Source organism: Oryza sativa, chromosome 8 (assembly GCF_034140825.1).
Source record: "Oryza sativa Japonica Group chromosome 8, ASM3414082v1".
Classification (NCBI taxonomy): domain Eukaryota; kingdom Viridiplantae; phylum Streptophyta; class Magnoliopsida; order Poales; family Poaceae; genus Oryza; species Oryza sativa.
In genome coordinates this window covers 21,432,647-21,503,133 of record NC_089042.1, presented here as the reverse complement: position 1 = coordinate 21,503,133, position 70,487 = coordinate 21,432,647, and the positions used below count along the sequence as shown (strand labels likewise).

The 70,487-nt window shown below is 41.1% G+C and overlaps 5 protein-coding genes, 2 long non-coding RNA genes, 2 other non-coding genes and 1 pseudogene across 11 annotated transcripts; 5 read left to right on the top strand and 5 right to left on the bottom strand.

The window, feature by feature from the left end:
* Nucleotides 1-4,075: 4,075 nt before the first annotated feature.
* LOC9269029 (uncharacterized) lies at nt 4,076-9,368 on the bottom strand. 2 transcript variants are annotated; one of them, XM_015794591.3, is made up of 11 exons: nt 9,109-9,368; nt 8,072-8,152; nt 7,447-7,531; nt 6,261-6,335; nt 6,141-6,177; nt 5,958-6,041; nt 5,629-5,689; nt 5,443-5,549; nt 5,283-5,348; nt 4,994-5,144; nt 4,076-4,475 (listed from the first exon to the last, which is right to left on the bottom strand). In XM_015794591.3, exons 1-10 carry the CDS (start codon nt 9,158-9,160, stop codon nt 5,049-5,051), a joined length of 744 nt encoding a protein of 247 aa, XP_015650077.1. In that variant the 5' UTR covers nt 9,161-9,368; the 3' UTR covers nt 4,076-4,475; nt 4,994-5,048. The 2 variants fall into 2 exon arrangements, with proteins under 2 accessions (XP_015650077.1, XP_015650078.1); XM_015794592.3 differs by lacking the exon at nt 8,072-8,152.
* A 2,632-nt stretch (nt 9,369-12,000) lies between these two features.
* LOC4345676 (protein ENHANCED DISEASE RESISTANCE 2-like) lies at nt 12,001-27,112 on the bottom strand. The gene is made up of 22 exons (XM_015794590.3): nt 26,792-27,112; nt 25,751-25,825; nt 25,532-25,585; nt 25,380-25,445; nt 24,236-24,294; nt 24,050-24,126; nt 23,232-23,357; nt 22,585-22,619; nt 21,701-21,801; nt 21,504-21,599; nt 20,938-21,002; nt 19,668-19,739; nt 18,588-18,755; nt 18,302-18,504; nt 18,131-18,197; nt 17,045-17,220; nt 16,422-16,523; nt 15,621-15,668; nt 13,745-13,888; nt 13,542-13,637; nt 13,185-13,286; nt 12,001-12,322 (listed from the first exon to the last, which is right to left on the bottom strand). The coding sequence occupies exons 1-22, from the start codon at nt 27,062-27,064 to the stop codon at nt 12,236-12,238; spliced, it is 2,292 nt and encodes a 763-aa protein (XP_015650076.1). The 5' UTR covers nt 27,065-27,112; the 3' UTR covers nt 12,001-12,235.
* Nucleotides 27,113-31,582: 4,470 nt separating this feature from the next.
* On the top strand, nt 31,583-32,622 carry LOC136351491 (uncharacterized). Its single transcript, XR_010734690.1, has 2 exons — nt 31,583-31,686; nt 31,941-32,622. It is a non-coding gene; the product is annotated as an uncharacterized lncRNA (long non-coding RNA).
* Nucleotides 32,623-34,609: 1,987 nt separating this feature from the next.
* Nucleotides 34,610-40,073, top strand: LOC4345675 (ATP-dependent 6-phosphofructokinase 5, chloroplastic-like; annotated as a pseudogene).
* Nucleotides 40,074-41,518: 1,445 nt separating this feature from the next.
* On the top strand, nt 41,519-43,313 carry LOC112936166 (uncharacterized). Its single transcript, XR_003238288.2, has 2 exons — nt 41,519-41,941; nt 42,534-43,313. It is a non-coding gene; the product is annotated as an uncharacterized protein (transcript).
* Nucleotides 41,940-43,532, bottom strand: LOC136351455 (uncharacterized). The gene is made up of 2 exons (XR_010734581.1): nt 43,391-43,532; nt 41,940-42,043 (listed from the first exon to the last, which is right to left on the bottom strand). It is a non-coding gene; the product is annotated as an uncharacterized lncRNA (long non-coding RNA).
* LOC112936167 (uncharacterized) lies at nt 43,487-46,856 on the top strand. Its single transcript, XR_010734580.1, has 3 exons — nt 43,487-43,862; nt 46,075-46,131; nt 46,401-46,856. It is a non-coding gene; the product is annotated as an uncharacterized protein (transcript).
* Nucleotides 46,857-47,063: 207 nt separating this feature from the next.
* LOC4345674 (probable arabinosyltransferase ARAD1) lies at nt 47,064-50,267 on the bottom strand. Of its 2 annotated transcripts, none has more exons than XM_015793245.3 (3): nt 49,871-50,267; nt 48,522-49,603; nt 47,064-47,805 (listed from the first exon to the last, which is right to left on the bottom strand). In XM_015793245.3, exons 1-3 carry the CDS (start codon nt 49,974-49,976, stop codon nt 47,293-47,295), a joined length of 1,701 nt encoding a protein of 566 aa, XP_015648731.1. In that variant the 5' UTR covers nt 49,977-50,267; the 3' UTR covers nt 47,064-47,292. The 2 variants fall into 2 exon arrangements, with proteins under 2 accessions (XP_015648731.1, XP_015648732.1); XM_015793246.3 differs by having other exon boundaries at nt 48,522-49,722; nt 49,871-50,255.
* Nucleotides 50,268-55,682: 5,415 nt separating this feature from the next.
* LOC4345673 (zinc-finger homeodomain protein 10-like) lies at nt 55,683-57,309 on the top strand. The gene is made up of 2 exons (NM_001422580.1): nt 55,683-56,784; nt 56,848-57,309. The coding sequence occupies exons 1-2, from the start codon at nt 55,790-55,792 to the stop codon at nt 56,867-56,869; spliced, it is 1,017 nt and encodes a 338-aa protein (NP_001409509.1). The 5' UTR covers nt 55,683-55,789; the 3' UTR covers nt 56,870-57,309.
* Nucleotides 57,310-62,551: 5,242 nt separating this feature from the next.
* Nucleotides 62,552-63,163, bottom strand: LOC136351595 (uncharacterized). Its single transcript, XM_066303779.1, has one exon. It carries the CDS (start codon nt 63,161-63,163, stop codon nt 62,552-62,554), a length of 612 nt encoding a protein of 203 aa, XP_066159876.1.
* Between the last annotated feature and the right edge of the window lie 7,324 nt (nt 63,164-70,487).

The window sequence follows — 70,487 nt, the reverse complement described above, 5'->3', positions numbered from 1 at the left end:
CGACGCGCTGGTGGAGGTAGACTTGTCGAGATCCAATGCCGCCGGGGATCGCCGGAGAAGACGAGGGACGCTTGGAGGCTAGAGAGTTTTTTCACAACAGGCGGACTTTAAATTGGATCCCCAAAACTCCCTTAAATAGACGCACTTCCGACGGTGCGAATTCCAAGGAAAGGAGAGAGATGGCCGCCGGAAATTTCTGGGTCCATTACGCGCGGCAGTTTTTCGGACTTCAATTTAAATTCACTCATGACCGTTGAGCTTCACCTGGCGTTGTCGATCACTCCTTGTCTCTCGATCCTCACACCGAGAATGACGACAACCTCGACATCAGAAGTCGCGATCGGTTTCACGAGTTCATTTAAGCAGAAGTCGGGGGCTACTGTCAGGGTTACGAGTAAGGTATACCCTCTACCCTTCGATATACGTCATATATCGATATGGTATACTTGCGCGTATACGGACGTTTTCGGCATACGTTAAGGAAATTCATTATGGAGTTCACAGATGGAAGGAGTCCTACTCGGATAGAACTGGGTCGTCATTGTATCGTACCGGGTCCGATGTCTCTGAGTCCTACTTGGAGACCAGTTGACCTGCGGTATAAAAGGGACCCCCCAGGAGGACCTAAGGCATCGAATCTTACCGCCAACACATCCACCACAGCCTACGAAGCCGGAGCCTACAGGAGCCAAGTCGCCGGATGATCTAGTCGAATCAACTTGACTACGATCTCGTCGGTATCATCGAGTTCCACTATTTCCTTTGTAATCTGTGGTTTCCATCATATAATCCCATATGAACTGGATTAGGGCTATTACCTATCAAGGGGCCTGAACCAGTATAATCTTTGTTTTATGCCTACTCGATGTCGTATTACGTAGATCCTCGTACCAGCGTACCCCAATACCCTCTATATCCGGTCTACGGGTATCCCCTGTCGATAACTAGTACTATGAGTCTGAATAGATGGTATGTCATAATTTGTAGTATTAGAATGCACCCCATGTTCTAATTTGTAGGTTACTATATTTTGAGAGTTGATGGACATACCTACTCACACTATTAGGTTGTGTTTAATCTTATCCTAAGTTAATTTATTTTGAAACACAGAGAGTACATTTTAATATCTATATCTATACCTATTTAAAAAATAGGTAAGACTTCGGGATGATATTTTTCGTAAGTTATTTATCTAGCGTTGTCACCACGCGCCAGAGTACTTCGTTCGTGTAATTTGGTTTGATCATGAGTCCACCGGAACAATTAATTATCCGGGCTTTGCCCTGACTCTTTCCAAATCAATCGATCTACATCCTAGGATACCCAGATACGGCTCACAAGCCACGTATCCATATCGGATACTTCATCGGATACGTATACGTATCAGATACGCTCCGATACGTATCCCGTACGTATCCCTAATTACCACGATATAAAATAAAGAAAATTACTTGGATACTTCTCTGATACGTTCCCAATACTTCTGAACTAACAAACCCACGCACGCAGCACAGAAGCGCAGATCGAATCCTCCTGCAGCGCCGCTTGCATCGCTACCAGGGGCACACTGCACAGGGCCTCCACGGGTTGGCCGCCGGGTTCCGCCGCCGCTCGCCACCTGAGGAGCAGGGCCTCCACCGCCAGCCGTGCGTCACGTCGCCACCCCTGGTCCCCTGGGCGCAGGGCCTCCGCCGTCGGTAGTCGCGGCATCTCCGTCACCAGGCGCAGCTTCTCCGCCGGCTACCAAGCCCAACGCGTACAGTCCATCATCACCGGCTATTTGGTTCTTTCCCCTTTTACTGGTTGTTTTGTTATGTGTTTTTCCTTGTTATTTAGATCCGGTGAATTTTAGAATTGGAAGCTTAACCACTTATCTAGCACTAGTATGTACTGCTAGCGCGGCTACAGATTCATCAGGGTCACTTGTGACCAGGCATGGGAGCATATTATTTACAAGGGGCAAGCTACATGATGAGCTTGATCTCCTGGGATAGTACTATTAAAAGATCTGGTGCATGAGACCTGTCTGGGATGTAGCTCTTTCAACCACATCGCTGGCTATGAATGCAAGCAGCTCTTGAACTTCTATTGAGTTGAACTTATATCCGGAACAAGTTTTATTCTAATTATCTCTAATGATGTCATGTAATTTGTATAACTCTATTTGCAGGCTTATAGTTATTTATGTGTTATGTTTTTCCTTTGTATTTTTTATTTTTTTAAATATATATAGACGTATCCCCGTATCGGTGTTTTTAAGAAAATGACGTGTCCTATCCCCGTATCGCGTATCCGTATCCCCGTATCAGGGTAACATAGTCTACATCTATGAATTAGGTTGTTCTCATGTGGGCTGGCTAGGCCTGTCTTGCACTGGGCTATGACACTTTCTATTTCTAAACCCCAAGGTGTGATTAATTACTTAATCTTCTAGGTCTAAGGTTAATTGAGTAATTATCCTTTCTTAATCTAATTTTGGTTCGATGGATCCATATAAGAGCATATTCAAGGCCTTGGTAGAGGCTTTTAGAAACTATTATCTTATCTTATAATAATAGTTGAGACGATAAAAAAAACTTACATAATTAATACACTAAAACAATATTTCATTTTTTTCTTTCCTTTTCTTCATTGTCATACAACGAAAATTCATTTTATAAGCGTTAAGAGTTGATATTAAGCCGTTGTAATGCGTAACAACACTATGTTTCTCTCTTTCTTACATGTTAGCAAAGTTACCTTGTTAACAACTATAAGAATCTAACATTGTACATGTCCTAAGGCGTTGTTTATTTCAGCTTAAGATTATTATAATCGATTATTGAGCCAGATTACTATAAGCTAGATTATAATAAGCCGGCATAGAATAAGCGGTTAGCTGTTTGTTTCTCTGGATTATTAGTTGTTTGTTAGCTGTTAGCCACCTAATAATTAAAAAAACACCTTTAGAGTGGATTACTATCTTATAGATTGTAATAATATATCGTAATGAGCTATATGTTTATTTCAGTTTACTCCTAATAATCCAGATTATAATAATAATCCAGATTATAATAATCCTAAGCTGAATCAAACAGGGCCTAAGTCTATTATTGGTTGGGTTGGTTGGGTTAATTAGCCTGCCAATGTTATGGTCTGATGCTAACTACCTTCATCCAACATCCTACTTCATTACATATCATTTCCTTTATTTATGCTCTCCATTCTGGGAATTATGTAATAAATGCTTACTTTATTTATGCTCTCCATTCAGTGAATTATGTAATGTAATATAAGTGGTTGTAGATTTTTTAAGCAAAGGCTAGGAATTTTTCTATTATCTAAAATATCATTTATTTATTTGTCATCTTACATACTTTAAAGAAATCACAGGAAACTATTCGTATCAAATTTCTTTTTTTTCACCAAGGACGATGGATCCCACGCAAGTTCACCGGATTTCACCCATTGCAATGCACTAACATATTTTTTAGTTAAAAAAGAAAATAATACATCTTAAAAGCATTAAAACATATTTTTCACAAAACCTTTGGTATAAACCCAGGTTTTACTATTTGTTTCATTGAATACCAGATTTAAGATAAAATATTTCATAAAACACATGTACAACATTATATCGTTTATTTAACTAATATATTTTAATCGATTATGGTTTGATTTTTTATGTATATATTTTAACCGATTGCCAGGTTGTTAACTATTAGGATTATCAAGTTTTATGAGTGCAAAATTGAGAATACATGAACGGTAGAAAATGCATGTGCACTTAAGAGCCCACTAATGTGAATTCATGTAAACTAATCATATATAATAATAAAATATGAGTATTTTATATAAATATAAGGTTTTAAATAAATGTTGTTTTAAAATATAAGGTTCCTCAAAATAAATCACAATAACTGAGGTTGTGTTACCTACGGATGCCCCAACACCTAAGATTTTGTGAAATTTACTCTTACCGTTAATTTGCTTCTTTGGAAATCTGCAAGTGTGAACTTTGAAGATGGATGCTAGTATGCTATCCAACTGCTTTACCAAAGAGCCAATAAGATGAGTCATTTTCATAGTCGGTAGCTGCTGATGAATAAACCTATACAGAATGAAATATCCCCTAAAATAACGGGGGTACACAAATAAAGGACATGGGGGTGTCTGTTCTTCTAAGCAAGGGAGAAGAGGTAGCAAACAACATAGCTACACATGCCTTTCTCAGCCAATTTCCATGCTTTTGAAGCTATACCTAAAAAAAACCCATCCAATGCAATAATAGCATTGAGTCTCACAAATATAGAGCATATCCAAGCAAAATTTCAAGATGACATCTCTTCAAACTTTTTTTTTTCTAGCTTCAAAAATGGGGAAAGAAAAAGACAAGATAAGAAGGCGATTGAATGATCATGCTGAAACCAGCCTCCACCACAGAACTATGAAAACTGAAATTGCATCCTTCAGAGGCCCCCCAAGGTGCTGAAAGCCTGAAATATGTATAACAAAAAAATGAAAAAAAAAAACTGGCTTATTAATATAGAGAACTATGGCCAATTACATGCAATTCAGTAATAGACATTCATGCAATTACAGAATTGTTTCTTTTACTAGCTGCCACATATCTTATTCCATGCACCTCAAAGTTATCCTTGCAAATTCACCATTTACTCTATGCAAGCTCTTAAATAATCGAGAGGGCAACCTTTCTAATACCTCTGTCAAGAAACAACAATAGATAAAACGGGAATGAATCGTGGACCATGGATTGCATATCCTACCACACTTTTTAGTTGTTTTTTTTAGATAAGGGTATTTTTGCCTGGCTTCTACATCCAACTGGAACTTAGCCCTGTAAACAACCCAATCTGAAATTCACTCCTATGGAGATTTGAACTCAGCACGTTGGGATGCTACTCAGGTCACTGCAACCAATAGGCTACATGCCCTCGCCCCACATTTTTTAGTATAGCAAAAATTTGAGTAAAAGGGTAGGCAGTTCACTTACATTCTTGAATACTACATTTGAACCACATCTTCACCAGCACTTGAATAAAAGAGAGCTAACTTTTATTTTCTCGTAACCATTCAACAAAATTGTCCAAAATAAGAGGCCAAGCAAGGTCTGAATCATAATTGTCAAGTGATGGGAAGTTTATCTGCAGTAAAAAAGGATAACATATCAGCAGTGATGAAAAAGAAATGTGTAAATTTGGTATGAGCACTTCAAAAGCATGTTTTAGCCTCCTGGAAAATGAAATAAGCAGGGAACAAAATAAGATGGTATGAAACATGACCTCATTGCAGAAACGAAGAAAGCCCATCCACTGGTCCATGTTTATCACCTTGTATTCACTTTGGTGCTACACAGTTTCAAAACGGTAAGCTGTTAACCATTAAAAGTCCCACAGAAGAAAGGGACCTACCTAATGAACCAAAAGTATAATCAATCAATACCTTGAGGTAGTTAACAAGTTTGTCAACCTGGGGGCGAAACTGCAACCCCAATACTAGATTCAGCAGCTCACAAGCAACTGGTATTTCTATACACTTCTTCTTATCCTCTGGCCAAACATAACCAAAGATAAGTTTTCTATGAAATGAAAATCAGTAAAGTGAGTAAAATATATCAAGCAATAATACCTGTCAGGCAGTAACGAAAGGCATATGGATAGAAATCCTGGAAATTTGATGGCCTTGTAACCTAGATTTGTAAAGCAGATTACATTCAATTACAATATAACCAAACTCATCATCACTTATAATGACAAAATTATTTTAATACAATCACAAGTTGCAACATTGGTTATCGCATAGGACAGTATTCCCTAGCAATAGCATGATAAACTTGCAAGCCTTGCTACTGAGATCCTATCCTAGAAAACTCTATATAGGACTAACCACCGGTAAAATATAGCATCTTCCAAATATATTTCAGTATCCATTAATATATTTGAAGTGAAAAAACTCACTTCTTGCACCAGTTCTGGAAATGCTTTCTTCAATTTGTTGATAGTATCAGCTCGCAGAGCTTTCAATCCTGACCGCCATTCATCCTGATAACAGAATTCCATCAGTCAACTCAAAAGGTCAGTATGACACTACTGGTAAATATTGGACTATAACAACTAAAACAGCGCAGAAACAATGCATACCAAAGTAAAATACCCTTGCTTTTCACACCCCATTTTCCTGATAAAAAAATATAAGGCTTTTTATTAGATATGTCAACCAAAGGGTTAGCATTTATCGAACTCTATAAAACAATGGCATACCATGCTAACATCAGAATCCGGACATCTGTATGAGGAACTTCAAGGTGAGAACAGAGTGTTTCGATGCCTTCTGGACTGTTGAAATGGACAAAAAAAACAACTTACTGAGCGTTCAGTTCATACGTGATTTCATCAGAGCAGGAAACAAAATATGTAGGCAAAAAATTGACAGAATAAAGTCGATATAATTAAGCCATTTAAACAAACCTGTATCCATTAAGTACAATAAAAAGCTTGAAGCATGATCTCAGGTAAAAGTGACAATCATTAATATGACAAACAGTCAAGAGTTAGGAGGTAAACCCACCGATACAAATATATTTGGAAGAGAAAAACAAGCATCCTTGTTAGCTGGAGTTTGATTTCAATTGTTAGAGTGAACTCCACAGCATATGTGCTAAAGAATCCAACTCATCATTGTGTTGAGTATGTAATATTCTCAGGGAATTAATCACATATTATGCCACGCCAATTCCCCAAATTCCCAAACGTCTATATTTATGGCAACACAAAATTAACTTGATCACAGTCGGTTAATCTGGCCCTTGGATATCATGTAGATTCGTGCTGCGGCTATCAATGCTTGCATTTAACAGTCATTTGATTTGCTAAGTCTGTAGCTATTCGCTCTGTACTACGACCCTGCTGCCCCTAGTTATACGTTAGTTTCTCATTGAATTTGCACTAGCATCTTCTATTTACATCTACTTACATATGTAATTTTGGGACTTACATTGTAAATACACTCACTAAAATTACATATGCAATGTAATTTAGGGAACTATTTTCTTCATGTTTTATATGGCGGCATAAATATAGGTAGTCCCATTCCCAAATTGTGCAAAATTAGTTGGTACATGTAACTTATGGTTCTACTGATTGTAGCCACCTAGCTATTACAATTAGAGTCATCATGTGTCACTGTATATGTTTGTATTTTAGTTGCACTTGAAATTTGAAACCATTTTGTAGAATGTTATGTCTGCCAATCAGCATCTCATTTTGTACTTAGCTGTCAAAATGCAGCAGTATCAGCAGTAGAGGACACTAAGATTGAAAATACTAGTTCAGCATTTTAACAAATTAGTAGAGCATGAAAGATAGCGCATCTACAAGACAGAAGATGGCCGTGATGAGCAGCAAAAAATAATGCTGGCAAAAGAGCAAACATGGGTAAAAAACATACTCAATCATGCCCGATGAGCTGTCAGCATAGGTATAGAAAAGTTGGTCGATCCGTTCAATTTCCTTTGAAACTCCCCTAGTTGTACCTGATATGATAATGAAAGCGTGTTAACCTAAACAGACATATTGTTTGCTGAAGATCACTGTATATCTCTATCTCTTAATGGTACGAAGATAAGACACACCATATATTATTATTGCAGAACTTGCGACAACAAAAGATATGCATGCATTTGGTAGTTATATTATTTCATAATAATAGCCTTTAAAAGAAACAAACTCAGGGAAACAAACAATAGCTTGACATATATCAGTTAGCTGAATAACATTACAACTGCTGCAAGATTTCACTAAACAAGTAGGAAGGTACATAAAAATGCTGCCAAGTCACATGCATATGCAAGAATTACTCCAGAGTTTAAAAATGAGTAATCCAAAACAGTCTGTAAAGGTAAGACCGACAACATATAATTCTGAAATGTCCAAGACAATATGTATTCACATATGTTTGTGTAGGAAGATAAATCATCCAGCCACACCCACCGCTACATTATTACACCCAAGATGGATAAATACAAACAATTAGATGAGTAATAACAGAAAGAAAAGGAATCAGTTCATCTCACCACATTGTGCTTTCCTGCTGGTCAGGTTTGTACTGACTCCTTTTCTTTTTCTGTTTTTTTTTTCATTTACTTGTACATCACCTAAATATAACCGTTTGTTTAGTATTCATTCAAGTATGTATACCCTCAGAAAGAGAACAAGGGATTTCCTAAGCTCACGCATTTGAAAAACAGGAAATTCCAACAAGAATGTCAACCCATAAAATGCATGAATCAAAGCCAGCTAAGACACAATTAGAGCTAGTGACAAATTTTACCAGGAACTTCCACTAACACATGATTGCACGGACAACTACCCAACCAGTCAAAACAGGCTTTTAAAGTAACATCATAGCATTGAAAACTCTTAAGGCAGTGAATTCTAGACATCATCTCATTTTTATTGGCAGCCTCTTCCAATCTTCAGTTGGCATCACAACTAATCGCTGATATTGGTGTTCATCTCCATTAATTTAATTATTTAGGGATAGCTTCTTCAGATAGAAGAAAGTTTTTGCACTTTGTTTTACCTCATAACACTTGAAGTGGTTCACATAAACTAACGTAATTGTAAATTTGCATCATGGAAACATAACGCAGACCGTAATATTTTATAAACAGCTCAATCTAGGCTTGCTTACAAACAGGTTCAGAGCATGGCCGGCCACCCTGCCAAATTTTATCAAGTTCACTACAAAAATAAATCCGTTAACCCAGGAGCAAGCCTACATCGAATTCCACATCCCCAATCTACACACGACCCCCATCCAATCCAATCTCGTACACGCGCGATCCAAACCCCAACAGGCCAATATATCATCAATCAACACGCCATCAACGCAGCATAAACCTAGGGCATGGCAGGGCAGAGTCCATCCATCATCAACTCGAGATTGGATCTTCCCCCGAGGAGAAGAGCACAGAACCGACCAAATCTCGCAGCAGGCAAAGCAATCGGGCCCCGGGCCCGGCCCGACCCGCCAGCCCCGATCATCTCAACAAATACGAGAGAGAAAGAGGGGGGAAACGGAGGATCCGAGGGCGGAGGAGGGCGTTACCGGCGGTGGCCGCCGCGGCGGACGACGACGACTTCTTCGAGGAGCGCCTCATGACGGCGCCGCGCCGCGCCCCCTCGGATACTCGGTTGGATCCCCCCTCCCCTCCCGGAGCCCTTCCCCACAGCAGCCTCCTCCTCCGCCGCCGCCGCCGCCTCCGCCGCCGCGCGGGTGGAACGCGCAGGCCTCGCCGAGCTCTCGGCTTCGGTTGCGAGTTTCGAGTTGGCTGTCGAGCAGAAGAGAGGAGAGGAGAGGAGGGAGGCGGAGGTGTGGGCGCAAGTGGACCCTCGACTCTTATAGGATTCGGCCCGGGGGCAGGCGGGCTGGGCCCCACGTGCGGGCCCGGCCACGACGATACCTGTGGGCCCCCACTGCTCCCCTTGGGTTTCCTGGATTTGGTTTTTGGGATGTCGAGAAATCGGATTTCCTTTCCTTTCCATTTCGCTTTGGGTAGCTGACCGGCCTTGTAACATCCATTAAAAGAAACGCGTTGACCATACTTGGAATGTCAAGAGGCTGGATTTGTAGATATGTATTTTTATTTTTTCGACCGAATTTTTTATTTGTAGTAATATTCTTTTCTAAAATTAATTAAATAGTAATTCTAAATAGGGATTCTGAGAAATAGGAAGGACGCTAGTTAGAAGAGCGTCCAGATGCGGACGCTTGGGAGAATAGCGTCCATCTTGATACGTGGTTTGTAACAGCGTCCAGCTGTTTGGGCCAAACACAGCATGGGCCTGCGTCCAGGTGCATGGGAGCACACACAGTAAAACATTTATCTAATCCAAATCTTTGAGCATCCACGTGGTGTTTACTGTGTAGGTTATAGTACATATAATTTGTTTAGAACGATCTTATACTAACAGATATTGAACAAATTTAGTAGTTAATATCGGTAGTATGCATATTGGCTTCGGTCCTTTAATAACGCAGTAGTCTTATAAATCTATGGATAGTTTGTAGCCATTTTCAACCAACAGATAATGTCAACGAGCTAGCTATCACGAAATTCCAGCAGCAACACGACATGACAACAATAGTGCAAATAAAAAAATCCAGGGTTTTTCCTCAATTGCATTAGCATGCATTTCATTAAATTATGGTGGATTATCGAATCATAAAAAAAAAGGTCGAATAGTATATGTACAAAGGAGGACGAAATCTCAAAGAGGAAACCAGTGAGAAAACTGAAAATTGGAAGGAAACATTGACATACCCCTAAATTACAAGAAAGGGCTAATTACACCTCAATTCAGTATGCAACAGAAAGAAATACCTATGCAGACTCCCTTCGTCAGATTATGCATTTGCCTTTTCTTCTGATGGTCAACCAAGCAAAGAATTTGCATTTGCCTCCATGTATGTGTTTGTAGGTAAGATATGTTTTTCTGTTGTACTAGGTAGTCACTCCAGATAAAGGTCCACCGCACTCTCACTGTTTCTATGACTGTTGAACCGTGCAAATCAGTTGGTAAATAAATATCTTGAAACGAATTTCAATCTGAAACAAAAAAAAATCAGTTACAGTGAAACGTCTAAATGTCATTCGATATAGTTCCCTGAATTTATATACAAAATGTCATTCTAATAATCAGTTTGTGGAGATGATAAACATGCAAAAGACACAGGAAGAGCCAAGCATCAAGGAAGAAACCGTGTTCACTAACTGAAGGTGAAGGGCAGCGCTAACCACAAACATAGCTCCGCAAGAACGATGGCATCTCGAGCATCAATGAGAACGCCGGTGGCTGCGCCTCAGCGCCTCTCACAGTCGAGTTGCCAACGGCCTCGCACCTAGGACTCTATGATCGACATCCTCAACCAGACAACGTGGAGGTGGGAGAACGGCGTCCGCAGACCGCAGCCTATTGGCGTAGTGCCGTAGTCAGCGTGGAGACGACGGTGACGGCCGCCTCTCATGCTTTCACTTAATCCCTCCCTGATACTACGGCGGCGGTGGCCGTGTCGCGAGTGTGCCCTACGAGGCTGATGAACCGATCATTGATCAGTTGTTGGCCTTGGGTCGTAGCGAGGGAGGACGTTGCTTTAAACCGCGTCCAATCTTGGACGCTTTACATAACAACGTCCACATCTGGACACTAATAGGGAGGGAGTCCTTCCTATTTTTACAAATTGTAGTTTAGATTTACCACTTATTTAAATTTACTATTAATAATTATTATGAATAAAAAAATCGGTTTTTTCGAGCATTCGTATTCATGCGTTTTTCTAATCTAGTCCTCAACAAACACTCGTGTTAAATAGTTTGATTTAGTTTATTGAGTCGATCATTATCATGAATTATTTATTTAACTATAGAATAAATTTAATAATAAATAACCTAAAATAACTATTCTACTATGTTTGTTTTTGTAAGTAATATACCGGTACAAAATAAATTGTATTTTTCGGAGCACGGAGCACATAATCCGTTTCAGTAATCCGAAGAATAATCTGAAAAGAACACGGCAAGTATCAGCTGAATCCGGATCTCAAATCGACCTAAACGTAAGCCAGCAGGCCAGAGTCCAGACAATCGTCTGCTGCTGGCTGCTGCACGCGAGGTGCAAGACCAGAGGCAAAACAGAATTCTCCAACAGGGGGACAACCAGTATGTGACTTGGAAGAAGAAGCAACACAAACCTTGACTTCCTTTCAGACGTGAACACGTATCCAGTTGGGATACGCCACGTTGCCGAGTGGACCAGCCAACTTTGTTGTTGACTGCGATGTTTTCTTTTCAAGACCTCCTGGACTTCTCTTGACCAACTATTTCAAGACCTTTTGGCCACAAACTCCATGTCCACAAGTACCTTGGCACAGCTAAACAGACTCCACAATTGTGAAGTGGCAGCATGAGAAGTCCAGTAAGGCTCACTGGGAATCCTTCGGTTGCTGTCCCCAAACTGGAGATAAATAAACGCTCATTTCCTCTATTTGTATGTACGACAGCATCATGTCTGTAATAGGTAATCTGTACATGTGAAATTGATGCTACCTTCTTTTTTACAAATGGTATGCAACCACAGATAATAAAGAAAATTGCAGAAAAGCAGATCTGCCAAAAAAAATCCCACCTTTTCTGTGGGAGAAAAGGATAATTGAGCCAAGAAATATAGAACTGACTTTAGATGGGTACTGCAGAGTCGGGATTCGCACGATTTAGGCGAACTGTGCCAAGAATGTATTCAGGCAGCTCTTTCTCTTCCTTTGCCTGAAAACATGAAACATATTAGCACTCCTGGTGTTACAGTCACATCTGCACCCCTGACTCAACAAACCCCCAAAAAATACTCTTTTTCATTAGAGACCGTGAACATTGTTAGTTGAGTAGACTCCTACATGAAATCAGAGTCTTTAACATTTGCAAGCAAAGAGTGGAACTGAAGGCTAGGCATATGCCAGATATGGAAAATACCATACTGAAAAGGCGAATTAGCCTTAGAAGGGGGTTTGCATTGAGATGCGCTATAAAGCACACTAATAATGAGAAATTGTACTGCGATAATGTCCTTTTGCTCTCAAATGTTGGGCAGGGGTGGACACAATCGACGCAAACCGAGCAACCAAGCCGAATTAATCGAGCAAGGGAAGTGCTTTAAACATTTATTTGTGATTTCTTTGATTTTTTGGATCTCCTGAATTTGGTCGGTCACTTTGGTCATGACCGAAGAATGAACCGAAATGACCAAAACCGAATAGTTCGGTCTTCATTATTTTGTAATGCATTTTTGTCTTCATTTTTAGATGACGGAAATTTTCAATAGACAGAAAGACCAAACCAAAATTTTTGATCTGGCTGAATGGCCACCCATAATGTTGGGAATCTCCAATAGAGTAAATACAGGATGTTGTGCAACTGCTGTTACGTTACAATCGGGGTTGCACAGGATGTCAGAAAATCAACTATTGTTCACACTATTGAACTCCAATAGACACTTTAGTCTTAAAGCTTAGCTAGAAGTAATGGAGGTATTTGTAGAATCTTTATTTGTTTAAATCCACTTAGAAATAGGAAATATATGAAAAACAAAAAAGCAAACTGTTGTTTCAGGTCTGATTTTGCAGGTTCATACCTCAATTAGAATAGCAAGATCAACAACAAGGCCTGTGACATATCCCAGGACTAGACCAATAATGCTCCGTGCAACGGATGAAGAACCAATGTCAACATCTATCTGCAAAGTAAATTTTACTTGTAAGGTCACCGAGGATTTTTTTAAAAAAAAATTAATATAATATAAATATAGTACTCGGTTTTTTTCCCAATTTAAAACAATAAAATTATAAAATTGAGAGATTCCCGATTATGCAAATCTTTAAGTAGCTTGAGTTCAAATTTGAAGCCACCATGCACAGTAGTCCTTCCCTCTGCTTAAATAGATATTTCAAAAAGGTTCAAGATTCAACAAAGCCAAAGTTCACTAGATCACCTCTAGAAAGTTATCCTGGCGAAGGTAATTGCATGTTACTGCTTTTCCCAGAAGACAAGCTTTTGTTCCAACTGCACGTTTTACCATCCAATAACCCTGAGATCATTTATAGTTCAATTCACATCAAAAGTTTGACTTATCACCAGTTTCACAAATCAATTCACATGCAAGATAATAAGAAACATAAATTAAGTAATGCATACCTCAACAATGCTTGGTATAAGTTTAAATCTGGCATCTCGGAACGCATCGGTTCCATCAATGAATCTTCCCAACAGAGAATCTTTATTCACGGGCCTTTCTGCTGCGTAGTACATGACCAAGTTATAGTTTGGCTTCGCTGGAACCTACATGTTTAAGAGTTAATATACTATCCATCCTGATCATCCATATAACAAAGATGATATCCTCCTCCAATCAAATAAAATGTGATAGTGTGGAACACAAAAATATACTAACAAATTAACTGCAAACTAATTTCCGATACTGGAAGAAAAAACTACAAACCTAGTTTCCAGAGCTTATGGTGTTAAGTCGTTGAGATTTTCTGAATGATAAAATATTGTGCATAGAAGCTCAGAGCCATTAGATAGTAAAGACATGGTGTACATGAGACCCCCAAGGTCACTTCCAATGGCCCGGTTTCATGAACCAACCATTCCCTTTTGAGCCCACATTCATGTGCAAACGACATCACGTTAATGAGAATAGTGAAAATGATGGTACACACGAGAGTTTACCCAAGTCTATCAATAACTTGGTAGAGGTTACCCATGTGTTTCATGTGAAATTTGGTACATGTCTGCATGTACAGTATCTCTGAAGGACAGAAAAACCTACTGTTTAGTCTGTTATATATATCACTATCTATTGAGCTGAATCCGTAGCTTTATTCGTTTTCATTTAATCGGTGTCTGTTACACCATTACTTTAATTAGTAGAGTGTTGTCAAATAGACAGCGCAAGACTCGTGTCATGCTCCTTTTAAAAGCTCAAATGCATGTATGCAATGGACGGACGAATAATCCAAAACCATACCATTTCTTGTGTACACTTGTGGATCCACCTCTAAATGTTACCTTGGTTGGATAATCCGTTTAGGCTTGCCGGTAAATTCTCCATTGACTTTTTATATAAACTACTCTATAGTGGAGAGTCCGTACGTTACAATAAAAAAATAAGTGGTTGCATTACTTCTTTAGAAACTATATGAGCAAAGATTTTTTGTAGGACATCTTGATCAAAATAGAAAAATGTTGACCATCTATCTATATACTACAGAAAATTTCTGTCCAATAGAATTATATTTTGATTTTGATTTTTATTTTTTGAACCTTTTCATTTTTTTATTTTAAAAATAAACCCTTCCAAAACTTATTTCCAAAATTTGAACCTTTTGGCCACGCCAACCTGCCTGGCGTGGCAAAACAACACTAACACGCTACCTACAGCGGGTGTGGCAGTTTTGTCTTGCCACGCTAGCGAGACCGGTGTGGCCAAATAACACTGTCACGCCATCGAGACCAGCGTGGCAGTATTGTTTTGGCACGCTAGTTCGGCTTGCATGGCCAAAAGGTTCAGATCTCAAAAATAAGTTTTGGAAGGGTTTGTTTTTAAAATTAAAATTTCAATTTTTTAAAAAAAAATCTTCTATTTTGGTCTACATCAAAACTGAGGATTTCTATGTTGAACAAAAACAAACATTAGTCAAATGAAAAATATGATAATGCCATGTCAGGAAACGTGAGTAGCATACAATATCTAGACCAAACATTATGGATTTACAATACAATTAGAAGTTCCCAGGTTCATGGTGGTAAACTTGCTTAAGCTCTGCTCTCTGACCCCTGCCTTCCAATACAATTAAGAATTACATAATATAATAGAGACCTAAATATAATACTTAACACCTCCTTTAGAAAATCATAAGCAGGAACATATTCCAATCCATGGATCAAATCACTACAGGAAGTTCACTCATTGAAGGACTGCCATATTTGTAGCTATAGAACTTTTGACTGTAATTTTGAACTACCTAATTCTCAAAATAACAAATTAGTTAATATAACCAATAATTACCTGCAAGTTTATGACCAGTATGAAGGGAATCTTCTTTGCAGCTTCTGACTGTAATGTAAATATGTAATGATCAGAAAAATCGGCTGCAGTATATGGTCATGTCATAAAGTTCAGCATTGCAAGCAAGTAGACAGCATTGCAGGCCCTATCTAACACTTCAATGTGTGTTGAGTTTAAACTAGAGTTTTGCCTGTAGGTTCATGAAAGAATAATGAAGCTTACAATGATATTAAATAAGGACTTAATCTCTTCAAAATAAATAAGGTATTAATCTTAGCCAATTTTATTGATGAAAACGAAATATCATCATAAAGATAATATGTAAAATCAACCATTCAAGGTCAAACTAGTGCTAAACAGCTGTTCTTTTAGCTTAATTGTAAGATTAAACCCCATCCAGAAATAGAAGCTTACCATAGTGGAGATAATTAATGCCTTATTGGTACGGTCTAAGATTTTGATTGAATTTTATATGATTGTGATTAAAAAAAAAGATAGATTAGAGGCTTAAGAGTACGTGTTTGCAGCAAAGTCACAATCCACAAGATAGTCTAACACATATGACTACTAGATTATGGATACTGATATTAGAAATTTTGTTAACAAGGACACTGAAGCTTTGGATACTTCTATTGGTTGTGCCAAGAAAAAGAATGAACAAGGAATGTACAGTTTTACTCTAGCATGACTGCATCAATACTTTGAAAGGCATATTGATTCTCAGTTACATAAAAACATGATAGAGAAAAAGCTGGTTGCATTACTTTGGGATATTGGTGGTGGTCAGGTAACCTTTTTTACCTGAACGAGGCTCTTGGGGTGTAAGGCAACTGAATCAAAACGCTCATCAGCCTTAAACCAATCGACAGCAATAAGCTTTAGAAGGGGATCACCTCCAACAACCTATGCAAATGCCAAATTAAAACCATTTGATAGGTCAAATTATGAAACAAGGATATTTCTCAGAAGGAGTAATATAATGTCTTAACCACAAAATATTCAGTGTTATCTTCATGGCCAATTGGGACCATATTCTCATATGGCCTTGTCACAAAAGGATGATTAAACATAAAACTAGTCATGCATCTTCCCCGCATAGCGGTTTCAACTCAATAAGGCGCATAACCAAATGCTGGGCTGGTATCTGAATTTTTTACTGGTTGGTCTTTGGTAAGAATACTGATATACCTTATTACACTTCAGACTGGTCAAAATAAACTAACTTATCCACACGATAATTATTATTCTCCTGACATTTTCTAAGAAGTTTTGATATACACACCATAATGTATAGAATAAAACCCTTCTACTTCTTTGAAGCACACCATTATGCCTTCTAACTTTTTTCAACAAACAGAGAAATAAAAAATGTAGGTTATGCAATTCTCTAATTAGTGGAATAGAAATGTAGTACTCTGTCCTACCTTAGTGTAATCTGTCAGGTAAGTCTTTCCTCTTATCATGAACTTCTCTCCACCAGGCTCACTCCAAGAGTTTGGGTCATTCTCACTTTTCGCTCGTCGAAGGGTGCCATGGAAATGGTTTGAATCAATAGTTACCGGAGTTGAATTTGTAACCAATTCACTCTTCTCAACCGAAGCTGCAGGAGAACATATTAGAAGTAAAATCATAGTTAAGAAGGACAGCTTCCTCTGTGAAAAAAAAGAAAAGAAAAGAAATTCAAGGACAGCGAAATTTCAACATGATCTCTGGATTTGAGGGTACATGGTTACAACTATAGCAAATTAGTGATTCTTACCGCCCTTCTGTGTACCACATTTTTATCACCTATGTTCTCCTTCACTTGAAACAAAAGGGAACAAGTGAACAAGCTTTAAAAAGACAAATGCCCATAGGATATATCATTCTTTAGTTTATCCCATATGCTTTTTGGTAGTACTATTTTACTTGATTAATTACAATTTACAACATATCACTTTTTCTCCTTCTCCAATGATTACCTTAAGATATCCAAAATGACTGAAATGAACCATGAGAAATGTTGTAATGCAAGCTAGCAACTTGCAGTTATGCATTCTAGCAGGTTGAAGAGTAAAAGATGGCGTGCTGCAATTTCCTTCATTTTCAAATGATTGTCACCATTGACTCCATTGTTCAAACTTTAATCATAATTCTTTTTAGTAAATTTATAACTAGTTCAAAATAAAAAATAAATATTGTAATTTTTATGCATGGCACACCTAACAGTATGATTTTCCTTCGATCTAATTAAATATATTAGATGCTATAATTGGTCGGATTTTGCATAGAAGAGTTAACTTGACAGTTATTGAAAAACATAAGGAATATTAACTGGCATAATTTTTTTTACAAATATAGACAAAGGCAACAGAGACATTGCATCCACTATAACACAGATGTGCACACTTTGTGTATAAATGTCCTTTTTGTGGTTGAGAAACTAATGGTAAATGCATGTATTTTTTTATCAACATACTGTCTACCAGTGCTTGAAGAGTTGAAATGTCTCTTGTGTTTACGATTATGACCTTTAGTCGGTTTCATAGCAAGACCTGCGATAGCCCATGAAATATTCTTGAACTTCACTTTTCCAGCCTGTACAGAAATTTCATAAGGAAACCGAGTCTCAATTTATTACTGAACATAATATAATACATAACAGTCTGATTGCATAACGCTGATAAACAATAAAATATCACCTTAGGAATCATATCATCATCGTCATCACTATCCTCATCTTCAAAGGATTCGCCTCTAGCAAGTGCATCATAGAATTCATCATTAAGTTCAGAATCTTCCAGTTCACTCTGGATGATCAAAGAATCAGACTGTTTGGGCTTCACTACTGTTGAAGGCAAATCAGATGTCAAAGCTGGATTTGCTGCAAAGTATTCTCTTAGACCTGGCCATATGAAATACAAGGGCATCATTATAATGTCCTAAATGGAAATAGTATTCCTTGCAATAAAAGCAAACCTGACCAACCTGCTACTTGGCTGAGCAAAGCAAAAGCAATACTTCTGTCAAAATTCTCGTTATGTCTTCTCTTCCATCTATCCCAAAAACTTGGGCTCATTTCCAACATATGAGTAACAAGGCATTTCGGAGTTGATGATCCTGGTGGGTTCAACCTTCTTAGTTCCCATGTTGAGGCTGAAAGAAATGTTGGAATTAACAAATTACAATAAAATGTGAAACCCTAATTTTTTTTCCAGTTTTGAGAGTGATGGGCAAAAAGTTCTTTTTTCTCGAAAATGCAAGAGCCATGCATTTCATTTCATTAAGAAGAAGAAAGAGTATGTACAATAGAGTGATTCACAAGAAACACTCTAGAGGGAAAGGAAGAAAAAGCCTCGCCGAAGAGATACGCAACAACTCTCACAGGAGCTAGGCTCCTAAGTGGGAAGCGACCGGGACAAGAGTTCATGGAGTGCTCTTGCCCCAGCAGCACCATAACAAACTCTCTTGCCACAGCATCCAAAATAGCAGTAGTGCTAGGCGTGGCATTGCTATCCACCCAAGTTATACTACGACATACTCAAGTTATCTATGAATAGGCTGGTGTGATATTGCTATCCACCCAAGTTGATTACAAGTGATTCATTTTTTTTTCTGAAATACTCATCTATGCAACTACTGCAACATACTCCTCCGGTCACAAAAGAATGTCGTTGTCGACCCATGCAGTCAAAATAAGTTTACTTTGACCATAATTATTGTTTAGAATATAATAAGTTTTGGGCATATGAAAGTTGCATAGCCAAATTTCTAATAAGAAAGGATCCATCCATTAATTGTTTGGAGAAGATGAGAAAGGATGGTAAGTAATAATAAATGAACGCATATGATGAGAGAATAAATGGGGGCATGGTACGACAAAACTTAACTAACTGAGAACATGGTCTGACCAAAATTTTCTGAAACAGAAAAATAAATGGTTATTCCTACTCTACCTGCTTCAAGTCATCACAAAACAAGCTGATGCTAAGATACAGGACCAACAAACAACTCAAACTCACTGAATCATGCTAAAAATACAAATAAAGTATGAAAGATGAATCTTACAATTGATTTTTGTACGCTCGTAGCCATGCCTTGGAGGTTTGTTCTTGTGACAAGCAGGAATCTGCAAAATGGCTGCACCAAGGGGGGAAAATGAACACATAACCAACTCATTTGAACCATAACACAAAGTATATCGTGGAAGACGGCTGCTATATGTGCTGTTAACACACTTGACAGCTAGTTGCCCTATACATAGACCACAGCATGATTTCTTATGTTCAGAAAGCTTGTGCGTCAAACTGGAAACCTCAAGGTTCTAGGTATACTTAATTAATTTATACCTAGAACCTAAGGCTGAGTTCGGCACCCAGAGTTGGGAACTCACTCCCCTCTTTTTCCGCGTGCACGCTTTTCAAACTGCTAAATGGTATTTTTTTTGCAAAAAAAATTATATAAGAAAGTTGCTTTAAAAAATCAAATAGATCCATTTTTGAAAAAAAAGCTAATATTTAATTAATCACGCACTAATGGACCGCTCTGTTTCCCGTGCGGGAGGGATTCGCTCCCAACCACAAGTAACGAACATAGTAGCATTTAGATAGCTGGTCACTGGTTCATAAAGATTGGGCAATGCTGATGCAGACCAACCCATCAAATTTATACATCAATTTGATGTGACTTTTGTGCACTATCTCATGTAAAACATTATCATGTCACAGTTCTTTCAGAAATATGAAGGAATTTGGTCCTCAACTGATATCAACTCAACTACTTCAAAGTCAACTCCAGTAAAAATGTATTCCTGGAAGCACTGGCCAGCACAGTCCTATCAATCTTGGTCGATATTTTTTCCCTAGGGCATCCTCTATAGCCCTACTGACAAGTGTTAGGAATCAATTGATTCTTTGTAGGCATCCAACCTTCCTATCAGATTCCTCAGTCCCCATTTTGCTAGTGATTACTAGTATTCACTACTGATGGACATGCCCCAAGGTGACCACCACCACCTGCACCTCACATCTTAGCACACCGGATTATGTACCCCTCCTGCTGTCCAAGTTAACCAATTCATTTCCTGTTGTTAATAGCACCTAACAGAACATAACAACACACGGGGAAATCAACTGATACGTCATAAGATCTAGAAAATTGTCAAGTAATTTGTATTCAAAGTTGATAGGTTGAATTCATTACATCATATTTCAATCTAGCTAGGTGAACCTCTAATTATATATTTTAGGACCGTCCATTTAGGAGTGTCAAAGAGTAGTAGTAGAGATCTAAAATATATTAAAATAAAGCTGTGATATAATAAAGACTTAGTACTTACTATATGCCCCATCTTGTCCACGAAACCATTGTCTGGAAAAAACAAAATCCTTCTTTGTTTTCCACCTGAAAACAGTCTCCATACTTAAGAGCTGAATTGACATATTTTAAAAACTGTTCAATCAGGAATAGCAACAACTCTTAGCTAATATAAGCTGAAGCTTACATGTACAAATATAAGCAACATGCTTCCTAAAAAGAGCATGTCCTATATCAAGCTTAAGTTGTCCAAATTCCAAAAGAGGTCTGTTTGATCATGTTCAGACAACCCTTGTGGATACCATTGGTACAAAAAGAAAAGCCTAAATATGTTTAACTAGCAAATGCTTCCCCCAAAACAAAAACAGCTATAAGCAACATGCTTCCTAGAAAAGCATGATCTATGTCAAGCTTAAGTTGTCCAAATTCCAAAAGAGAGCTATTTGATCATGTTCAGATAATCTTTATGAATATAGTTGGTACAAAAAAAATGCATAAATGTGTTTAACTAGTACATTAATTTATAATGTTAAACATTTATTTCACCGTATGCAGGGAATAATGCAAAAAACATTGAATTAAAAATACCAGCTTAAATATCTAGGTTCATAGGTTCCATAAACCACGTCATAGTATCCATCAATTGTTTCTACCAATTCCAAATCGGCAGTCAGCATATCCCACCTGCACAGGATAATTTCAGTAGAGCAAGTTGTCAATATATTGTAGTACAACTTGTATTTGGTTCCACTGTAAGTGTAAGGTGCAATCAACTGCTAGCTTACTCATATCGCTTATGCTTATCAGAGCTGAGAACCACTGCAAATACAGTATCAGGATTCGCCCCAACCACACCAACAGACTTAAGAAGTACCCCTTTTCCACCCTACAAAAGTTAGGAAATGATTTGTATAGATAAGCTTTTATTCTAAAAACATGTGAATGAAAGAGAAATGGTCCTATTTGGCTCATTCCCAAAATCAGCCATTTTTTTAAAAGAAAAGTTTATATTATGAAAGCTTGGCCAGGAAAATTAGTAGCTTGTGGTCAGACCATAATTTGGCAAAGAAATGAACAACAATACCAACAGGCGCAGACTTTTGCAGCAAACCCAATGTGATCAATCTGACAAAATTTTGGCAACTACTGTCTTCAAACCAAACAGTCACTGAAGCAGCAACTTTGCTGGGAGGGATCACAACTCATTGGATGAAAGATGATTATCCACTTCAGGCATTTCAATCATTGAAGAACAGAACTACCTTGCTCTAATTTTGTACTAGGGTACAAATGTTTAAACTGTTAAAACTGAGAAACAAGTCTGGGCAAATACACACTATCATTATGTATGGAGTATGGGGCTGTCTGACCAATATTGGCTGCTGCATAGTTGGACATGGAGAAACCATTGTTACGTGGCTTGCTCCTTGCTTAATCATTATTGCATCATAAAGAGTGGGGGCAAAGACAGATCAACAACCAAGTAACCAACAAGAACATGGACCATGAGAAAATGGTGTTCCTCTGTTCTTCCCCTTTCTATCTCCCCAATTCCCCAGCCATCATCTCTGGCTCTTGCAATTGATCCCTCAGTCATCCAGGATCATAACAAATGGGGATAGGTTCATCTAACTAGCAAAGCTACAGCAATATGTTATACATTTCTTACCTTTGTGTTTGCAATATCTTCAAAAATTCTTATACCTGCAAAACAATCAAACACAAAGAAAATAAGTTCATGATAATTTGGACATGATTAGAGAGATTTCAAATTTCATCATTATATATGCCCTAGGAATTGAATAATAGACATAAAGGTAAATAATCCCACTTGGTCATGCTAGTTAAACCATGTTTAGATATCTTGATTGGCTAGCTATTTTTTCTTAAATCAAGTTGCAAGTTGATGTATGTATCGTGTTGCAGAACATATGGGATAAAATTGACTCGGTATCAATTTAATTTATCCGATAGATGTTAGGGGTACAAACTGAGTCTCAAGGTCATTAGGACATAGTGTCAACTATTATCCTGTGCACTTAAGCAATGAACTCAGAACTAAAGTTAACTGTCCAAGATACAATGGTGTCTTATAGTTCATAAAAATAAGTGACTGTTGGTCATGTAGATTGCCAGGTGAAGTGTAGAGTCAGTAATTCACAAGAATATTATTTTTCAGCAAGAGAACTTAAAAAGATGTTTTCTGTAACTTCATCTAACATAGATTAGAGTAGACATCCAAAAGGAACAAAAGAGGAATACACGCAGATTAACCAGATTAGTTATAAGGTGCCAATAGGAATAGCGTAAGGATACCATTAAATGTTCGAACATATCTCCATTCGTGTGCTTCGAATGCATCTCCAGAATCGCCTCCAAAGTTTGTATTAATTATCTCATGGCTTTGAAGATTTGAAGACTGCCGCAAGAGCTTTTCTGGCCCTGTAATCAAAAACGTAAATAAAAGAATTGTAGGTAAGTAATGGATCTATCACATAGTTAGCACTTTCATGTAAAACTTCAAAATTGGGCTAACTGAAAACTATCTGGGTCAATTTCTTTCCGTAGAGTTAGTCATATGCTCATATCCAACTCTTCTGCAGAGCTTCAAAGTCAAAGTGGGTTGGCCTGCTGGCTGAGTTGACAACAATTGGACACCTCACTTTTGCAGAGTAAAGAGCCCACCAATTGAAATGTTTCTGAAACTGAGTAACATCGGTCCTCTATAAAACAACTCAATCTGACTAAGCCCTAAACTCTGTTAGAATCGAACTAGGATGCCTACAAAAGAAGCCCAGTACTTTTTTTTCAAGAAAATTAAATTGATAAATAAATGGAAAAGGATTAGCAAGTTGTACAATTTACCGATACCACATTTGGATTTCAGATCTTGATTATCACCCTTCTGGACACTGGACAACCAAAATGTTTTTTTTTTGGTTTTTTTTTGGGGGGGGAGGAGGGTGTTAAACTGATTTATGGAAAAAAAATAAAGTCAAACATTCTTGGTTTATTTAGCCAAGGAATTGAGTGAATTGTCTAACATTCAATATTGAGCTGTCTCAAAAGTTATAGAGTAAAACTGTAATCTAATTATCATGGTACAAATTAATATTGCATTTTTGTTATCTTACCTTTACCAATTCGTACAAGTTTCCCCAAGCCTTGTGCATATCTCCTTACACGTGGTCGATGCCCATCAAGATTAAGCCTCCAGGTGTAAATAATTATATGGCGTAAGAGCTTGGCTTAACAAAGAACTGTAAATTGCAAATTGGAAAAGAAAAACTAGGTATCATCTCACAAAGAAGCTCCCATACTCGTTTTCATTCTGGGATCTATTCCAACTAACCCCTCTCGTCATCAGGTCATAATCAGCCTGTTATGAGAAATCAGGATAAAAGAATCAAATGAAATGTAGCAGAAATTATTAATTGTATCTTATCTTGATTTAAAGAGGGTGTTAAGGGTGATATTATTGGAAGGTTCTACACCCACCTCCACTCAAGATCTTTTGTGACTGCAAATATATAGGCATGCACATATTATTTGTAAGAATTTTATAGAAAAATGTCGCATCACTGCATACAAGTATACATATGTAGTCAATTGGTTTCACATAAATATGTATATAGGTTTCAGATTTGAATATAATTATTTATTTATTACATCTTGTAATTTAGACTAATATATTTATTTGGGACTTGTTGCAACACATGGACATGATGTGACAATTGGAAGAAGTCATACCTAAAACAAAAGGCCAGTGCTGTCTATAAATTTGAAACTCAATTTTCAAGTAAACATTTTTGTACAATGAATTATGATAATGGTTTTACAGCAGAAATAACAGATAGCCGGCGGAGATTTTATTAAGGACCTATCTGAGTAATGAATTATTGAAATCTCTATTCCCCGTGACAAAAACAAGTGCTAACACTCAGGGGCAGGTGCCAGTGCAAGAGTGGCACATGACTCAATGAGCTTATTTGTTAACACTTCAACATTTCCAAGATTTCATTCTTCCCTTGCCTCCCTCGTGCCAGCAATCATGTTTATTGGAAGCAAGCTCGATTTCAAGAGCAGCTGTTTAAAGTTTCTACTGCTGCAATGCCAATTTTCATGCATCCCTGTCATAATTCTTAAGTATTTCTGGTTATTGTACTGTGATGAGCCATTGTCTCAAGGATTTGAATACATGTTAAATTTTGGTGCATAAATAAATAACTTCAGTGGTATGCTATCACAACCTGAATGCCAACAACACAATTAGGAAAAAATAGAAATATTTTTTTTAAGATTTCTTTGAGCTGAACGCCATGAATACAGTATTTCCAGTTTGGCAGTTACAGGTAACTGAAGTTAGCCCACATTTTCATAAAGGGTGTAGAAGATGACCCCAAAAACACATAATCTACTTTACACCGACAATAACAGTTAGCATTTTATAGAATTATTAAATACCTGCTGTTTTGCCTGCTCAAATGCTTCAACCCATTTCCTAGCTTCACCGGGGTCCCCACATGCAATCTAGTAAAAGGAAAATAGTAGTAAACTTTTAATCATTATATAGGAGCATTGTTTACAAATATTCAAGAGCATAATGAGCTGTGCACCTCTCCTTTCTTTGTTTGATCCAACCGATTGTAAAACCGCAAGACATACAGTTCCTGGGTTTTGAAAAAAAAAACATATTTGGTTATTTATAAAGGCAATCACATGAGACATTTAGAACAAAACGTTTTAACAAAAAGACATGATTTATGCTGCACTAGAAAAATAGGGACATAATATGACAGTTAAATGTTAATCAAAGGACAGAATTGGACCATTACCCCATGGCTAGTAATCCGGCGACCAAGCTCCTCCACCATAAGAGTGTGACTTACAACACCCTTTCGGATAGGTTGCTAAGATAAAACAAGAAGAGGTAATAAGATTCCATATGCATGTAATGTCCAAAAAATCTCAAGAGAAAAAAATTCTGCAAATAAGGAATCACTTTGTGATGTTATGTCAAATGTAGATCTACACATCTACCCAATTGTCTTGCTACCTTGAGGCTATGTAGGGACAACAGCCATAAATCATTTTACGTATATATTCTAGCAAGATCAACATAACCGTTTCTTAAAAAAGGTTCATATTATCAAAACTACAACTCAAAATTCAAAACAACCCAAACGCTGACAAGGCACATGCACTGCATCCAGCCCAAGCATCGGTCCTAAAATTGCCAGCAACCTTCTTCATCCTTAAATTGCAGACAGTGTCAGTCGTCGGTCAGTAACTGAACAAATACAGAAAGCACACACAGCTTAGCAGTTTACTCTAAAACTCCCATTTTCTACTGGTTGGATTTCAGAATCATTGGTAAGCAGACAATATATAAGCGGGGTTATAAAGCAATACCAGCAGAACCAAAGAAAACCTGCAACCCAGAACAGCCCCAAATGCAGAAACGATCAGTTTCTTACTGTAAATGACACGGTTGTCATCATCCAAACCAATTGAAGCCGCATTTTCGATAGCAGTCGCATCTATCGATGCATCCCCTACATTACGCCAAATAAAATAAAAGGTTCGCCAAAACAAACCCAATTCAATTCTGACAAGGTCGAAGAGCCTCTGTGCAAAGCAACGGCGCAGTACAAAACCAAACCAAACCAAACCCAACAAAGAGTAAAGCAGCTCCATGCCTCCATCCATCCAACCCCCGCTCACCGCTGCAGCTCCGACGACAAGCTCTAAGCCGAAACCCTCGAGAAGCGAGAGCGATCACAAACACGCATAAGAAATCCAGAAACGAGACTAAGTGGGAGCAAGGAGGGAGGAGGAGAGAGAGAGAGAGAGTGGGGGGGGGGGGGGGAACCGACGATTCCGGGGTTCTTGCTCGGGTCGCGCTTGTACATGGCCACCGTCTTGCCGCGGATGACGAGGAACCGGAGGTGGCGGTACTCGTGGCCGATGGAGTTCACGCCGAGGTGGTACACCCACCCGGAGGACCCCGCCGTGCTCCGCCCGCTCCCACCGCTCCCGCTGCTCTGGCTGCCGACATCCGGCGATCCCGCCTCCGAGAGCTCCACCTCGGACACCTCCCCTCCCGCCGCCGCCGCCGTCGCCGGCGGCTTCAAGGTGATCGTGGCCATCGCCGACAGCGTGGGGCGCAATCCGATGGGGGAAAAAGTTGGAAGACTGGAACTCTGGAAGGGAAGGGGGGAGAAAAGGACGGGGAATTTTTTCAGTGACGCGCCTCGTTTCTGACGTTATTATACGGATACTCTTCGAAACCAGCTCACATGTTCCCAAAAATTTGATAAGTTGACCCTTTTTATAAACTTATTTTGAAACTGTGGCTGTGTTTAGTTCACGCTAAAATTAAAAATTTGGTTAAAATTAAAATGATGTGATGAAAAAGTTGAAAGTTTGTGTGTGTATGAAAGTTTTGATGCGATGGAAAAGTTGAAAGCTTGAAGAAAAATTTTAGAACTAAACAAGGCCTATAGACCATGAAAGAACTTCAACAAAAATAGTCCAAGTCTAAGGCTGAGTTCTTTCCCCAACTTCTCAAACTCACATGTTCATACTCCTATTTTAAAATCTTATTTTAAAACTAGTCCATAAAAAGTTCATACTCCCTCCATACAAAAATCTAAGCATATATTTTTATCACCAAAATCAAGAAGAATTTAACTTTATCCATCATGTAACAAAATCAAGGAATTGTATCCATGTAGGCAACCAATGAGTAGTAAGATAACTTCCTATGTTCCGATTAACAATTTAATGTGGTACATGGATACTATAAGAGCAAGTCCAATAGAGTATATAAACTAGCTACAAGCATATATGGAGGAGAGAGAAGAAAAGCGGGTTACACATATATAGCCAGCTACAGCACGAACTTTAAGATAATATGTGTATGCGAGGTGGTTCAAGTATTAACGGTGTAGAGACCGAGCGCTTGCTCAGGTGGCAAGCGTCGTCGGTGGGCACGCTGCCCATGAGCATTCGAACCCTAGGTTTGACGCTCGTGCTCGTCTGGGAGGATTTTTCCCCTCTTTCCCTGGGACTGACTTTGGTTGGTCCCGGCTAGATAATAGAGTACATACATGCGTGCGCGTTCAGTGGGACTGCACGTTTCCCGTGCACTGATGCCTAGTGCCTCCAATCTCATCCCTAGCGTGTGTTAGGGACGTGCACGTGTGTGTGTGCGTGTGTCGTGGTGTGAGTGTGGTGTGTAAGTGTGCGTTCTGAATTGTACCCTTCTAAAAAAAGTATTAATGGTGTAGTATATATTTATATAAAAGTTTTGTATGAGTAGGTTATTAGATTAGCAGTAGATGATGTAATTTTTAGAGTTAGCAGTTAGCTATATTATTAAACATGCTCTAAATATTACCATCTCATTCAGAAAAACCTGAAAATGAAATATAACTTAGGCTATGTTCGTTGGTGTGTGTTGAGAACACATTTCTAGCGCACGGAAAATGAGTAGTCCATTAACACGTGATTAATTTTGTATTAGCTATTTTTTTTCAAAAATAGATCATTATGATTTTTTAAGTAACTTTCGTATAGAATTTTTACGAAATTTTTTAAAAAATAATACACTGTTTAGCCGTTTAAAAAAGTGCACGTGGAACAGGTGAGTTGGGGGAAGTTGGGGAAAGAACTCAGCCTTAGACTTGGAGTATTTTTCATGGTCTATAGTTAATTTTTTCTTGATTTTGGTGATAAAAATATATGCTTAGATTTTTGTATGGAGGGAGTATGAACTTTTTTATGGACTAGTTTTAAAATAAGTTTTTAAAAAGGGCCAAATGATCAAATTTTGGGTCAGATCTTCTAGTCTCAGATAGGGATGAAAACGGAGCGGATACGGACGGATAATGCTCATACCATATTCGTTTTCATATTTTTTACCGGATACGAAAACGAATACGGATAGCTCGAATACGGAAACAAATACGGATTATCTCGAATACGAATAAGAATCGAATATCATCGGACACGAATACGGAAACAATTTTTTATCGGAACACGAAAACCAACTCAACTTCTAATAGAAACAAATATCAACATATATAATTAGCTCATTTTATATAAAATGAGGTATAATTTATAAATATTTTTTAAAATTTAAATAATATTAATAGTTTGGACTAGTGTTAAGAGATAAACTACAATTAAAATCTATAAAGGTATATTGAAGGTTATAGAGTTAGAAAGAAATGGGGTATGTCTTATGGGTCCTGCGGATATCCGAATAGCACTGTTCACCGGATATCCGAATTATTATCCGTATCTGACGGAAACCCTGATACCATATTCGTATTCGTATCTGGGAGAAAATATTCGTATTCGTATCCGAAATATCCGAGAATTATCCGATCCGAAAGGTATCCGTATCCGTTTTTGTCCGGAGCTAACGGAAACTATCCGCTCCGTTTTCATCCCTAACTCTCAGATACTGTCAGCTGTCCCCGCCACAGCGGAAGCTGTGCCGGAAGCGCGCAAAAAGTAGCCGTTAGCTTCGAGGTCGCTTCGTTATTCTGATTTAGTCCTCGGGTTTACGCTTTTAAAATTAAAACACGTAGTCACCTGGTGACGCCGGTCGCTTCCTAGTTTCTTTTTTTTAAGATGACAATACTTGAATTTTGACCGGGCTTTCAACTCCAATTATCAGAAATTTCAGTGTACAAAATGAGTTTAAACTTGTCTTTTAAGAGCAGTACTCCTATGTTTGAAGGGTTTTTTTTTTGTCTATTCCAATTTGTAGGAGAAGTTGTCGATTATCGTGAATTCGAACACATGATTTTTTTTCTTTAATAAAAAAATATAACAACATGATTTTCACACGAACAATTCAATTTCCACCTAATTCATAAAAAAATCATGCATTTCCACGGAGGCCTTAGCTTACAGGCAATCAAAGCGTAATATAACCTATTTGTGGAAGTTTATTTATAATTTGGGGATATGGAAGTAAGATTGGCACCAACTGATAACTAGTCAAAGTTTTAGTGGGCCATTTGTTGGACAATCGGACTATTTCTAGTCTTTGCCGATAGGTTATCTTGTCTTAATCCAGACCATCTTACCTACATCCATCCGAAAATTTAGATGCTTACTAATTTATTGGACGCGACTACATCGAGAGTGCTAACTGAATAGTGCTAAAGAGAGACATCCTTCTTCCAAAAAAAAATCTACTAGTACATTCAATATCTATGTATTTTTTTCCTTCTTAGATAAGTTTCTCTTAAATTACTTATCCGATTTATAATCCGATTGTGCCGTTATGTTCGTTGCAATTAAATCTTTACAACAAGATCTCACATGATTATATTTTGATGAAAAATCACAAATTACTTTTATGATATGTCTAAATTAGTTTTAGATTTCACTAAGTTACTTCTTAAACTATAAAAGTAAATTCAGTAAGTCTTAAAGTAATTTATATACATTATAGAAGTAACTTACAACAAAACGAAGGTAACTTTGGCATGTCATTTGAAGTAAATCCGTTGTAGAGATAAAAATATGACTCTATCTAGAAATTAAATTAAGGGTTTGCTGGAACCATGCCACCCTATATTTGCAAAATTTGAGATATGCCACCCGTATCTCAATGACATGTAGGACCCACATGAGTAAATGACATGTGGGTCAGGGTGGCATATCACAAATTTTGCAAAATTTGTGTGGCATGGTTCAAATTGTCCCTTAAATTAATCAGCACAAATTATGGAATTAACTAAAAAGTCATATTTTATCCATACAACGAATTTACTTCTAATGTCGTGACAAAGTTACTTCCGTTTTATTTTAAGTTACTTTTAGAATATATGTAAATTACTTTTAGACTTTATTGAATTTACTTTTATATGTCTAAGTTTTATAGCCATCACTCTTTGTCTGACCTGGATGACCTATTTAGTATCCATTGCCGAAATGCTGGTCCATCCAAAGTAAGGACAGTGACGAGCTAACTGATGTACACCAACCATGTTCGACGCAAGTAGTATGATGAATGATTTGAAGAGGAGCCCAAAGTAGGATATACATGTAATCCCCCGTCCTAAAATGTAAACATTCCTAATGGATCTATACTCATATATTAAAAATTTAGATAAAAATAATTAGAAACATGTTGTATTTTTTTTAAAAAAATTAGAGAACAATATTTTTTACCCGGCCTCTATATCCAACCGGATTATATTGGTTTAAATAAGAAAGTATGTGAAGAAATTAAATAGAGAATTATTGTGTTTTTGTTGAGATGAGGGGATGAGTGGAGAATAGTTTTATTCTAAAACAAATCTTATAAGTGATAGAAATAATATCATTCTGAAACGGAGGGAGTACGTTGCATCTTTAAATATTTGTAAAGGACACAAATTGAAAATTTGGAGTAGCTTACCTAAGAAAACCAAACTTGGGAAATTGTCACCGAGCGAATAGTAATAGGGTCATAGTGTACAGATGGAACAAGATCCTCTGCAGTCGGAACAAATGACTTTTGTCTACAGTCGATGGATATCTGGCCGTTCGCTTCCATCCAACGGTAACCAAGACTGCTTGCGCTGCCCCCACTTGGCTCGTGGGCCGGCCCAACGTCAGCAGACGCACGTATACAACGTATAGAGCTGCGGCTGCAGTAATTTCTGGCGCGAATCCTCTCTGTTTTGGCGCCGGGTTCACCTTTTTGGCGCGGTGAAGGTTCTGCGCCGGCGATCGGACTTATGCTGCCTCCATCGACAGACTGGTGCCAAATCTCTGCACTCATGTCGTCTATTGCTGTGCACTTAAACTTGTGTTGTTCTAATTTGATTTTTTTCTGTCCTCCCGTATTGTTGTGTACCCCAACTTGTGTTTTGTTGCTGGAATTGATGGATTGAAGGAAAACTGAAATGGAAGATTGAAGAAAAATCAACTTAGCTTGCATCAGATTAAAATTTGCGTATTTAAGATGGAAGAAAATAGGTGCGTAATGTCATGGTTGTTTCTTTTTATCCATAGGGGGCGGCAGGGGAGGCGGCCACGAAGCCGGGGCGTCGCGGTGGCAGAGAGGGAAGCGCCGGTGAGGTGAGGAACGCCGTCGTCACAACCTGGGGCGGGCGTCTGCAGTGAGCTCGATGGCTTGAGCACGGTGGCAGGGGACGGAAGGTCGACTGCTGAGGTGAGAACTCTGCTGTCGTGGCACGCCGACGGATCAGGGAGGGGAGGGGAGGGGAGGGGAGCGCTGGCGAGGACCTCCGAGCGTAGCGGTGGCGTGGAGTCAAACGATGCGCCGACGAGGACCTCCGAGCGTAGCGGCGCCGCGGAATCGAACGATGCGATGCGCTGCGGCGGAGTCGAACGAGCCGTCCAAGGGTCCCTTAGCTATTGGGCTGATATGGGCCTGGTACAAAGGCCTGTGTTTCCACAGTTTTCTTTTATCACGGTTGGATAGGAATTGGATGGCTCTGATCAGCGACTGGAGAGACGAGTCGTTCTGCCTGATTTTAGAGGATCTGATTCTATCTGTATGATGGTCACCGAGTGAATAGTAATATGATTTCAAGTAGGAATATTTGATTTCCCCCCTCCATTCAACGTGGGTACAGCCCTACACAATTATTTTCCTTGTATAATGTCTCCTCTAGTCCTTTTTGAATGGAAGGAGTATGACTTTAGAGGGATTTTACAGAAGTCGAACTAATTCATTTGGATCTCTATAAAATTTTGGCATTACAAAGAAGTCCTAAGTATGGAGCACAAGGGTTACTCACTAATTTTACAAGAAACGACACGCACAAAGACTAATCAATCGGTTGAATTGTATCTCGTATACATGATTCTGCTACTAGCTTCTTCCACTCTGTTCATCACACACCCTTGCTGGACCCATTCAACTGGACAACTGCAACACCGGCCACCCAACCGTGCACCGACAAGTGACAGACGACACCATCAGCGAGTAATTCAACCAGTTCCCACGTGCCGGTGCCCGTGCCACTCTGCCACTTCCGGCTGCCAATAATTTGCCCTTTAGCCTCTATGCTAGCGTGGCAAATGTTAGCGCCATATTATCTGGCGTTGGGACGTTCGATCTTAGCGCCAGCGTGATTGGCGCTGAGCCCACGACCTATTTTTGTTAAATTTTTTGGCAAGGTTTAATTACGAAATAAGTTTTCTAAAAGGACCAAGTTATAAAAAAAAGCGGAAAATTCCACTATCTACGAACCGAGTAGACGTGTATTCGTATCAACATATGAGTTTTGTGTACTTGTGTGCTAGAATTGTACTCCCTTCGTTCCCTTCGTTTCAAATTATAAGTTGTTTCAGCTCTGATGAAAGTAAAACTACTTTAAGTTTAACTAAGTTTATAAACAAATATAGTAATATTTACAACACTAAATTAGTTTCTTTAATCAATAATTGAATATATTTTTATAATATATTCGTCTTGGGTTGAAAATATTTTTTTTAAATTTTGGTAAAACTTGAAACTGTTTGATTTTGACTAAAGTCAAAACTATTTATAACCTGAAACGAAGAGAGTACTTTAAAAAAGAAAATCATACACTTCTTACGTATAAACTTGCTATATTTTAAGACAGACTACTGTCAGGGTTACGGATAAGGCATACCCTCTATCCTATGACTTATGAAACCGATAAGATATACCTTCATGTATACGGATCGTTTCCGTATACGCTGTTAGGAACTTGTCTTAAATTATGAAAAATATTTCTATGAGTTAAGAAATTGCCGAAGTCCAACTTGGAAGGGGTAAAATCTTTGGTGTATCGTGTCGGTTTACATATCCCTAAGTTTTACTTGGGGGTCAAGGTATTACACGGTATAAAAGGGACCCTAGGGGGAGGTGAAGGGCATCGCATCTCATTGTCCACACACCCACCAAGGTTTACGAAGCCGGAGTGCACGGAGCCAAGTCGCCGGGAGATCTCGTCGTATCCCTCGACTACGATCTCATCGGTACCATCTGTTTCGACAACTCTCTTTGTAATCTGTTCTTATCGTTATCAATCTCACATAAACTGGACTAGGGCTATTACCTGATAAGGGGCCTGAACCAGTATAATTCTTGTCTTCTATTTGCTTGATGTCATACTACGTAGACCCTCGTTCCAACGTACCCCAATACTTAACTCATCCGGTCCGCGAGTATCCCTCGTCGACAACTATAACTAGAGACTATTGACTCGGAAGTCGCTGATGGGTGACCAGTTCCCCTCCTCTAGTCTCCTTAGAGCAGGTACAATAGCATACTATTAGCCATCTATAAACATATTTTAATGAGATAAAAGATGAGAGAGAAGAACAGTGGGCTATAGATCTGTAGCCAGCTGCAATACGCAATGTGTGTATGACAGGTGGGATCATATACTAATAGTATAGTAAGTAACTATTGTATGAATTGGCTATTAGATTGGCTATAGACAAATTGAAGCTAGTAGTGGACTATACTATTAAACTTGTTCTTAGTATATACTTTACATACAAACGTATAAAGCTCAGAAGTTGTATAGCTATAATCCCTTCCCATTTGGGGCACAAATTTTTTTTTTTGCTCGGCCCAACCCAATCCAAAAGGCATCACCGGTGAGGTCAACGAACCCCAACGGCATCGCCGTCGCATCGCATCTCCAGATATCCAGCAGCATGTGCTGTTCCCCGGCATCTCTCTGCCCACCCGGCCCCACCACTACTCCCCCCCTCCGCCGGCCGCCGCGAGCACGCTGCGTAGAAGGGAGAGGAGCAGCGAGCGAATACCACAGCGCGGCCACAACCAGGAGCCTCTGCTCCACGCCATTTCCCCACCGGAGTCCCGTGCTCCGGCCTCGCCGCCGCATTCCCGCTTCGCGCTCGTGGTACGTTGCTCACTTGATCTCTCTCTCTCTCTCCTCAGATTCGCGCGCGAGTCGTGGCCGTGGCTGCGCTCGATCGGCTGCCTATACGCGCCGCGGCGGCGCGTGGTGGAGCCGCTGCTCCGGCTCCGGAGAACCGGGAGCCCGTTTGGACGGTAGCAAGCGCTGGAGCTGTACGCATTACTGCAAATGGCGGTCGCTACCTGCCGGATTCGCCTCGCCCAATCGCCTGCTTCGTTCGACAAGCGGATGGGGCTGTGCGATTCCGTTCACTGTAGATGCGGCACTGTAGCGGTAGAGCTCGCTCATCAGCTCGCCGATTGGGTGGCTCCAGTCCAGCAGCGCCACCTCACAGGGCAAATCGCTGTGAATCCCTGACTTTAATGGGCTAAAGATGGAGAATCCGCTTCCGTATTGGCTGCATGTGCACGGGATAATAAAAAAGTCTCCTGCTCTGATGGGCATGTTAGTTTTTGTCTCTACACTCGGTGTGTGCGATTGTAAATAGTGGACGCATGGGCACCGCACTGCTGGACTGGTATTTGTCCGCCATGATTTGGAGTTTTGTTGGATTGTGTAGACGAATTTGGGTTAGGTTTTTATATTATATGATTCCATCTCACGCGGTAATTAGTACTGGTGCGTGGTCATGCAGTGTTGTCAGGTTATGATGTGCTCTGGCTAGTTTTTATTTACACTTCATCAGACTTCAGTAAGTAAAGGTTCATGGCCTTAGTTATCTTAGGGAATTTTGATTATAGTGTTGTAATCTGGAATCCCAAGTTGTGTGATAACCGTTTTGTTTATTTTCAGTGTTTTTTATTATCCTGTATCGGAGGGTGGTGAACTACTGCTTCTAAGAATGTAATTTAGTTTAGTCAGTGAGCACAGGAGCCTTAGTTTTCTCAACTAATTGGCATTGCTTGTTAGGAGTTCGCCAAAAGTTGATTTAGGACATAAGGGGTTTTCCCACTTTCCCAGAGCTTGATTCACTGCTAAACTGCACTCTCCTGAGTTTCTTTGTAGCTTCTTAGCCATCATCTAGAGCTGGTTATTGCCTTTTAGTTTCTTAAAGTTGATTTTTACTCAATTTCTTAAAGTCTGTTGATGGTATAAACTATGAAAAGGTAAATGCACAATTTGCTGAATATCTTTTCCAGACTGTTGGACGATAACCACTTTGAGCTGGTGCACATCCTTATCAAGATGGCTGTTTCTTTAAAATCAAGTGGCAGTTTTTGTAGCACACCGCCTCAGTGGCTGCATTCAACAAGGGATCGAATTTTATACGGTTATTCTCATTCAAATGCCAAAGAGTGCACTTGCAAGAAAACAAAAAGGCCTGCTCCACTGTGTGTTAAAGCTACTTCCACGAAAGTGGAATTAGATTTCAATGATCCATCTTGGAAGCAGAAGTTTCAGGAAGACTGGGATAAACGTTTTAATTTGCCACGTATTACAGACATATATGATTTGAAACCAAGGCCAACCACATTCTCACTCAAGAAAAACAGGTTTTTTTTTGTGTCTTTAACTGAATTGGCTAGCTTTCCCTTAAGCTGCTAAAGATGTGAACAATACTTTCTTATGCAACACTGTCTGCTATTACTCGGGCAGAAGTCCTGCAGGTGATGAAAATGGTACACCTATGGATAAATGGAATGGTTATGTGAACAGCGATGATCGAGCACTTTTGAAGGTCAGTAAGCAGGCAAAATTAGCAGGCAGTGTTAGATTTTAATTTTCTTGTGTTTAATTTAAGTAGGATTTGTATCTAAGTCATCAAAGTTCAAAATGTTTGATTGCACAGATTTTGAAATTTCTATTAGGTTATGGAGGGAGTTATATTTTGTTTTACAGTGTACTCCACTGTATCTGCACTTACTTTTCTCCAACTAACATTTGGTATTTAAAGCAGGATGCAGTTCATAAAAGAACACCTTTACTTTTGTTCATTGCTGTGTATGCTTTGCACTTAACGTAATGTGCTTGCTTTTAGGTGATAAAGTATTCCTCGCCTAACTCTGCTGGAGCAGAGTGCATTGATCCTGACTGTAGCTGGGTGGAACAATGGTATATTTCTCATCACTTATGAGTTAGTAGCTCTTTCGATTCTGCTAATATACATTGTTTCTTCAAATATTTGATTACGTATTACATCATATCAGTTTCCACCTTCAGCGTTTAGCAGTTGTTAATTGTTTATTAGACTTAATTCGTTATATTCTTAAATGGTAAGGCGTTGATAAATAGTTTTATGTAGGGTACATCGTGCAGGCCCTCGTAAGGAGATATACTATGAACCAGAGGAAGTAAAAGCTGCCATAGTTACTTGTGGAGGGCTCTGCCCTGGTTTGAACGATGTCATCAGACAGGTCATTGTCTTTTAGCATTGTTCAAACATCTTTGAATTGCTCATACTGCTACCTCAAACATTTGATATGAATTCTGGTAGCTACATCCATTTTGGGATTAGGGTTATGAAGCATGCATATGAATTATCAGCAATAGTCAATACCCTCTAATTGCTTCACTTTTTCTTGGCAATGTCTAATTGCTGCACTTAGCTGCAAAGAAAATCAAAACACCAAATAATTAATTGCACTTCATGTACAGGTGGTTACACATCAAACATTGGTTTTTTAAAAATGCAGATTGTGAAGATAAAAGTGGGTAAAAATGCACCACTTTATGATACTGTATTTCTGTGTGTCCCTTGACCTTGAATCAGAAATATGAACATTCCTTTCATTCGAAATCCCCATGCTGTTTTTAGAACTATGCTCTGTAGTCTATTATGTACTTTGATTTCAACTGGTATTTTTTACTTATGCCTAGAATATGTGCTGATTCCTTCTGCAATTTTTAGCAAGAAATAATGTTGCATGTATGACTTACAAATCGTTTTTTCCGCGTTTGCAGATAGTATTCACTCTAGAGACCTATGGGGTTAAGAATATTGTTGGGATTCCATTTGGTTATCGTGGATTTTTTGAAAAGGGCCTAAAAGAAATGCCAGTAAGATACTTTTCTATATTCATAATTGTCAAAAACTCACTACTCCCCAATTTTTTTTCAAATTTCATTTGATAGCATCATCCAGCTTTCACGTCATCTGGTGGAGAACATAAATCTTGCTGGTGGAAGTTTTCTAGGAGTCTCTCGTGGAGGAGCTAAAACTAGTGAGATTGTAGATAGTATACAGGTAAGCACTCTGCACTGCAAGGTTTGATGCTGTATTTGTTATTCCTCTCTTTGAGGGAGGCTGAACTGTTTTCAAAATTATTATCTGATTATTGTAGGCCAGAAGAATTGATATGCTTTTCGTGCTTGGAGGAAATGGTACCCATGCAGGAGCAAATGCTATCCATGAAGAGGTTTTATGTCTTTAATTTTCATTCACTTCATCATTCAATTTTTATTTCCCAGTAAATCTTTCAGGACTCATTAGGCCTTCTTTTACGTGCAAACTAAAACAGAGGCCAATGTACCTATGTACAGAAGAATTTGCATAACATATTCCGTGTTCATCCTTCTTTGTTATAAAAAAAAATTATATTCATTTTTCTCCACAATTGCAGTGCCGGAAGAGAAAGCTAAAAGTTTCAGTTGTAGCAGTTCCAAAGACCATCGACAATGATATACTTTTGATGGACAAAACATTTGGTTTCGATACGGCTGTTGAAGAAGCTCAGCGGGCCATTAATTCTGCATATATAGAGGTAAGTTAAATTACTGATATTAATTGTGTGTTAAGCTTTTCAAATCAGTTGTAGAGATGAAAGTTCAAGGGAATAAATCACTACTATAATTAGGCACGAAGCGCATACCATGGCATTGGTTTGGTCAAATTAATGGGAAGAAGCAGTGGCTTCATTGCAATGCATGCTTCCCTTTCAAGTGGGCAGGTTGATGTCTGTTTAATACCAGAGGTGTGTAAACATTACACTGTATTATGTTTGAGACTACCAATTCTCTTATGTACGATCTACCGATAAAAGCTTACTAATATGAATGAAGGTTCCTTTCACGCTTGATGGAGAATATGGTGTTCTACGACACCTTGAGCATTTGTTAAAGACCAAAGGATTCTGTGTTGTTTGTGTTGCTGAAGCTGCAGGACAAGTAAGCTAAACTTCAGAGTGATTTCTTCATGACTTTTTGGCTACTTTTGTTCCAGATACAGCTGGAAGCACGTGAGTCGAGAGCCTATGATTTAGTTATTCTACGTTCATTACAGGAGTTTACAAAAATCAGGTGCAACAGATGCATCTGGAAATGTGATACTTAGTGACATCGGTGTTCATATGCAACAGAAGGTGTGTATGCGATAACCCTCTTTTACTTTGTGCTCTGATGCTGTAGTTTTAGAAGCGCATGGTTGTGCCACATTTTGTTGTTAAAATAGGTTTGCCTTACCGTCTCATTTGCTTTTTCTGTACATTCGTAGTAGTTCAGTTCTATTTAGATAGTTGAACCCAAGGCTTCCCTGCTTTTGTCTTCCCACGTTTCTTTTCTGTATTGTCAATCATACCATCATAATAGATAACATCAGTTACAATTTTCAGATTAAGATGCATTTCAAGGACATTGGTGTTCCTGCTGATGTAAAATACATTGATCCGACATATATGGTTCGGGCATGTCGTGCCAATGCATCTGATGCAATTTTGTGCACTGTACTTGGACAAAATGCTGTAAGTCGCTTCAGGCATGCAGGCCTCTGACATCTATCTTTCGAAGTGTGGAGGACTAGAGGTAGCATTGCTGCCCATGTCATATGGTTGGTTAAATGAAAACTGCATGATGGTGCCTGCAGGTCCATGGAGCATTTGCTGGGTTCAGTGGCATCACTTCTTGCATCTGCAACACGCACTACGTCTACCTCCCCATCACAGAAGTCATAACAGTACCGAAGCGCGTGAACCCTAATAGCAGGATGTGGCACCGTTGCCTAACGTCCACTGGCCAGCCTGATTTCCATTGATCAATTCTTTGAAGGTTCCAGCTCGAGATGATTTGCTATTCTTTCGGTGATGTGCTTCACACAATCACACTACAGCACGAACTAGCCTAGAAGATAGTCAACACAATAGTGATGCTGTTATAACACTTGTTTGCAAGAAAAATTTCATGGATCAATGTGATTATTCAAACTCCAAAGCCATAACTACGGTGTACATCAGATTCTCAGTTCTCACTCTGGAGTCTAGCCACGGTTCTTGTAGTAGCAGTGTTCTCTGAACTGTTTCTGAAGAAGAAACTCTGAATTTTGATTTGGTTTTGCTGTTTCTGCTTCTGCTATCTCTAATGCAAAATTCAGGCCGGTTTGGCAAGCCGGAAGAGATAGCCGGTCTGGTGAAGTTCCTGGCCGTCCATCCTGCTGCAAGCTACTACTCCATTCAAAAAAAGACAAACCCTAGCTACGAACCTAGACACGCATATGTCCAGGTTTGTAATTAGGATTGGTTTTTTTTTTTTTTTGACGGAGGGGGTACATCACTGGGCAGGCAAGCACAACTGCAGAGATGTTCTTCAGATGTGCGATCAAATGAACATGTTTTGAGAGATTAAGTTGCCTAATTGTGGTGTCTTAGATACAACAGATCAAGGATGCAACTAAAATTGTACACGAGCCCAAAATGACGTTTCTCTTTCGTGTCTTCACTGAAAACTAGTCGACGACTCGGGTTTATATCCTCTACCATAATGTCGCTATTATTATAGACACTGACATGTGGGATAATAGCAGAGTGGAACCCACGTACCAGTGATGGTGGTGGTAGTAACATTATAGTAGATGATCCTAACCCATGACGACTCCCTTCAAGAATCAATTATCCATCTACATTCATTTGGTTTCCTGGTTGCAAAGTTGTCTACGTTGATTTATCAGCTTCATTTGGCATTCGGTTGAGTTGGTTTATTGAGCACCGTCCAGGCGAGTAGGCGATCCACCCCAACTTCGCCGGCGATCATCGCCTGCACGAAACGGTGAACTCGCGCACGAATTTCCCTTCAACAAATTCGGCCACCTTAATTCATGTCGACAAATTCAGTCCACAATCGAATTCGGCCCACTAATTTCTCATCAATAAATTTGGCCCACCAAAAACCATGACTGAATTCAGCCCATGAAATTCCCTTAAAAAATTCGGTTAACCACGGCCACAAATAAAATCGGCCCATATTTCCCGTCAATGAAGTCAGCCCAAAAGTAAATTGGCCCAAAAATATTAATGGACGAACTTCGCCCACAATCTAATCTTCACACCTCAACGAAGTTAGCCCACGAATTTGGACCACTTAATTCTCCCAACAAATTCAACCCAAGGGCAAATTTGACCCCACTGAATTCATGTCAACGAATTCGATCCCAAGAGTATATTTACCCCACGTAATTTCCATCAACGAATTCGGCGCAGCTACGAATTTGGACCACCTAATTATCGCTGACAAATTCGGCCCACCATCGAATTTAACCCTCCTTTTTTCTGTCGGAAAAAGTACACCGAAGGTCCCTCAACTTGTCATGGAGTTACAAAATCGTCCCCCAAACATAAAACCAGATACTGTGAGACCCTCAACTAACAAAAACCGTTCATTTGAGATCCTTTAGTGGGTTTGACTCCGGTTTTATCCGACATGGCGGCTAAGTCGGATGCCAAATCAGCCTCCTCTTTCTTTTGCTCTCTTCTCTCCCTTCCTCATCTCTCTCTCTCCATTCTCTGTGGTGATGGCGGCTACGGGCAACGCGGGGCTGAGTGGTGGCCAGCGGAGGTGGCGTGCGAGCGCGCGGCGGCGGCGACGACGCTCGCATCCTGTCTTTCCCCTTTCTTTTTTCTCTTTTTTTTTCTTCTCTTTGCCGCGGGGAGTAGCAGCGGGCGGCAGCGGCAGCCGGCGGAGGCAGCGTGCGAGCGCGCGGCGGCCGGCGGAGCAGAGCGGCAGCGGGCGAGTGCATGGCGGAGGGTGCCGCCGCCGCCGCCGCGCCGTCACGAAGCGACCGGGAGACGCCGACGCGGTTGCCGACATGCCCAGAAGGAGGCCGGGGGAGGCGGTAGCGGTGCACTGGCTGCGCCACGCCATGTTCGACGCGGCCGGGGACGACGGCGCCGCCGGCGGCGGCCACGGGCGCTTCATGGACAGGTTCGTCTCCGCGCTACACCACTACTCGTGGGCGCGTCGTCGCAGCCGCGTTGCCTTGCCTTGCCGTTCTCCAGGGCTTGCTCCTGCTGCTGCTCCTGCGAACTTTAATCTGAATCAGTGAACTTGCATTTGCATTTGCGCAGGCAGAAAAAAATCAGTTACTTGTCTAAAACTCCGAAGTTACTAACATGCATAGCATTCACTCCCTCCGTTTTATAATGTAAGTCATTCTATCATTTTTCATATTTATATTGATGTAAATGAATCTAGAGAGATATATCTAGATTCATTGACATCAATATGAATGTGGAAAATGCTAAAATAAATTACATTATAAAACGGAGGAAGTACGTGTTTAAAACGTTGTGTATTTGGGTTGTTTTGTTATAGACTGTTTTGGAATTGCACAACTGAAACTAAGGTAATGATAAATTTTCCACATCTTCTTGTTTCAAATGGATGAATTGAACAAAATTTATTGTGCTTGCATTTGCAGAAACAAGAAATTCAGTTTCTTGTCAGAAATTATGTTGTTACAGTATGAATTGACTTGCTTAACTAGATTGAATTTTGACGACGAACGGATCAACAGTGAAGAGGCGTCTACATTCATGGTTCGTTCCCATGAAGATGTACAGGTGCAAAATCTGCCGTCCGTTCGTCTTCATCGACCTCCTACGCCCCGTCCCAGTGCAGGCGTCGGTGGGAGAGTGCGGCTGTGGAGAGGCGGCGGCGACAGGTGAGCGCGGCTGCGGATGGGGAGCGGCAGCGCCGACGACTCCGCGCCGCTCGGGCTCATCGTCGTCGGTGGCTTCGTGCGCGGGCGGAGCAGAGGTGGGGGAAGCGAAGCAAAGGGGCGGGGGGCGTGGCGGGCGAGCGGCTCCGAGCAGCGGCTGGGATAGGGCCAACGGGAGGAACCCGAGTCGTCGTCGTGCTCCGTGTCGCGGACTGCCGCCCGTCGCACCAGCCCTCCTCTCAGCCGCGCTCCTCCCTCGCCGGCTACCGCCCGCTGCCCGTCGCACCGGCCTCCTCCCCGCCACCGAAGGCTGCGCCGGCCCTCTTCCCTGACCGGCCACCGGACGCGCCTGCCGCGCCGGCACTCCTCCCGTGCTGGCCGTGCTCCTCGAGGGGAGAAGAGTATGAGAGAGAGAGAGGAGGGAGAGGAGGGGAAAGAGGGAGGGTGCTGATGTGGCGATGTGGCACCATGACATGTGGGGCTTACGCTGACTCAGCCGCCACGTCAGATAAAACTAGGGTCAGAACCATCTGAAGGATAACTCGATGACAAGTTGAAGGACCTTCAGTGTACTTTTTCCTTTTCTGTCACTAAATTCGGCCCACAAATAAATGTGGCACATTTAGTTCCCATCAACGAATTTCAGGCCTCGAACGAATTCTGACGGGCCAAACATTAATACGAGATAATCCGGGGCTTTTCTGAGAAACTACCTCCAATGGACAACTGCTGCCTCGCTGACCGGTGGGACCGCTTGCTCCGGTGAAGCGCCGGCCAGGGGAGAGGCGCCGGCGTCCGCGGCCGCGGCCGCGGCCGCGAAGAGCTTCCTCGGGAAGCACACGCCGCCGAACTTGCGCTTCCTCCTCCTCGTCCGTCGCGACGGCGATGCGGACGGGACAGGCGCTCGGCGTCGGCGTGGCGGCGGAATGCGTCAGCGTGGGCAACGGGGATCGCGGGGGAGGGCGGCGGATGGAACTCCTGGCCGTGGCGGTGGAGGCGGAGGTCTAGGAGTGCGCGGACGACGAAGAGAAGGAGGTGGTGGCGGCTGAGAGGAACGCGCTAGCTGGGTCTACTCCGGCGGCGGAGGCAAACCGCCGCGCGCGAGCCGCGAGTTTGTGCGGCGGCAACGGAGGAGGAGGACGACGCCGCCGCCGACTGATTGCGGTTGTCCCATTGGAGATTGAGGTAATCACTGATGATGATTTTCTAATTTAGCCTATGATGATCTGAATGCGCCCTGATACCTTTTAGAACTGATCCAATCCGATCAGTTTGGATCTTAGTGCTTTGCAGAAGAAATGCCACTGTATCATTGATAATAATGCTCTATTTGGTAATCAGTAAAGCATCAACATTGTGCTTGTCATCATAATTCGTCACTAGCAGGCTTGCATCATAAATTATTTCAGAGAAAGCCTAGATTCGATTGCTGATAAAATCCTCCAATATTGAACTTATTGCATCAGGCAACTGCTGCTCACGTTGTGCAAAATATTAAAAGAGAAAATCCATGAAATGCCATTGACAAGCACACTAATCCAAGAAATGCCATCGACGAACGCAACTTCCAGGAAATGCCATCGTACGAGCCATTTTGTCCCAGAAATGCCATCACCGTCACTTTTACTCTGTTAGATACCGTTAATTTTGTCAAAATGACCAGATTGCCCTTCTCAACCTAGGACAAATCCCCTTCACCGCCGGCCACTCCTCTTCCTCCCCTCCACTTCAACCACTCCTCTTCCACCTCTTCTCCCATCGTCGGCGGCTATCAGGAGGATCGACACCGTTGCCGCACCCCCGCGCACGTCCTCACTCGGAGCACCCCGGTCGTCCTCGCCCTCGAGCTTCCGCCGCCGCCACCGCTGCCGTCCCCGAGCTCCCGCCCCCGGCGACTTCTCCCCTTCCACCACCGTGAGGGGGCCCTCTCTCCTCTCTCTCTCTCTCCCCGACGACGACCTTGAATGACGAAGTGAGACTGTGGAAGTTGAGGCGGACTCGGTGGCTGTGCGCAAGTGGATCTGGACGTCGTTGAGGATCGACGCCGGTGACGTGCGCAAGTGGATCTGGGCGTCACGGCCACCGGCGGGAGGTCGCCAGAGCTCCTCCGCACCTCCCCTGGCCGCCGCCGAGCCGTCCTCGCCCTACCCTGGCCGCGCCGCACGTCGCCACTCACGCTGTTGCAGCCGGCTAGAGGAAGAAGACGATGGGGAAAGGAGAGCAAGCAGCCGGGCCCACCTGTCATTAGCCTATCAAAATTTTTCCATAGAAAAATAAATCAGCAGAAATGTAAATCAAAGCCTTGGCCCACTTGTCAGCCACTGTAGACTGAGGATATGTGTCGGATTAAAAAAATACATTATGAACAGTGCTGTTTCATTTGGTGAATTTTTGAGATTTTTCTCATGTATAGTTTTTCCTATGAAAATTCCAAAATCTTAATTTGCATATACATTATACATCAAGGGCAAAATAGTCTTTACACATCATCTAACGGAGTACAAATGACAGAGTAGTGACGGCGATGGCATTTCTGGGACAAAATGACTCGTACAATGGCATTTCCTGGAAGTTGCATTCGTCGATGGCATTTCTTGGATTAGGATGCTTGTCAATGGCATTTCATGGATTTTCTCATATTAAAAAGCAAGTTCAGAGAACGAAAGCTCTGTTGTAAGCCTTGTAGCAACAAAAGTATTAGATAATAAACGAACAATTTGTCTCTTATTAATACATATTTCGTCAACACTGGTAGCATTATCCTCCTGATAAAATATCAGCTCATCAGCAGAGAGAGAGAGAAAGCAGCCTCACGGCCTCACCCAATGGATGGCTGCTCTTCCTTTTTGTTCTCTGCTTTATTTACTCTTCAGTGCAAAGTTAAAGAACAAAGCCCCTCGAGCTGGAATTGCTTGGTTAGGACCCTGTGCATTCCACCAAGCAGCACCATGCGAACTCACTTCTTTTCTTGTTTAAAGTAAAGAGAATTAGAGCTTTAGTAGTGCCCCAAGCAGCATGCTATCATGTGTGTGGGCGATATAATATTATAATGTGCAAAGAGGCAGCTTAAACTTGAATGAAGAAAAGAAGATTGGACGTTGCAATGGGTGATCTTTTCTGTTTGCTGTTCTTTGAAACTTCGGTTTGAGGGTAAAAATCCATGGATCAACAAGATTTAAAAAAAGGGGGCATCATTTAGGACAACTACTTAAGAGAAAGGATCATTTAGCACAATGAACTAAGTATCGATGTTTTCTCTGTTCCTTGTTAGTTTGCATGGGGTTGGGAGCTTCTTGATTCAAAGGGGAATTTCTAAAGCATAAAGCAATAGTTCTTGAGCTTGTTAAATGCCCTATCCCAACACTTCTCTTCTTTACAAGGGTTGCTTGGTGTGCAGGACAGGGACTAGGGGAGGAGACCAGGGAACCGGTGTAAAGATTCTTAGCTTCCCAAGGTTTATGTCACCATCTCTTTATTCATGCCTGTCAGAACCTTCTAAAACAGCCTTGAATTACCCTCAAGCGGCATGCATATGATTGTGACAGAATCTAAATTGCCTGCTGCTATTTCTTTGGACCCTCTCAGCTCATATATAGGAGCAGCAATTGCTGCTGGCTTCCCTACAAAAACAGGGAAAGCATTGGAGGGGAAAGGGAAATGGCATTGTCTGCCAATAGGCTGCTAACTGTTCTTCTATGCTTGTTGCTGTTATCTCATCAGCAGAAGGTGTATGGCTTGAAAGGCATTAGTCTTGCCTTCGGAAGGGAAGAGGATGAAGTGCCCGAGAAGAAGCCGCGGGTGCTTGCTCAAAGTAATGCTGCCAATCTCAACAACAAGGGCGGGTACTCAGCAAGTCCTTCATCAGCTGATCCCAACAGAATGAGTGAAAGAAGGGTTCGGAGGGGTTCAGATCCAATACACAACAGGTATTGATGCTTCATCATGTAGGGAGGATCAGAGACAACAAGAACATCATCCAAGATATGATGGATCAGTTGATGCGAGGCGCTAAAGGTTTTTTGGTGCTTTCTACTTGTTTTTAAACTTGTCTGTTTGATGCTTCTTTTCTATTTCATTTGTGTTTCTTAATTATTTCGTAATGGATATATCTGTAAAAAGTTTTTAGTGGTAAAGAATGACGACGTACTGCAGTAATCAAGTGTGGTTTTGAATGAAAAAGTGTATGCGAAATCTCCATATGTTCATGTTTTAGCTTAGCTTCCCAAAATATATTGCTGTCACCAACATGTATCCTGCGTTTGCTTCTTTTCCGTTGGCTGGTTCACAATAAGGTTAACATCAAAAGCGATCGGTGCAATTTGAACATTTATAACCTTATCACATCTTATTATCGCCATGTTTGTTTGAATCATGTAGATTACTGTATTTCCTCAAATCATTATTTCTTTCTTTGGGGATAAAAGAACTAATAAGAATAATATAATTTATAACTAACTGTCTAATAATTACCTCTTGGACAAAGACTGGCTGCACATAGTCCTTGCAACTTAGATTGCAAAATGACCATAGAACTTTACCAGCCACATGAAAATTATTGATCAAAAACTGCAACCTATAGCTCTGAATCTCCTCCATGCTTTGCTACCCTAACCTTTTATGATTCAGAAAATGTCCTCTGATATCTACCACGCTTGTGAAGTTGCAGCTTCACCAAATGCATCTTCCGAGCTACAGCTCCCCAGATCATCTGAACAGCGTCACCAGGCTGCGAAGGGTACTGGTACTCGAAGTGGTGTGCAACCTCCTTCAGCCTCCTCCACATTGCCGTCCATTCTTCCTGGGAGATCCCCCTGAGGAGATGCAGCAGGAAGCCCCTCTTGACGGCGTCGGAGGCGCGGACGAACACGCAGAAGGCGGAGTAGTCGAGGACGTCCTCGAAGGGGAGCTCGATGTCGTCGCTGATGATCACGGGGACGCAGTGGCTGACGATGGCGTCGAAGAGGCGGTTGGAGGAGGGGGTGTCGCCGGCGATGTTGAGGCAGAACTTGGAGGAGGCCATCCCCTTGGTGGCGCGCCTGATGCCGTTCTGACGGACGCTGCCGTAGGTGAAGTGGACGTCCTTCTCGTCCTTGATCAGCTGGTACAGCCTCTGACGAACCCTTCCACCCTGAAAAAAACATTACAGTTTGGCTGAAAAGTTCAGTGCAAGTGTGCAACTCACTTAGACAGTGGCAACTCAGTGTTTTATACCACCTATATTTGACCATAGTCCTTTAGAAGAACTTGCAATGGTTGAGCCCTAGACTCTGGTAGAAAATAGAGTTTATAAATTAAAGTTTGAAGTGGCTTAATCCTCTTATTTTGGTTTAAAATTAAAATATGAACAAAATGTCTCACACTACTAACCATAATCTACCAGTAGCTCCAACTCCAATTTACTTTTGGAGCTAGAAAAAACCCAACTCCAGAAATCTTTTGGAGTTGAAACTGTAGCAATCAGGGGCATAGATTTTAAATCAACTCCAAATCATGAATAAGTATTCCAGAACGATATGTTTTCATGTCCAGAGGAAATGGTGCTTCAAGTCGAAGACAAACTTACATCTTTCCTATGATTTAATTTTTAAATTTTGTGTGAGCAAAAATCATTTTCCAAAAGTCAATAGCGTCGTGTATTTAAAAACGGAGGAAATACTACTTTGATTTGGTGGAGGAAGTAGTAGTTTGATTTGGTGGCGAACTTACATCTTTCCAAAAGACACGAATATTAGGAAAATGACCTAATATCAAATAATTAGAAAGGGTGAGACTTCGAACCCAGGTCATCTAGCGCACCACCTTATGGAGCTAGCTAGAAGACCCCTGGGTGTTTCTCGAACTTACATTTTTCCTATGAATGGCGCCCTGGAAGTAAGCGAGGACGGGGCGCTGCTCGAACCCCGGCGAGTCGCCGTCGCCGAGGGAGGGGACGACGTGCTTGTACGGCGCGATCACGTCCTTCCTCAGGTTGGCGACGTCCGGCGGGTACCTGCCGAAGTCGGAGAGGACGAACATGGCGGCGCTGAGCCGCCGCCGGGCGTCCATCATGCTGTTCGGGTGGTGCGGCACGACGAGGTGGTCCGCGCCGCCCCACCGCCGCCACTCCTCCCGCCTCGCCAGGTACCTCACCAGCTCGCCCTGCAGCTGCCTGTCGCTCCGGCCGCCACTCCCATGGCCGCCGTGCGGCGACTTCGACTGCCGGTTGTAGCTCAGCGACGCGAAGAACGGCACCAGGAACACGTCGGCAAGGCTCGCGTTCGTCACCCTCACGGCGGTGCACGGACGGCGGCGGCGGTGGTCGCCGGAGGTGGTGGAGGAGAGGATGTCCAGGGTGAGCCAGTACTCGACGCTGTGCTGCAGGTTCAGGCCGCCCGGGTAGCGCGGCACGGCGCGCGGGTCGCCGGCCACGTCCGGCCACGCCGCGCCGGCCGCCTTGCCGTCCCACCCCAGCATGCCGAAGTGGAACTCCGGCGGGAGGTCGTAGAGGTACACCCTCAGCAGCGCGCTCTCCGCGTCGCACGTCGCCGCCAACGCCGCCGTCGTCGTCGTCTCTCCCGACGACGGCTGCCGGGTGATCATCGCCGCCGGAGTACCCACACCCACCTCGACGGCGCCGCGCGACGTCGCGTTCCCGCCTCTCGCTGGCATCTCCGCTTGGGTGCTGCTTCTAACAATAATGCCATCGTGGTCGTCATGCTCGCCGCCGGCGGTCGCCGCGAGGACGGCGCCGTCGATCCGCGAGCTGACGAGAGCCCAGCAGGAGAAGGCGAGGAGGGAGACCGCGAGGAACACCACGTAGCGCAGCAGCGCCCGCCTCCGGTGCTCCGCCGCCGGCGGCGCCGCCGGCGATGGCTGCATCTTCCTCTCCGCCACCATCCACGACACCAGCGCGCGCGAGCAGCGCAAGAATCCAGCCAAACTCACCGCTGGAATGAAATTCGCCCAAAACAAAAATAATAAATTCAAACCCCGAATTACTTACTGCCAAAGATCAAATCAAAGAAACGAGCTGCTGCTCCATTTCAACAACACCCCTGCTCCCTCCCTGCAGATCGATCGATTGAGCCGCGGTCGTCAGTTAATTCGTCATCCAAGAACGGATTAACTCGATCATGGCAGGGATCAGAGGAACTAAATATATATATATTCTCTAACCAACACAACAACATTAATAATTATAATTAAATTTATACCTTCATGGAGCACTGGTTTCTTCTTGTGCGTGGTGGAGAATTTGCCGGCGTTGAAAAGGCGGCGTCTTGACGAGAGATCGATGAGGAGGCGCCTCGTCAGGGCCATCGTCTTCTTGACCGGCCTATGCTGCGATGCATGCCGCTGTCTTCGTTCTGTTTTTTTTTTTTGTTCTTTTTTTCATTTTCTTTTCCCTGATGACATCTACTACTAGTTCGCTGTTTCTGTTGAAAGATTTCTGCAGGGCTCGACGGGAAAATCGGATGGGAATATGGGGATCGCAACGGACTTTGTCAAGATAAAATCAGTCAGATACTCGCGGCACAACTGTGAGCCCGTGTACTCTCCTAGTAGTCGTCAACCGAGTTGGAATTCGCACATCTAAAAAACAAGCAAAGTGTACTTAGGATATCGAGACTTCGAGATCATTTTGATAGAGTACATGTTAAGGATCAGTGTTTTGATATTAGACGTCAGTTCAAAACTCTAGTATTCCGGGAACACGGCTTCATGAAGATTTATTTGGTTAGTGCTTCTCAATTAATTAAGTTTGGCTCACCCAACTAATGTTGGCTTTGACATTTCTAATAACGAACTAGTACCGAATATTTTGAGAATTCTCTTCTTTGTTTTGGTCAGGAATTGAGTTTCGTTGTGGCATGTGATTTGATGGCGATGAGTTTCTGTTCACTATAAATTTGTTTTAACAAACACATGCTCACATACTAAACACCACACTCATATTCATACACGCACGCGTGCATCTCCTAACACGGCTCAAAGAAACATAGACCAACCACATGCATCTGTGGGGTTTTAAATTTATCATGTGGTTTTGATTTAGAAAAAAAAGTCTACTACCTCCGTCACAAAATAAGTGCAGTTTTACAATATTTATATCTAACGTTTGACCGTTCATCTTATTTAAAATGTTTTTATGATTAGTACTTTTATTGTTATTAGATGATAAAACATGAATAGTACTTTGTGTGACTAATTTTTTCATAAATTTTTCAAATAAAACGGACGGTCAAACGTTGGATACGGATTCCCATGGCTGCACTTATTTTGGGACGGAAGTAGTATTTTACTTTTCCGAACAATTTCACCGAAACTTAGTATATTTGTCTCTTCCCCTCAACCCATCCCTATCCTTCTCACCAATCACCTCCACTATACTTATTGGCATAATAATGACCTGTTTGGTAGAGCTGTAACTCCTAAATTTAGCTACAATAGTTGTGTCTGAAGTGGAGTTGTAAAATAGCTTAAACCCAGCTACATCTCTCTAGTTCATTTTGTGAGAGCGCTTCACCAAGCTCCGCTCCGATGTTAGGTGGAGTGAAACTATTTGGCTGGGCTCCAGCTCTAGGAGAGAGAGAGAGCTGGAGCTGTACCAAACAGGTCCTAAACCGTCAACATTTCCTTTCGACGTGCTAACACTTATACTATGTCCAAAGAGGTGATGTTTGTGCGAAAAAAAAACTCATCCGTCCCATTTTAAAGTGCAGTTGTGGGTTTTCGTGTCCAATGTTTGTTTGTCTTATTTAAAAACTATAAAAAAAATTAAAAAATAAGTCACATATAAATTACTATCCATGTTTTATTATCTAATAACAATAAAAATATCATAAAAATTCTAAATAAGACGGACAGTCTTGTACATAAAAAAATCCATAGTTTAAAATAGAACGGACAGAGTATTTAAGTCTGTCAAGTCCATCTTTGACGTAGGCATCAGCATCACTATCCACGTGAACTGGCACAATCATGTACACTATGGAAAAAACCAAATCTATCGTGATTTGCAAGAGATTAACAAAAGCTAGAGCATGTGGTACAAAGAAATTACATGAGATATTTTATGGTCTCGAGAGATACCAAAATTTTTAATATAAATTTTAAGAAATAGTAAATCTTACATAAAAAATATGATACCTACTTTTTCAATGACTGTAATTCACTCAAGAAACAAATTAAACAAACTAGACAATCACAGAGTAACTGGTCATAGTGTTTTGGAAGATAGTACTAGGACCGAAGGAGACACATGCTGTCCGGATTCGTAGGATTACAACGCGTCATATTATGTATTAGGTTTATTTTTTAATGAGACGAAGGAAGTAAGGTGCTAAGAGCACCCGTAATGGTAAAGTAAGGTGCTATCTATAAAACATTTACATCTCAGCAATAGACTAGATTAATAGTAAACCACTTCAATGGTATGTCTACATGGATATCTATAGCTCTCTAATGCATTGCCTCGTTTTTCTCTATAGACTATCTCCAGGTTAGTAGATAGCTTTACTCTCTCTCTTCATTTAATCTCTTCCAAGTAGGAAAATATGCTGACATGTATCTCTTGTAGAGAGCCTATAGATAACCATTGTGGGTGCCCTAATAAAATGTTCATTTGGTACTTTGACTTGACCGATAGCTTCTTCCTCCTTCCTCTTCCTCTTGACCTATGCAAGTTGGGGAGAATGGCGTTAATGCCTCACCGCCCTCGTAGCTGACGACGTCGGCCTTCCCGCTGCTTCCTTGTTTGGCATGAGTAGGCCGGCGAGGTCCCATGCCATGCCCTCGTCGATGAAAGTGGCGGCAACATTAGGCTTCCTCGTCGACGCGTCTGAAGAGAGGAGAAACAGAAGTGAGGAGAGGGAAGGGAGGGAGGTGAGGTGGAGGGATGAAGGTTGTCACTTACACGTGGGTTCTAGTGTAATTTTTCTTTGTTTTTGTTGCTGACTGTGAGCGCCACGTTCGTCTTCTTTTTCCCTGCTGATTGGATTGCTATGTACTCCCTTCATATTAAAATATGTATGACGCCGTTGACTTTTTGATAAACATTTGACATTTCGTATTATTCAAGAAAATTATGTAATTATAATTTATTTTATTGTGACTTGATTTATCATCAAATATTCTTTAAGCATGACCTAAGTATTTTTATATTTACATAAAAATTTTGAATAAAACGAGTAGTCAAACGTTAGTTATAAAGTCAACGACGTCATACATTAAAATACGGAGGGAGTGCATGGAACCGCTGTTGAAACCCGTTCAGGGAGATAATATGAGGCGGATTGTCGAGGGAGTAAATATGGATGTCTTTTTTTCCTTTGCCATTTGAGCCAGTGTACACAAAAGTTGAAAACGGCCCAACACGGCCCAGTAAAAGGAACGGGTGCCGTGGGCAATGGGCCGAATATCGTTGGGCTTGTAGTAAAACGTTGCAGCAGACGAGAAGCGAAAGAAAAAGAATCGCCCGCGCAGATGAGCACGCCGCCCAGGGTTTGCAAAACCGTCGGTAAGCGCGCGGTTACAGTGAAAAAAAACCACGGTCACTTGCTTAAATTCGAATAAATTTAAAAATAATTTAAAATTTTGATAAATTTTACACGGTTTCGTACAATTTGTCACGGTTGGGCCGCTTGGAGTAGTGGAGTAGTAGCAGAGATGAAAAAACACGGCGCGTTTTCATAGGGGAAGGAAGCAAGACGTGCTTAGCTTCGATTTGTTTGTAATTGTACGCCGAGGCTCGTCACAGCCTCACAGGTCGCGGTTGCGGAGTGGACCGAGTACCCGATCTGAGGACAGTAGTAGTCGTCTCGTCACTGCAAGGAAGTGATGAACCGTGTGCAACAAGTGCAGCGTGCTGCTTCCCCCCCTTTCCGTTCCACTGGGACCAAACCAAACCAAACCAAACCACAACACGTCCGTCCGTCCCGTAGTCCGGCCCACTCGTGTTGTTGTGTCTCCTCCGCGTCAACCACTACACCTGACCAGGCAAAGCCGTACGTAACGTACCATCGCATCGCATCACATGCGGCGCGATCTGTTCGAATTTTCGCCGCGTCCCCCCCCCCCCCCCCCCCCTGCTGCATTAGCACTGGTCAGACTTCCTCCGCCCATTTTAAACACAACCTCAAGTTTTTTTTAACTTTAATTGTTTATCTTATTTAGATTATCTTTTTTAAAAACAATAAACTTAAGTTACGTATAAAGTATTTTTAGTGTTTACCATTTCATAACAATAAAAATATTTATCATAAAAAAATTAAATAAGATAGATAATTAAAGTTAGACAAGAAAAAGGAGAGGGGGAAGGAGTATTACTATTCATCTCGGATTCTCGGAGGCAAGAGCAACGCACGCAGATGCAGCCGTCCGTCTCTCATCTCCTCTCCTCCCTCCCTCCTGTGAGCGTCATCATCCTGACCAGCCAACATCACCGTAGCAGCAGTAATGATCAAACGAGCATCTCGCGCACCCAATTTATTACTCCTCCTCCTCTCTCTCACACTTGTGCCTTGCAGTAAAAGCCAAAGCCTCTTCTGACCCCCTATTCCCCCCTACCTATTCTCAGACTCATCAGTGCCTCCCAGCTCAAAACGTGGCCTGCTACACTGTACACTTGTACCCTCTCCCCCTCTCGCCTTGTCACGTCTCGCTGCTTCCGTTTTTTTTCTCTTTCTTTCTTTCGTTCAGGTTTACTGTTCCCGTTTGAATACAGTGAAGATGAAGATAAATTTACAATCCACAAAGAAAAATCATTAGCACGTAATTAATTACTTTTAATTATTATAAATTTTAAAAAATAAATTTATTTGATATTTTAACTTATATATACAAATTTTTTATGAAATATATCGTTTAACAGTTAAACATAAATCAAGGAAAAGTCTAATTCCTTCATCCCATTTTAAGTGTATTTATCGTTTTCGTGTTCAACGTTTAATTGTCCGTTTTATTTTAAATTATTTTATTAGTACTATTTTTATTGTTATTAAAAATTTATAATTTTTAAATAAAATAGACGATAGAAACCATAAATAATGGGGGCGAAGTATAATGTTAAGGGCCCCTTTGATTCGCAGGATAGGAAAAACATATGAATAGGAAAAATGCAGGAATTAAAGTACTCTCTCCGTCCCAAAATATAGCTATTTCTAGTAGTGTCTTGTCCCAAAATGAAGCTATTTCTTCACCTACCTCCTCCTCTCAACCAATCACAACCATTCTTCTTCACTTACTTTCTCTTTTCAACTAATCACACACTTCCTCCAATCATTCTCATATACTTTCTTAATACCGTGCCAACCTTAAAAATGGTTTCATTTTAGGACGGAGGAAGTAGTAGGTTTCTCAAATACTACATGAATCAGCAAACACAGGAAAGACAATAGAAGTCCTTTGATAGTGCCATGGGAAATACAAAGGAAAGTTCACAAGGAGGTCACGTCTCTTGCTATTTTTCCTAATACGAAGCATAGGAATACAATCCTATAGAAAGTTTCCCTTAATTCCTATGAATCAAAGGGACATATAGAAAAGAATCCATAGGAATTTAAATCCTATGAAAATCATTTGCTAATCCTATGAATCAAAGGGGCCTAAAAGATGGTACAGCTATCTTAACATTGGGCTTGTTTGGATGCTTCGGGCTATTAAATATCCCTTCGAAATCTTGCTATTTAGGAGTATTAAACGTAGATTACTAACAAAACCAATTCCATAACCCCTAGGCTATTTTGCGAGACAAATCTAACGAGGTATATTAATCCATAATTAGCAGATGATTACTATAGCATCACTGTAGCAAATCATAGATTAATATATCTCGTTAGATTCGTCTCACAAAATAGCCTAGGGGTTATAAAATGGATTTTGTCAGTAATAAACGTTTAATACTTCTAAATAATAAGATTCCGGAGGGCTATTAAATAGCCCTCCGGATCCAAACAGGCCCATTATTTATCTCACTCTCTTTCTAGCTCGGTTTATTCTTATCTCCTCGCCTCCACCTCCTCACCTGTAGTTTTCCTCTCCTCCTCCTTCTCCTTGTCCTTCTCCCATGGATGATAAAACCCGCGCGGTGAGCTGAGTTGATCTCTCTCTCAAGAACCGAGCGTGCTCTGGCGATGGAGGCCGTCGTCGGCGTCAAGTACAGGCCGGTGGTGTTCCCCAACGGCGGCGCGGCGGCGGCTGCGGCGGGGAAGAGCAAGGCGACGCCGGCGTCGGCGACGGCGGCGGTGTACAGGGAGTGCTTGAAGAATCACGCGGCGAGCTTGGGCGGGCACGCGGTGGATGGGTGCGGGGAGTTCATGCCGTCGCCGGCGGCGGATGCCGCTGATCCGGCGTCGCTCAAGTGCGCCGCGTGTGGGTGCCACCGCAACTTCCACCGCCGGCTCCCCGAGGCGCCGCCCTCCCCGCCTCTCCTCGCGCTGCCTCCGCCGCCGCCGCCACCGCCACCGCCACCGCCGCCGCCGCAGCCTCAGCAGCATCTGCCGCGGACCGCGGCGGTGGCGGTGGCGCCGCAGCTGCTGCTGCATGGGAGCCACCAGCGTCGCGAGCAGTCGCCGGAGACCGACCGCGTGCGCGGGCCCGGGCACCACCACGACGACGACGCCGCCGCCGACGATGATGATTCCGAGGACTCCGAGATGTCCGACTACGACGACGACCGCTCCGCCTCGCCGCTGCAGGCGCCGCCACCGGTGCTCTCTCCGGGGTACCTCCCCTCCGCGACGCACATGCTGCTGTCGCTTGGCTCCGCGTCCGCCCCGGCCGTGGCGGCGTCGAGGCCCCACGCCGCCGCCGCCGCCATGGGGCCCCCGCCTCCGCCGGGCGCCGCGACGTCGGCGTCGAGGAAGCGGTTCCGGACCAAGTTCAGCCCGGAGCAGAAGCAGCGGATGCAGGCGCTGTCGGAGCGGCTCGGGTGGCGCCTCCAGAAGCGCGACGAGGCCGTCGTCGACGAGTGCTGCCGCGAGATCGGCGTCGGCAAGGGCGTCTTCAAGGTCTGGATGCACAACAACAAGCACAACTTCCTCGGCGGCCACAGCGCCCGCCGCTCCGCCGCCGCCGCCGCCGCCGCGCCACTCGCCCCACCACCAGTGCTCACTGACTTCAGCATCAACGGCTCATCCACGCATGCCGCCGCCGCCGACCACGCCGCGGCAACGGCGAGTGGCGGCGGCGGCGGCTCGCCGCAGTCGACTTAATCAAGACTAGTAGCACAGTCGAATCAAGGTTGTCTCTTTCTTTTCTTTTCTTTTTTTTTTCCTCTTTTTTTGTAGCCTTTTTCCTGTCTAATTAACCAACCCTAATGGCTAATGAAATGACTCATCAGTCAACCTAGCAAGTAGTAGTAGTAGCAGCAGCAAATTAGCTTTTGCTCTAATGGTGAGGCCCAAGCAAAGATTAGATTCATAAACAAAAATGTGGCCTTTTTTTTTGGATCTGATGAAGAGATGTCAATGGATGATGCAGGGACAATTAGTACTACCACTAAGTACAGTGATTACTAGCTTTGTTCTTGAGCTAATCTGGGTGTGCATGGATAATGATGATGATGATGTGCTAATCGGAGTCCTAGGTGGGGTAGTGTTCTAGTAGGATCTTATGCTGTCCTTGAGTGAATATAATTTTTTTTGACGGTTTCTTGCTCTGTGTCTGCCTTAATCCCTGTTTGGTTCTGTCCTGTTCTTATCTGTGTGTAATGACTGATTGGTGGTGGGGGATGAATCCCCTTTTTTGATGTTGCAGGTCAAATTCAATTGTTTCATTAGATCTCGTAGTGTTGTCATAGTCAATGAGACATGCTTTTTGACCACTAATTGCATAACGGAAACCATAAAAAATGTAACGTTGCCAAAGATATTTGTTGTCACAAATGGCTACGCAGTACTTCATCCGTTCTATAGAAAATCAACACCAATTTCTAACTACGAACTTTAACACATTTAAGTCCATCTTCAGTCACCACCAAATGCCACAAATTGTTGGAATTTGGACTGGAAAGCAAGTAGTAAATTGGATGGTTAACGCGTGGATAATGGAGGGGTAGTACATGAAGGTTGTGTTGTTGAATAACGAGTGATTTGTGATAATTATTGAGTAAAGTACATCACCGGTCCCTAAACTTGTACCGCTGTGTCATCCCGGTCTCTAAACTCGTAAATTGACCGTTCAGGTACTCAAACTTGTTCGACTACGTCATCCCGGTCCATAAACTTGCAGATCACTCGTTTAGGTCCTCTAACTTGTTCAGTTGTGTCACCCCGGTCCCTAAATAGGACGGTCTAAAAACTTTATATCAAAAAAAATTCATAACTTTTTCATGTAAACTCTAATGAAGACAAACTTTATATCAAAATTGTAGCCCTCGACTCAACCTACAACTTTGTAGTTGAAAAGTTTTTTAATTAAAACTGTTTAGGGTCCCAAAATATTATTACATGTTTATAGATTTTGAAATTTTAATTTTAAAATTACATTTTGGGATAAAAAATGACTTGAAATAAAAAAAATTCAACTACAAAGTTGTAGACCGCGTCGAGGGCTACAAATTTGATATAAAATTTGTCTTCATTAGAGTTCACATGAAAAAGTTATGAATTATTTTTAAATATAAAGTCTTTAGACCGTCCTATTTGACCCAGATGATATTCAAATCCAAGTTTAGGGACCGGGGTGACACAACTGAACAAGTTGGAGGACCTACACAAGTGATCTGCAAGTTTAGGGATCGAGATGACACAGTCGAACAAGTTTAAGGACCTGAACTGTCGATTTGCGAGTTTAGGGACCGAGATGACACAGCGGTATAAGTTTAGGGACCGGTGATGTACTTTACTCACAATTATTTAATGGTGCAGACGATCAGATTAATTAGGGGTACTATTACAAAGTTGGAAAAATTGATTGGAAACTCATACATAAAGAGTTAATGAAAAAACACACGGTTTATAAGCACAAAAATTATATGCGTTAATCCATTGTTCCATTCCTTAGAAAATAAACAGTGCCAGAAATAAAATAGTAAAATAATAACGTTGGAATAAGATTTTTCATGTTGGCTTACAAGAATAAGACATTTATATTTATATTTTTAGCTTAAAAGAAAATAAAAAAAAGAAAACTAAGAAAAAGCCTTAAATTAGTTCTATTTAAGATGTAAAAGTCAAAATAGATTGTGTTTTATATGCCATGAATGCTCGAAACAAATAATCCGTGGTAATAATCTATCTTTTTTTAAAAAAATAAAATTTTCCAACTTGTTTTGAATTTTAAATTATTTGATTTTTCTCCCAAACACTTGATTGTCTGAAAATGTATTTATTGGAATGCAAATTTTGCTATAGGACACTTTGACTTCGTGGTTTTAGCCGTAGGATATTGCCTGACGTACTCCATAAACGTGATAATTTATCAATGGAAACCGCGCCGATTAAAATAATAATTTACGGTTGAAGAGGAGAGAGAAATCGTGTGAAATGTCAAACAACTACCCTTGGACCCACATGTCAGCTCTTCTATGTCTCTTCCCTTCTCTCTCTAGTTGGCAATAAGACAACACTTCGTTCTACTCTTAATCAGGAATAGTAGAAAATATAGTAGAATTTTAGTTTTATCAAATGGTAACACAATTATTTTCTACTAACTTAAATTGTTCTTTAATTTTACACTCTTAATTAGGATTTAAAAAACTGTATGGTTAACATGTGTGATAACCTTCTCAAATTTTAAAACCACAGTATACCCTGGCGGTAACCACGCGTTTACCATAATAACCCTCGAACAGTAAAAGATAGCGGTAAACAGTAAGTAGTAAGTACTCACAATATAGGTAAACGGTGAGTAGTTATAGTAGTTATAGATTTTAACTATTACAGCATTCACAATATAGGTAGCAAGTAGTAGGAGAATAAGAGAGGAAATATAGACAAATGACATTTTATTATATATGGGCAACCCATATGTTTATTGATGACTTTTGCTATTTCTTCTATGAACTACTTTTAACATGTGATTCTGAATGTATTATTTTATGGGTTAATCAACTACGAACTGGTTTTGAAGTACATTGTAGATACCCTAGATGACTCCAATACAATAACAACTCTCATGACACCAATACAATAACAACTCCTAGCTGCAGTAGGCAGAAGTACTGCACGACTACTCCAGGAGAGGACTAGTGCATGATGGGACGGGGTAATGAGTCCCTCGGACGCTTTTGAAGTTTTTGTCTCGCTGTGTTGGTGGAAAGCGCGCATTGACGCCGGAAAGGGAGCCGCTGTGCTGCACTACAGCAGCTATCGGGTCAGATCATGGCACTGCTCCCAGTATAACCCTGCTGTGTGCCTGTGTGGTTGATGCTTGATGGAACTGAAGGTGCACGCACGATTCTGTCCAAAGTTCCGGTTTTATGATCAACAGCTTGAATTATTATGATGTCCATGGTTACGGCCCATGCACCATGAGTATAAATTTTGAATGCATGAATTTTACTCTATATGTTTCTATAAATTTGGTTTTAAGTCTGGTTAAAGCGACCGGTTTTTGTAAAATCGTTGACTGTCGGCTTGTAAGGATTACTCGGTTTTAGCTAGAATGTGTACGGAGTTGACTGAAAGTCATCCTTTTTAGTAAAGGCTGTGTTTAGGTCCACATTAAAATTGAAAGTTTAAAGAAATTAAAACGATGTGACGGAAAAATTAGAAATTTGTGTGTAGAAAAGTTTGATGTGATGGAAAATTTAAAAGTTTAAAGAAAAATATTAGAATCTAGGCCAAAATCGATCAGGAGCGATTTTCACCTAAAAAACGAGAATGTAATCCCTGCTTTTAACCTCGTCTCTTGAAACAAATGTCATAGAGGCTCATTAGTGGCTACATGGTGCACATTTGTTTTTTCTTCCAAAAAAATAATAATGTAATAAAGGATTATATTCTTGATGCACACTAGTCACGTGCCAGTGCATTGCAAATATAGGATTTGGTGAATGTGGTTTTTTTTTCTCTTCTCACGTATTTTCTCTAGATTGGGCAATTTGTTTGGTACACCCAGCAGTTTTTTAATACATGGGATTACATATTTTTCTCTTGGTTGGTTGATTTTTTGGGTAGACATTGGAGGAGGGAAGGGAGGGATAACGATCTTTTTTTAAAAGAGAAAATCCAAAAATGCCAATGATAAAAACTCGATTTCAAGAAATATCATTGTTGAGTACGAGTTTCATAAAATACCATTGTACAAGCACTTTTGTCTTAGAAATATCATCGTCGTTAGGGTTCCAAACAACATTTCGTTAAGTGCTATAGGATGAACAGTGCACTTAATGGTACATAATGGACAAAATCCTAATAGTGATGATATTTTTGAGACAAGATCGTTTGTACAGTGGTATTTTATGAAACTTGCTATTTCTTAAATTTAGGTGTTTGTCAATCATATTTCTTGAAATATTTTGTCTTGTTTTGAGGTAGTGTAGATACGCAGCGCAGTGGTGTGTCTTTTGTGTAATTGCAAAGAAGAAAAATTAAAGTTGGACTCCTTTTGGCTACTGGGTTGGACTATTGAAAGTTCAGATTGGTGTTTAAGCTTATTATAACTAAGCTTAGATGCATGCATGATCTTGCTTTAATTTAACAACTGCCCTTGATAGGTCTGCAATTCCCCACAAGATTTGGTTGCTTGGTTGGTAGGGTTCATGGGATCCTAAGCCCCTAACAAATAATAGCATTGTCCACTGTCATGGCATGATGGCAATATTATACTCCCTCCGTTTCGAAATATTTGTCACCATTGACTTTTTAGCACATGTTTGACCGTTCGTCTTATTAAAAAAATTATAAAATATATAAAACTATATGTGTACATGAAAGTATATTTAACAATAAATCAAATGATATGAAAAAAATAAATAATTACTTAAATTTTTTGAATAAGACGAATGGTCAAACAAGTACTAAAAAGTTAACGGTGTCAAATATTTTGAAACGGAGGGAGTACAAACCAACTCAGATATCAGTTCCTCCTCATCTCTACTCTTGTAGTTTCTCCACCTTTACCACATTGTATATATTTTAACACCTACCGTAAGCATGATGCTAAGATTCCTCCTTTCCCGATTTGATCACTTAAGCATGAATCATTGAGTAATCACAACGGTTTCCACCACAAGTAGTAGTAGTAGTATAATTGTTTAGCGTTGCAAGAGACAACATGCATCTGCTCTAAGTACTCCAGCTTTTACTAACCTCTTATCTAATCTTTGGGCTAGTTTGGTTAGTTGTTTTTGACTTTACAAATGCTGCCTTCTTGTGAGCAACTCTAAACTGTAAACTTCCTTATTTTTTATTTGGCAAAATTTGCTACAAGACAATGAAAGATTTTGGCATTTGCTGTGAGACACTCGAAGATTGTGAATCTTTTCATGGACACTGTAAAAAGTGATAATTAGCCGCCGGACACTTCTCCCATTATTTTATTATTTCCGACCAAAACGGAGAAAGAAAGAGTGGTGTAAGTACCAAAATGCCCCTGGACACTATTTCTCTTTTCCTTCCAGCCGAGTAACAGAGGAGAGGGAGAGAGTAGGGCGTCAATGCTCCGGTGGCCAGGGATCGGCGACGTTGGTGGCGGATAATGTTCCCGGGCGACGCGCATCCGGGGAGGGTGGTGTCAAGCAAAGGGGGAGAAGGAGATGGCCGGAACGGCAACACAAAGAGCTCAGCTCCGGCCGGCTATGGTGGTGGCGCTGGTGGCCTGACTCAGAGGTGGAGGGAAAGGGGAAAGGGGAAAAATGAACTCTCCTCGGTGAGGCAAAGCCTATGGTGAAAGGGAATAAGAAGGGGAGAAACGGAGGAGGAGATCGGCCGACGGTAGATGGTGGCTAGTCATGGCAAGGAGAGAGAAATTTGGCCGACGGCGACGAGCACCAGGTCGGCACCCTTGACCAGCCGGCCGGAGACGCCGAGCACCAGGTTGGCGCCCTTGGGCAACCTGAGGTCCTCCCGGAACGCGCGGCCCAACGCCGCGTCCGGCTCGAACTGTGCCTCGTCGACACCGTTGAGGATGACGTGCACGCGGCGGTTGGGGATCTGGTACACGTCGCGCAGCATCTCCCCCGTGGTGTCGCTGATGGCCACGTGGTGCACGTAGCTCCGGAAGAAGTGCACCTCGGACAGCACCCGGTACACCGACTGGGCCAGGCTGTGGTTGGACGCCGGCGACATGCGCTCGTCCTCGCCGCGGGTGAGGTCCTGGTATATCCTCGAGTGCAGCGCCTCGAGGGATATGCCGTGCCACGACACAACCAGGTTGGGCACGTCGCGCGCCCAGCAGTGGAACATGGCCACGCTCTCCGAGTGTATGACGTCGAACGGGTCATTCTCGGCCTCAGCCTCTGTACAGCTTCCACGCCTCGTTGCAGCGCCACACCCCGGGGGTGCAGGAGGAAGAAGATGAACAGAGAAAGAGAGAAAGAGGGATTGACAAGTGGGGCCCATGGGTAAACTTGTCTTTAACCAATGTTTCTCTCTCCGTTTTGGCCGGAAATAATACAATAATGTGAGGAGTGTCCAGCAGCTAATTACTACTTTTTTACAGTGTCCACGAAAAGATTAACGATCTTCGGGTGTCTTACAGCAAAAGCCGTAATCTTTCAGTGTCCTGTAGCAAATTTTGTCTTTTTATTATAATATTTTTTGAACTGCAAAACAATGTTTTTTTTAGAGAAATTGATATATACCAAAGTTCTTTATAAAAATCAAATAAATTCAATTTTCAAGTTTATAATTGATATTCAATTAATTATACCCTAATATCTTGTCTAGTTTTACCTACCAACAAAAAAAACTCAAGCAAGATGAACATATGAACGCAGCCTAAGCCTAATTGACATGTAAGCTTTCTTTAGTTATGATAAGCCCAATCGGTTGGCCTAATAAGCTGAAATAAAAGTTAAAATTTAAATTTTCAAACTTAATTTTAAGGTTGATTATAAGATATTTTTAACGTAATTTTTTTACACTGGCTTTTTAAGTCACTATGAACAAATATATAAAATTTTTACCTATAAATTAACTTTTATTCTCTAATAAACCGTTTTGTCTTAGTAGGGAATATAGGCAACCAATAAGGCTCGATGCCATAAAGTTATATATAACTCTATTTTGGGAAACCAAAGATTCTAAGAAACATCTTATGAGTAACTATCTAGTGAAAAACTAGGTAATCTCACCTTCAAGATTCTAAGGCATTGCTTTTTTTTTTTTCTGATTATGGATTTAGGATTTTTCACTTGCATACCTCCAAATTCTTAAATGGCGTAATTCGTGCAAACTTTTCTTAAAATACTTTTTTTCTAGAATAACTTTTCAACTTTGTATGAATTCTATGTCTATTTATATTATATAAAAGTTAGTGTATTTTGAGATGAAGGTGTATCATTTATCATAGTTGAATCTCTTAGAAGTACTGAATATGGCTTACTAAGATTTAGGATCCGTACTAAAGAACAATTTGACATAGCTTTTTATCACACTTAAAATAAGAAATATCATTAGTAGGTGCCTAATTAAATATTAACTACTCCCTCCGTCCCCCGGATACGTTCCATCCACCCTAAAATTGTTAAATTTTAGAACAGAGGGAGTAATAAAAAAATAGAAAATCATATTTATTTATTTATTTTTAGAAAAGACTTTTATAGAATTATTTTAAGAAAGTAGGTGTATGACCTTTTCTTTTCGCTTATACTTATACTTATCAGCTAAATTTTCAATTTTTACTCTTAAATTTAGAGCCGATTTCGAGGTTTTTTTAATCGTAGTTTATTTTTTAACATTTGCTTTTAGATCGTTAAAAATACATACATAAAAGTTTTGAAAACAAATTATTTTTTGTTTGTAGATATATCATTTGGTTTATTTCTGGAATGTCCCAAAGGACCCAAACGATAGGCTGTTAGGTGGTGTTTGGGAAGGTTTAGTCCCTTTGACAAAAATTTTAGTCCCTACAGGAGGGACTTATGCTTTTGTGAGCCCTCCTTCCCAAATACCACCTTAGAAAGCTTTCAAACCGAGGCTTTTTCTTCGGTTTATGAATTATTATGACTGACCAGGGTTTACGATTACGACGAAATCTAGTTGGATTTTGCGAAATTTTAATGTTTCGACGAGGCTCGAAAGTAGAAACCGCCTGAGATTTCGAGAAGTTTCATGCAAATTCAAATTTGAATTGATAAAAAAAGAAAAAAAATCAAAAAAAAATCTTATAAATACTATGATATTCATAGAACCTATTGTGATATAAATTTTTGAAAAAAATGATGTATTATGTGTATTTACTCAAACTTACATCAGGAAAAAAATTTCAGCAAATTACCTCTATTACAAATTACTGATTGAAATTTTTCGATCGGAATTTCGCCAAAACCGATCGGTTTTCGAGAACTTGTCGGCAAACTTAGGGAATTTGTATTCAAATTTTGGTTTATGAAATTTATTCATAATTTATCGGTTTTTCACCGGATTTCATGAAATCCCGAATTCTGTCCGTGCCCGAAATAGAAGGGGCTCTCGGCTATCAAAAGACAAATTCGTTTTTTCTTGCCTACTGCTAACATCGTTGGCAATTTGGAAGCGGGTAGTACTGCCAAGGATGCAGTACTGTACAGGATTTGGGTGACCTGCAGAAGCAACGCGTCTTCTCAGCCGCAGCGTGGCAGAGAGTGAGTGACCAGTGTCACAGTGTGTGATGGCCTCTAGTTTGTTGGCTTCTGGGATTTGGTTTCGAGCTGGCTGTCAGCTGGATGCTGACCTCCGATAATTATAATCACCAAACCCCGGGCCACGCGATTAAAAGTAGATTCCCTTAGGCACAAATAAAGCCCAACCACTTTTCAGCCATCAGCCCTCTTTGACATGGCAAAATTTCCCTTCTCAAATCTTCCTCAAATAAAATCATCTCATATTTGGCTACAATATTGTAAGTATTGGGACAAATTTATTGTAAAGGTTCTTGGTTCATGAACTTGTGCTTTCAAAGGGTATTTGGAGATATGCCGTACTATTTGTAGAGCTTATTTATGTGTTAAAATTCAACGTACATGGATAGATTTTGTAGAACTACGAGATTCTTTTGGTCAATATATCTCTACTATTATAAAAATTAAAGATGTTTTTGCCGGTATTTTGATACGTCATTTGTGTTTGAGTCGGTTTTTAAGGTCGTTCGCTTTTGGAAATACAGATCCGTGTTTAAGTCGGTTTTTAAGTTCGTTCATTTTTAGAAATACATATTCATGTTTGAGTTTAATTTTAAGCATGTTCGCTTTTAAAAATACAAAAGGAATCGTATAAGAAATCTCTTAATTTAAAAAAAAAACTTTGCATGCTAAGTTGAGATGAAAGTCAGACTCCTAATTGCAACTCATGATTTTCTAAAAAAAATATATTCAAGCGAATTCCCACAGAATTTTACCCTAACTAAACCGTATAACAATAATAAAATTAAAATAGCATTCACCTGTTGTAACGCACGGGCATTTTCTAGTTTAGTATAAAATTGGATTTGAGTACATCATATATATCGTACTATGATAAATACGTTATTGATATTAGAGTCTGTTGATGCTATGTTAAATTACATCATAATTTTTGTTGTAGATTTGTGTTCATTTGGAAATGTGGTGAACAACGAGTATCTTTATCTCGATATTTTACGTGCAATACCTAATTTTTTTTATTTTGGACTAAATTTTATGGCACTTTTTTGAGTTATTATTCAATTGTCTCGTTGCTATGTGTGAAACCACTATGCAAAGCATTACTTTATGGTCCCTGAGGAACACAAATAATTACATTTTTTTAATACTGTGTTCGCATGTGGGAGGCAGAAAACCTGGTACTATCGCTGCCCATGGACCATCCAAAAACCCAGTGTCCAAATAGTTTTAATTCTCCAATGGAGTTTGTTGTCCCCATTGATTGTCATCACCCATTTGCAAGCCAGATGAGATGAAACTCCATGGAAACTGTCATATGCCCGTTTGGACTGACTGAGGCTACTCTGGTGCCTCAAACGTGGCATGTCTTGAGAGGTAGGGGTCGCTAGGAATAATTACCATATTATCACGCTCATGTGCCATTCGATTAAGAAACCAACGTCAATGATGTCTGAAATAATGGTATGATTGTTAGAGCAGATACAATAGCGGACTATTAGCCAGCTATAAACATATCTAAGAGCAAGTTCAATAGTAGAGTTAACTGCCGGCTCCAAAATTCACCACATCATTTAAGAGATAACTAAACAACGGTAGATACAGCAATTGGCTACACACATGCTTTAACCAAGGCATTCTGTCAGGTGTTGGTAACTTCTGCATGTTCAAGTTCTAATTTTCGATTGGTTGTCCCGAGCTGCAGGGGGTAGGCCCCCGGTGTTAATTTTGGTAATTAATGACAAGCGCTAATTGTGGACTAACCGTTGTCTTTGAGCTATACATTTTAAGTTAGGGCCACGTCGAATGTGCGCATGGATGATTATCGATGGATTAAAATTGACGGCGCAAAGCAAAGGGAAAGAAGACGGTAAAACTAGCGCTTTAATTTAGAATTGATCGAGGTGTAGGGCGATCAAATTTGCTAGTTTATTTTTAGTTTCGCCGTACTATTAAGAGGAGTAATGACCTAGCAAAGAGATGATTTTAATTGCCACATTAGGTCATTATGCATTTAGACTTGTGCTCACATTTCACACACACACTTCACTGGGTTCGGCCTGACCAGGGGCGGTCAGACCGGCCACATAGTGGCGGTCTGACCGGCCGCAAGAAGGCGGTCTGACCGGCGCATAAGGCCGGTCTGACCGGAGGCACATGCGCGGTCAGACCGGCCCCCTGGAGGCCGGGATGGTGCTGCTCGGGATGGCCGATACAGAGTCAACGGAGCCGTATTCGGTCAGACCGAGCCGATAGCGGTCTGACCGAGCCGAGGCCGGTCTGACCGGCCACCCCATGTCGGTCTGACCGGCTAGGCCGATGGGGCCCTCTGACAGGGCTACAACGACTAGTTTTCTAGCCGTTGCAGAGTAGCACGGTCTGACCGGCTGCATACCTCCGGTCAGACTGGCAGAGCACAGAGTTGGGGGATTTCGTCCCCAACGGCTAGTTTTGGTGAGTGGGAGTATAAATACTCCCCTACTAGCAGCAAGGGGACTCTCTTGGCACCCTATTCAATTGCATACACCCCTTGCACCTCTCTCACACTCACTTGAGCTTTGTGTTCATCCATCTAGTGTGTTAGAGGGTTGATTAGCCAAGAGTCAAGTGCATTTGCTTCCATTGTAGAGCTAGTGTGGCACTTGATCATCTCCACGCCGGGTTATTGCTTGTTACTCTTGGAGGTTGCCGCCTCCTAGACGGCTTGTGGAGGAGTTGCCCGGTGACTTCTCCGAGAAGATTGTGGAGGAGGCCCGGAGCCGGTTTGTGAGTGGTTTGGAGTTCACCACCTTCGGAGTGAAGGAAGAACTACCCCGAGTGATCGAGGCTTGGGTAGTCCTCTCCGTGGGCCGGCTCCCGTCTTGTCCATCCCTTGACGAAGGGGGCGTGCGGTGGCTTCGTGGTTGAGCGATGGAGTTGGGCTCGCCTCAACGGGGAGTAGGAAACCGACGAGTTTCTGAACCTCGGTGAAAAATCTCTTGTCGCATTGTCTCATTTGATTGTCGCATTTACTTTTGTGCAATTTACATTTCTAGAGACATACTTGAGATCATATCACCCTAGGATTGCTAAACATTAACATAGGAGTGTGATTTACTTTCCTAGAGATATGATTGAGCCACTATCACCCTAGGTTTGCAAAACATAACTTAGTTGCTTAGTTAGAGTTGACCCTCACCAATCCTAGCAACTTAGGTTAGTTTTGATTAGGTGTCATTTAATTTTAAATCGCCTATTCACCCCCCCTCTAGTCGACATCTCGATCCTACAGGGGGCCAGAGCGCCTAGGCGCTCGTGCTTGAGCCGGCGACTGGATTGTCGTCCGCTTTGCTCTCTCTGCTTTCCCTCTCTCTCATATATGTTAAAATATTAGGTAAGCAGGCTATTAGTCTGCTATTGTACCTGCTCTAATGAGATAAAAGATAAGAGAGAAGAGCAGCATGCTATAGATCTGTAGCCAGCTGCAGTACGGACTTTAAGACGTAATGTGTGTATGACAGGTGGGACCATATATTAATAGTATAGTAAATAGCTATTGTATGAATTAGCTATTAGATTGGCTATAGATGAATTGGAGCTAGTAGTGAGCTATACTATTAAACTTGCTCTTAGTACTACTCTACTTGCTCCATTAGTCTCAAAATAAACCAACTTCTAAATTTTAAAATTTGTCTTAAAATAAACCAACTCTTACATTCTTACTACTACCCACTATCAATCAACAAATCGAGAAATTTTATTACTTCAATACCCCTCATCTACCCATTAACCAATACCCCTCATCTACCCACGGTACAACAATCCAGTGCAAGAACTTGAAAATTGAACATCCGAGTACAACAACTTGACAAGTGGGTGTGTTCTAGTACAAGAACACGAGAAATGAGCGTTCTAGTGCAACAACTTGGCAAGAAGGTGTAACTTAGTATAGGAACTTTATGAGTGATCATATAAATGCAACAACTTGCAATGTAGGTACGATTTTGATACAGTTAGTTAAGAAGTTATTGTTAACAGTGAAATTTGGTAAGCTCGGAGTAGTCATCGGCTTAGAGTCAGCATCGGCTTCGAAGTCCTGAGATTCGCCGACGAGAGTTGTCAAGTCGTCAGTTGTCGGATTCTTGCTATATTCGGTTAAGGAAATTGATCTACTAAATGAAGCTTATACATAAGAGACCGAGTTCAAAGAGAATACGACATGGCAAGTTATCTATTAATTAGGAATAGTTTGTTAGTTTCCTTTTATCTTTAGGAAAGTGTGTTTAGTGTCCTATAAGGACTTTATCTTTTCCTTTTATCTTTAGTAAACTTTCTTTCTTATCCGACAAGGACTTGTATCAGCCCATGGGTATAAATATGTACACCCGGGGTCTATGTAATCTATCTTCACGATCAATACAATTCGGCGCATCGCCACCCTTTTTTACTTCTACTTTTGTTTTTACGTTCCGGCGGAACTTGGCACCCGACGCGGGGCTGCATCGTCTTCGATCTCCGGCGAAGGGATAAGTCCAATGTTCCGCCGGTCCAGGCAATTGTATCGTCTACGTCGGCGTTGTTCAAGGCTGCATCAGTACATTCGACCTCTTAGATTGCTCTGGTTTGGATGATATATTTGCCTACCTATTTATCATGTCTCTGTTAATCTAGTCTTAGCATATCAATTTAGCTCTATCGGCTGCTTCTCGTTTTAGGGTTTCTGCCGGTATCGGCTAAATCGCGTTGCTAGATTAGATTAGCTTAGACATCTACCACCCTGAAAACTTAGTCAACGGCTTGATTGTCTAGATATTATGTTTCTTTTCATACTTAGTGTTGCATCAGTTAAGTTTGATCTACTAAGTCGTGCTTAGAACCATAATCTCTAGCCTGCTTCTTGATTGCCAATAAGGGTTTCATCGGGGTTTCAGCCGGTGAGTTATCTGGATGTTGCATCGGCTCATAAGGATTGCATATACATATAAGTTGGATTTAGCCGATGACAACAAAGGTTTCACTGTTTAATCTAATCTTGTGGATTTCATGACATCGGACCTCCAGCCGATGTGTGCTTTAACCTTCGGATTGATGCTTATTTATTATATCTTGTTTCTAGCCAATTGGTT

Excerpts from the sequence above, each read along its gene's own strand:
- LOC9269029 (XM_015794591.3), bottom strand. The coding sequence starts at position 9,160 with ATGAGGCGCTCCTCGAAGAAGTCGTCGTCGTCCGCCGCGGCGGCCACC. Across the intron at positions 6,178-6,260 it reads CGGATTCTGATGTTAGCATG|GAAAATGGGGTGTGAAAAGC; the intron begins GTATGCCATTGT and ends TTTTTTTATCAG. Across the intron at positions 5,550-5,628 it reads CTTTCGTTACTGCCTGACAG|AGGATAAGAAGAAGTGTATA; the intron begins GTATTATTGCTT and ends ATGTTTGGCCAG.
- LOC4345673 (NM_001422580.1), top strand. The coding sequence starts at position 55,790 with ATGGAGGCCGTCGTCGGCGTCAAGTACAGGCCGGTGGTGTTCCCCAAC. Across the intron at positions 56,785-56,847 it reads CTCACTGACTTCAGCATCAA|CGGCTCGCCGCAGTCGACTT; the intron begins CGGCTCATCCAC and ends TGGCGGCGGCGG.
- LOC136351595 (XM_066303779.1), bottom strand. The coding sequence starts at position 63,163 with ATGGGCCCCACTTGTCAATCCCTCTTTCTCTCTTTCTCTGTTCATCTT.
- LOC4345674 (XM_015793245.3), bottom strand. The coding sequence starts at position 49,976 with ATGGCCCTGACGAGGCGCCTCCTCATCGATCTCTCGTCAAGACGCCGC. Across the intron at positions 49,604-49,870 it reads GAAACCAGTGCTCCATGAAG|CGGTGAGTTTGGCTGGATTC; the intron begins GTATAAATTTAA and ends ATTTCATTCCAG. Across the intron at positions 47,806-48,521 it reads GCGCCATTCATAGGAAAAAT|GGTGGAAGGGTTCGTCAGAG; the intron begins GTAAGTTCGAGA and ends TGTTTTTTTCAG.
- LOC4345676 (XM_015794590.3), bottom strand. The coding sequence starts at position 27,064 with ATGGCCACGATCACCTTGAAGCCGCCGGCGACGGCGGCGGCGGCGGGA. Across the intron at positions 19,740-20,937 it reads TGGACAAGATGGGGCATATA|CCATTTTGCAGATTCCTGCT; the intron begins GTAAGTACTAAG and ends CCCTTGGTGCAG. Across the intron at positions 18,756-19,667 it reads CGAGCGTACAAAAATCAATT|CCTCAACATGGGAACTAAGA; the intron begins GTAAGATTCATC and ends CATTTCTTTCAG.